This window comes from Durio zibethinus, chromosome 4 (genome assembly GCF_047325235.1).
Source record: "Durio zibethinus cultivar Kanyao isolate XHJ-2024 chromosome 4, ASM4732523v1, whole genome shotgun sequence".
Lineage (NCBI taxonomy): Eukaryota > Viridiplantae > Streptophyta > Magnoliopsida > Malvales > Malvaceae > Durio > Durio zibethinus.
Window position 1 is genome coordinate 11,287,367 of NC_143165.1, and position 72,089 is coordinate 11,359,455.

A 72,089-nucleotide genomic window follows, 5' to 3' on the forward strand; every position below is an offset into this window, starting at 1 on the left:
AATGAATTCATGTCAGGCACGACCACTCTCTAATTTAACTTCTTTGGAGCTAGAGTCATTACCAGAACTACAGTGGATATGGAAAGGGCCCACCCATCTTGTTAACCTCCAAAGTCTTAAGACTATGACAATATGGGACTGTGCAAAATTGGCATATCTCTTTCCGACTCCCCTTGCTCAAAGTTTGGTGCATCTACAGGAACTTGAAATATCTGGGTGCCATAGATTAGAACAAGTCTTTGATTTTCCCCAAGAAGTGGGAGAGCTTGAGGTATCTGTTTTCTCTCCATTTTTCCTATAATGGATAATGAGAAATCGCTAAACTTTATATATTGCTCATATAATTAACCTCTATTGAAGATTAGAAGAGACGAAGTTTAATTAAATTATATTAGTAACTAATCTAAATGTATATTTATTACATGACTTGCAAGTTGAGAAAACTAACACTATATATCTTTTTTTGTTCTCTTTATTAGTACACTTTATAAAATCAATGTATTTTTTCTCTTTTTTTTTATTCTTTATTAAATTATATATTATTCAATAACTACTATTATTGCCTTTGTATGTAATGTTTTTTCTATATTTATTTACCTTTTCAATCAATGAATTCATGTCAGGCACGACCACTCTCTAATTTAACTTCTTTGGAGCTAAAGTCATTACCAGAACTACAGTGGATATGGAAAGGGCCCACCCATCTTGTTAACCTCCAAAGTTTTAAGACTATGAAAGTATGGAATTGTGCGAAACTGGCATATCTCTTTCTGACTCCCCTTGCTCAAAGTTTGGTGCATTTAGAAGAACTCGACATAAAAGATTGCGGCTCTTTGGAACATGTAATCTTCGGAGAAGCAGAAAATGAGGTCTTCAATATGACAAAGGATAAGGGTGGACTTCCACCACAAGCCATTGTGCTACAGAGATTGCAAATTTTAAGACTTAAAAATTTAGAGAAGTTGAGTAGTTTTTGTCCAGGAAATTTTATTATGTCATTATCTTTGAAGGAGTTCGAAGTTTGCAATTGTCCCCAATTAACTGAGTTTAAGACGTTGCAGGCCCATTTAAAGGTACGTACTTCTCTTATACTATATTTTTGTTTTAATTTTGTTTATTTTGGTAATAATTAATTGAATTATTTATCTTATAACACAAACGTCAAAATTTAGTACATTCACATCTACATGTAAAAGTATTATATATAATTGGCTTCTGTTGATGTTTAAAAGAAAAAAGTTTAATTCAATGTATATTTATTACATGGCTTGCAGGTTGAGAAAACGAATACTGTATCTTTTTTTCTCTTTATTAACACACATTATAAAATCTTTGTATTTTTTTCTCTTTTTTTATTCTTTATATAATAAAATATTATTTAATAACAAGTAGTATTGAATTTATAAAGCTCTTAAATCGTACAATTTGACAAACGGTAAAAAGGGAAAATTAAAAATTAAAAATAAAAAAAGGAAACAGGAAGGAGAAAGAGAAAGAAAAGGAAAAAAAAGAAAATGTAGGAAGAGAAAGAAAAAGAAGGAAAAAAAAGAAAAGAAAAGAAAAAAAAAGGGAAAATGAAATTATTTAAAAAGTTTATAATTTTATAATCTATTGTATTAAAAATTAAATTAATAAAATTAATTATATTGATTATTTTCCTACATAATTTTAATCTTGTTTATAAATTTATTTTATTTTACTTTTACACACACCATTAATTACATTGTAATTGCATTCAATTTATATTCGTATAAAATATTTATGGATAAAAAATATATAAAAATATATTTTATTGTAGCGTCTTACCATACCTGTGTCCTCCTTTTATAATTGTTGTGTTGTCGTGTCCATGTCATGTTTTAACTATATTATTTGTCATTATTCATGCTTTCTAGATTCTAGTTATACTCAACTTAATTTGGATTGTTTAAATTTCTACGATAATGAATTTTTAATGAAAAGCCAGAGATAAAATTGTTCTTTTAACTCAAATCTTTCTTTTTCTAATAAAAGAAATCCAATTATATGTTTCTAATTCTGCTAATAGTTTCCATTATATTGTGAATTTATCAGGATGTCCCATCATATGGTTTCAAGGAATTGTTATGCAATGTCGAAAAACTTGCCATGGATGGAATCATGTATCACAATTTGAAACATCTCTTCTCACCATCACTTGTTCAAAGCTTGGGGATGCTAGAACAACTCACGATAGAATGCTGCGATGAACTGGAACACATTGCCACTGAGTTGGAAATTGATAATAATGTAGAATCAGACAGTGGCCTTCTCCATCATCCGCCCTTGCCAAAATTGACATCTCTTGAAATAGATGGGCATATTAGGTCCTTACAAAAGTTAAAAGATTTGACCATTAAGAATTGTAAGCGGTTGAAAGTGGTATTTGAAATGGATGGGCTTCTTGAAAAGGAAGAAATTAGTCAGACACCGCTACTCTCAAATTTAACAAGTTTGGATCTAGCTTTTTTACCGGAATTGGAGAGTATATGGAAATCACAATCAACCCATCAATATCATGCAAGCCTCCGAAGTCTGAAGGTTGTAAAAATTTGGAGGTGTGATGAATTGAAAGCGATCTTCCCGCCTTGCCTTGCTCAAAGTTTGTTGCATCTACAAGAACTCTCTATATGTGCCTGTGAGGGATTAGAGCAAATCATTGATTTTCCCCATGAAATGGGTGAGCTTGAGGTACTTGTTCTCTCTCCATTTCTCCTTTAATGAATAATTAGAAATTACTAAACTTTATATATTGATCATATAATTAACCTCTGTTGAAGTTTAAAAGAAATAAAGTTTAATTAAATTATATTAGTAAATAAATTAAATTTATACTGATTACATGGCTTGCAAGTTGAGAAGGCTAACACTATATACCTTTTTTCTCTTTATTAACACAATTTATAAAATATTTGTATTTTTTTCTCTTTTTTTGTTCTTTATGTTGGGATTTGTCTTGAATCTCAGAATCCCACATCGAAAGTTAAGTAAGTTTGAATTTGTCTTGTATCCCACATCGGGAGTTTAGTAAAGGTATAAAGGGTTTCACCCCTATAAATAAGATGTTTTGGTTTTAGTTTAGTAACCTCAGAGAGTTAGACACCAAGAGAATAGCTAAGTGAGTAGGCTATTAAAGGGTGTAATTGGGTTTTGGGTTAAGTTTTGAGTAAGGAGTTTTAGGAGACTTTTCTCATTCTAAAAGTCTCACAATTGTAAAGATTTATTTGATAGTGGATTAGATTTGGAGTAGGCCATTTTGAGTTGGGCTGAACCAAATATATTTGTGTTTTCTTATTCTTGATTTGAGCTTGTTATTTTGGGTGTGGTTGCTGCGCGTGGGTATTGTTGTTTTTCCCAACAAGTGGTATCAGAGCGAGGTTCGAGGTTCGTGGGTCCAAGAGATCGTGAAGCAGTGTTTGAAGATGTCTGAAGAAGGTATGTCTGGTATGTCTATGTCTAAGTTTGAGATTCCGTTATTTGATGGAAAGAGTAATTTTATGTTATGGCAAAGTACGATTCAAGATCTGTTAGTACAACAAGGATTGGATCAGGCATTGGAGAGTAGTAAGCCTGAAGGAATGTCTGATGCTAATTGGAATAGGATTCAGAAGAAGGCTGTTAGTACTATTAGATTGGCGTTAGCTCCAGAAGTAAAGTACAGTGTGTTGACTGAGAGTACTCCGAAGAGTTTGTGGGATAAGCTTGAAGGTATTTATGCTTCGAAGTCGTTGACTAATAGATTATGTTTGAAGATGGATCTGTATTCTCTGAAGATGGAAGAAGGTATGAGTCTTCATAATCACCTGAATGAATTTAATAAATTGGTTTCTCAATTGCTAGCGATTTCTGTTGATGAGTTAAAAGATGAAGAGAAAGCTTTAATTTTGCTGTCATCTTTGCCCAAGTCTTATAGGCCTTTAGTTCAGACTGTGTTGGTAGGTAGGTCTACTTTGAAGTTGGATGATGTGACTGCCCTGTTGCGTGAGAATGAAAGGTTTATGGGAGCTCAGAACTCATCACCTGGGGGGAGTACACTAGCTGTAGAGGGTTTTGATCGAGGGAGGACTCAAAAGAGGATTGATGGATCAAGATGGAGATCTAAGTCAAGAGACAGAGATTACAATGATGTAGAATGTTATTATTGTGGTAAGAAGGGACATATCCAAGTGCGCTGCAGGAAGCTGAGAAGGGATATGGCTGCTTTCAAAAGGGCGAATGATGAGAAGAAATCAGATGAAGAAAAGAGTGATACTGCTGCTATTTTGTCTGATGATGATGATGTTGTTTTGACAACTTGTGTGGATGAGACCCAGACTTTGAAAAGTGACAAAGGTTGGGTTTTAGATTCAGCTGCTACAGTTCATGTTTGCAATGATAGGAGCTGCTTTGTGGAGTTGAATGAGAATGAAAAGTATGGGGATATTGTGGTTGCTAACAAAGAAAATGTGCAGATTCAAGGCATTGGGAGTGTTCGCCTTAAATCTCACAATGGTGTTATTAGGACACTTCGTCATGTAAGGTATGTACCAAATTGTCACTACAATTTGATTGCTTTGGGTGAGTTAGCTTCTCGAGGGTACACATATTATGGTAGTAATGATTGGTTGAAAGTGTACAAGAATGGTAGTGTGATTCTACAAGGGAATAGGGTCAATCACTTGTACATGTTTGATGGAGGCTCAGTTGCTGGAATGCCTGTGATGAAAGAAAAGAAGAAAGGTAAGCATGTTAGCTTTGCAGATACTGTTGAAGTGTTTGGAGATTCAAGTCAAGGGAGGATTGGTTGGGATTTGCCTTGAATCTCAGAATCCCACATCGAAAGTTAAGTAAGTTTGAATTTGTCTTGTATCCCACATCGGGAGTTTAGTAAAGGTATAAAGGGTTTCACCCCTATAAATAAGATGTTTTGGTTTTAGTTTAGTAACCTCAGAGAGTTAGACACCAAGAGAATAGCTAAGTGAGTAGGCTATTAAAGGGTGTAATTGGGTTTTGGGTTAAGTTTTGAGTAAGGAGTTTTAGGAGACTTTTCTCATTCTAAAAGTCTCACAATTGTAAAGATTTATTTGATAGTGGATTAGATTTGGAGTAGGCCATTTTGAGTTGGGCTGAACCAAATATATTTGTGTTTTCTTATTCTTGATTTGAGCTTGTTATTTTGTGTGTGGTTGCTGCGCGTGGGTATTGTTGTTTTTCCCAACACTTTATGTAAAAATATATTATTCAATAACTACTATTATTGCCTTTGTACGTAATGCTTTTTCTATATTTATTTACCTTTTCAATCAATGAATTCATGTCAGGTACGACCACTCTCTAATTTAACTTCTTTGGAGCTAACCTCATTACCAGAATTGAAGTGGATATGGAAAGGGCCCACCCATCTTGTTAACCTCCAAAGTCTTAAGACTATGAGAATATGGGAATGTGCGAAACTGGCATATCTCTTTTCGACTCCCCTTGCTCAAAGTTTGGAGCATCTAGAAGAACTCGAAATAAAAGATTGCGGCTTTTTGGAACATGTAATCTTCGGAGAAGCAGAAAATGAGGATCAAATAGTTTCAAACGTGGATGGCTATCCTTTCCGCTGGCCTAAGTTGAGAACTCTCAAGATAATTAATTGCGGAAGATTGAATTATGTGTTTCCAATCACTTTGGCTCAAGGACTTCCTTATTTGGAATCTGTTGAGATAACTGATTGTTCTCAACTAAAGCAGGTCTTCAATATGACAAAGGACAAGGGTGGACGTCCACTACAAGACATTGTGCTACAGAGATTGCAATTTTTAAGGCTTAAAAATTTAGAGAAGTTGAGTAGTTTTTGTCCAGAAAATTTTGTCATGTCATTATCTTTGAAGATGTTCGAAGTTTTCAGTTGTCCCCAATTAACTGAGTTTAAGACGTTGCAGGCCAATTTAAAGGTACTTCTCTTATACTATAATTTTGTTTTAATTTTGTTTATTTTGGTAATAATTAATTGAATTATTTATCTTATAACACAAACATCAAAATTCAGTACATTCACATTTAAATGTAAAAGTATTATATAGTATTATATATAATTAGCTTCTGTTGATGTTTAAAAGAAAAAAGGTTGATTAAATGTATACTTATTACATGGTTTGCAGGTTGAGAAAAACTAGCACTACATATTTTTTTCTCTCTATTAACACACTTTATAAAATCTTTGTATTTTTTTCTCTTTTTAATTCTGTACATAATAAAAATATTATTCAATAATTACTATTATTGAATTTATAAAGATTATAAATCGTATGATTTGGGGAAGGGAAAAAGGGGAAAATGAAAGAAAAACAAAGAAGAAACGGGATGAAAAAGAGAGAGAAGAAAATGTAGGAAGAAAAAGAAAAAGAAGGAAAAAAAAAAGAAAAGAAAAGAAAAAAAGGAAAAATGAAACTATTTAAAAAGTTTAAAATTTTATAATTTATTAGTATTAAAAATTAAATTAAAAAAATTATAATTATATTGATTATTTTTTCCTATATAATTTTAATCTTGTTTATAAATTTATTTTATTTTACTTTTACACATACCATTAATTATTTTATAGTTGTGTTCAATTTATATTCGTATAAAAAATTTATGTATAAAAAATATATAAAAATTTATTTTATTATCATGTTTTACAATACCCGTGTTTTCCATTTTAAAAATTGTTTAATTGTCATATCCATGTCGTATCATACTTTAATTATTTGTCACTATCCATGCTTTTTAAGCATTAGTTATATTCAGCTTAGTTTGAATTATTTAAATTTCTACAGTAACAAACTTTTAGTGAAAAGCGAGGAATAAAAATATTCTTTTAACTCAAATCTTTCTCTTTCCTAATAAAAGAAATCTAATTATATGTTTCTAATGTTGCTGCTACTTTTCATTATATTGTGAATTTATCAGGATGTCAGAATACTTGCCATGGATGGAATCATGTATCACAAAAATCTCATTCCAAGCGTAGATCCACAGGGACTAAATGAATTAACTTTTCTTACACTTAGAGATGATAAAGAGCTGGAATGCTTGATTGATACAGCAGATCAAGGCCATGTCTCAACCGTTCCACTGCTGCCAAATTTAACAAGTTTGAAGCTAAAGTCATTACCAGAACTGAAGTGGATATGGAAAGGGCCAACCCATCATGTCTGCTTCCAAAGCCTCAAGGTTGCAGTAATTAGTCGCTGCAATAAATTGAAATATCTCTTCTCACCATCACTTGTTCAAAGCTTGGTGATGCTAGAACAACTCAAGATAGAATACTGCGATGAACTGGAACACATTGCCACAGAGTTGGAAATTGATGATAATATAGAATCAGACAGTGGCCTTCTCCATCCTCCGCCCTTGCCAAAATTGACATCTCTTGAAATACATGGTTGTCCAAGACTACAATATGTCTTCAATGTGGCAAAAGAAAATAATGGAGTTGATAATGCCATTCTGCCACCATCATTGGAGAAGTTAACCATAGTGGTTTGTCCTCGATTTGCAAAGTTCATTATTCAACAAGCAGTCCACAAAGGGCTTCAACTAAAGGTAATTTTGTACTCCTTTCCTTACATTATGCTTTGAGATTTTACCTTTGGCCCAAATCTTTTCTATACTCATAAAATAATCAATGTTTTGAATCTCTTTTCAAAAATGGGTTCTTATGTAAGTTTTATATTAGAAAAATTAAAATAAATCATTCAAGACTTATGTTGAACTCTCATCTTTAACAATATTTTATGTTCAACTCATTCAAGTCTGAGTTAAACTTGTTTGTTATTTAAAAAAAAAAAAAAACCTTGTTAAGTAATGGTAAAATAATAAAATAAGCTCTCTAACCATATTGTAATCAAAATTTCACTTAAGCCCTTACAATATTATTGTGTGTAATTTAGCCATCCTACTATTTTAATTTAATGAAATCCAATTTGGATGGGAATTCAAACTGCTGGCATGCATACATATAGGCAAACTTTGATGACATGGCACTTGTAGAGAACATTTAGATAACATTTCAATTGCTTAATAAATAAATAGAATTTGAAAATCAATTAAACATATTTAATTTGTACATTATAATAAAATCTTGAGAATGGTATTTGTTTTACATATATACTAGCTTTTTTAACCGTGTTATTATTTTCATAATTTAAATTTATTTTTTAATTAACTTTAATTTTTTATATTTCCTTAATAAAAGAATATTTAAACTTTTATTAATCAACTATATATAATCATACATTTATAAATTTTAAGATACGATTAAATGATAGCATTCACATATTGTTGTTTTAAGTTTAATTTTTTACCAAATTTCAAAAATCCTTTCTTTTTTATCAAAAAATTAATTTTTTTATTTATTTGCTAAACACCAAAAATTTTGTTACTAATTATTTATTTTTTGATAAAAAAAAGCAAGGGTCAGTCTTTTAATAGTCAAAATTAATAATTTTTTGTGATAATGTTAATATGGATATAAAAAAAATCATTTTCTTAAATTGTAAAAGACATTTATATTAATAGAATATTCATAAACTATTAAATCTTATAAACCCAAGCCAAAAATAAAACATCAAATAATAATAATTTCTTTTTTATATATATATATATTTGATTGAACAATAATGCATATATAATTATTAATTTGTTCATAGCCATCGGAAAGATCAAATACCTCTATATATGACTTTGGGAGAAACAAGGATAATGTTACCAAAGGAAGTGAAAATTTCAGGAGAAACTTGTTAGCTAAACAGGTAAATATGGCTTTTTTCCATGTCTAGTGGTGGATTTACATGGCATTGTGGGGTGTACATTGAAAATCAAAAAAATTTAAAGAAAAATTTTGTGTTGCATACCCTCAAAATCATTTTTTGGACACTCCTAAAAATTAGAAAATAAGAAATTTTAAAAGAAAATTTTCCATAAACATTCAAAATTTTCTTTTAAACACTATTTTCATGGATAATATTGATAAATCTATCGTCAGTATTTTATATATTATAAGTGAACACTTCCCAACAAAAATCTTGAATCTGCCTCTGTCCATGTAGTTATGATTTCCTTAATCAAGTTTCTTGTTTAAATTCTTATTCATTCTTTGCCTCAATGATAGGTGGTTGATACTTGATTATGCTTATCATCGTTTGAGCTTTCTGTTTTATGGCGTCGTCGACTGGTTGGATCTCTATTTTTTCAGTTTTACTTTGCAGTGAAGAACTAGTTTACTCTACAATTTCATAGCATTTGCATGTTTGATATTGTGAATAAAGTCATGTTTAGCCATTCATGTAAGACAAATTTCATGTATTTTTTTCTTTGGACTCGAACTCAAGCTTACATGTCTCATAAATCCTCTTCTCATCGCTTGGCCAAGACATTGTTGGCAAAATTCATGTACTCTAAAGAAAGATGGTTTTTTGTGTTCAATTTGGTTTGCTGGTTCTTTATTAGTTCCTTATAGCAGCTTGTATGGATGAGCAGTATGTATTTATGTCTACTTGCATGTCATAGATGGTTCTCCATGCTTGTTTTTATTGTGGTGATTTAATAATTAATTCAATAATATGTTATTTATACACTATGTTATATGAACTCGTGCGATAAGACATCAAACATGAATAAATTTTGTTTTGACAATTTTTTATATTAATTTTGAAAATCAAAGTATCCTATACATATGAACAGTAAAGTGTTCAAAAAATATCAAGACCCATACGGAGCCAAATTGAATTGGAAGTTAATTATCCCACAAACTTACATACAATATACTTTGTGGAGATTATTTGTTGTGGTAAAATTTGTAGAAGCAGCCCCAACAATAATACCAAAAGATACCATGCAATAATGATGATGAATTCATGACTTTTAAAAAGGAAAAATAAAAATATAAACCAAATCAAAACATGTAAATAGCTAAAATATTATTATGTAATTCAACTTTTACATCATATAATTTTTTAAATTCCATTGAGATCTTTATAATTTTTTATTATTCGTCTAATTAGTGGGAATTTTTGGGTGGTTAATTTGGAAGAAGACAGCATGCTACTCCAAGGCCATCACTTTCCTCAAAGGCCAAGGTATAAAACATTGTTGGAAGGAGCATTATTATGAAAAGGGACAAAAGGTTTTGGCCTTTTTTATTATATTTTCTTTTAGTTTTTATTGATTTCGGCAATATAAATATATTTTCACTGATTTGTTAATTAATTGAAGATTGTCCATATTTCATTCATATTCTCGTGTCTTGATCTAGCTATATATCGAATATCATTCTTTTTGAACAATGTGAAATGAAATTAATTAATGAAAATGCATTTGCATACATGTGAATATTTTCTCTAGTTTTAAAATTTGAATTATTTAATCACTAGATTGATTGATTGATTTATTATTTATTTTTTAAAAAATAAATTTCCATAGATAAAAAATTCAAAATATAAACCATTCGTGTTTTAAGCTAATAATTTATAGCTAGCTGCTTAATGTTTACATACTTTTTTTTTCATTTTTTCTTAATATAATTAAAAAGAATTTGATTAACCATATTTATCATAAGTAAACCTGACGATTCATATATTCATATCGTGTAATATAATGAAATTCATGTATTCGTTTGTGTTTTACACAAAAATTATGTCATATTTTGTATCGATATAAAAATATAAAATATATTTTTTATTTTATTAAACTTATATATAGTTGTTATTATAATTTTAAATTTTATCACTTTCGTATTTTATTTTTATATCGTATTCACATTATATAACTATGTCATATTTTAAATTGTCAAAGTCTAATCATAATAAGTAATTATGGTATTCGGGTCATGGGGAGGGGGAATTTTTAATTGTTAGTTTTGAATTTCAAATTAAAACCAGAAAGTCATTCTCCTTATTTCTAGTTAGGATTATATATGACATTTTCCGATTATTATAAAGCAAAAAACCTAGTCTTGTTGCCAAGCCTTCAAGAGTTCCAAAAAAAAAAATTGCTATGCCAATGAAAATTTTAGGAAATTCTTTAGTTATTAATTTTTTTTATGAACTTAATAGTATAAGAAAATGTTATATAAGAAAATCATTGAATTAAATCAAATAAATAAATCAACACATAATTAAATAAATTTAATATAAAATTAAATTAAATTCACATATGATGAGAATTGAACTTAAAAATTTAATATTATCATATTTATAAATATTATACTATTGATAATGCACAAATGTTACTTCTAAAAACACAAAAATATTTTTATTTTATCACTAAATATTTAAAAAAAAAACAACAATGAAAAAATATAAAGTGATAAAATTAACGATTTATAATATGAATTAAATTGGTCATTTTTATCTTTTAGTTTATATTTGCATCATTAATTTGCTTCATGTTACATCACATACATTTTACTATTCTTAAAAAATATATAATGTAGTCAAAGATGACTATAAAAGAAATTATTTTTTAAAAACAAAATAAGATAATATCCTAAGTAAAATATTTCTTAAGACTCTACCTAAATATTAGAGGGATTCTTAATAATTATTTCTTATGAAAAAAATATTATCTTTGGTTTTAAGGATTATCATGAAAATACTTAAGTCAAAAATATTTTTCTAAATTTTATCTAGATATTGAGAAATTCGGAACACAAAATTTTTATTTTATTTTTAAATAAAATGATTCTAAAAAGGATGGCAAAAAAAAGGGTTTTATGATAATAAATGGGATTTAAGGCATTCTTTTTTAAATTTTAAAATTTAGGCCATTTTTTATCAATATTAAAGGAATATATGTTATTAATTAAGACTATTTTGTAACCGGTACTGTGGAGTGTTAATACTTCCCTATGTATAACCATATTTTTTAACTCAGATGTGTTTTCGCATACAAAAAAATTATATTTTTAATAAGTTTTAATTAATTTTAAAATTTTTATTAAAAAAATAATTTTTTAAGTAACCAATTATATCTACTCAAATAAAGATTTGTGACAACTCATTGTTTTAATTTTATAATTTTAACGAGGTGGTCAGATTCCTAAACCTGCATAGTGTGACAACTTGACCATTTCACTAGAGATATTTTTTTAAAGTCGAGCCAAAAATAAATTATGTGCTATCTTAAGTTTCGATTTAATGGTTTTAATTGATATTTAATAGTAATTCCCTTATTTCTATTTTTTAAAAACAAAAATTTTGAAAAATGAAAAATTTTGCAAAAAACAAAAAAAAAAGAATAATGTTGCCTACATTCATGTTTATTTATATCATTCATTACTTATGTTAATTAAGGCATTTTCTATGTTGTCTAATAAATTGAGAGACATTTAAGATATTGGAATCTTGGTAAAGAGTATCAAATGCTTGTTTGTTCTTTGGCACACACAATTACGTATTCATTTACATGCATGAGGTTTATACGTGAGCTCCAACCTTTTTAGGAGGGAGTAAAGTACTTACACTCTTGTGAGATGAATACATCTAAAATACTCTTATTCATATTAAACCTTTTCCATTTGTATCCTATAATAGTTTAAGATCAAGGTACCTTACTAGACTAGTATGGGTAATAGTGAAGAGCAATTTGGGAATCTTCAGACACGTAAAAATCCCAGCCAAGCATATAGAAAACCATAAAGAACCACCCTATAGGTAGAGCCATGCAAAACCTTCTTTATAGAATGCACACAAAATTAGAACACATGAAAAACACTTCTTACCCTTTACTTGATTTTGGACAAATACATGGATCGTAGAATAGGTGAAGTTTAATAGCATCTCGATATCTATAATAGGATGACACCATCGTTTCGAGGTTTCTACGATACCTGATGAAAGCCTAAATGTAAAAAAAAAAGGAATTTTCTTTGATAAGTAAAAAGGCAAATGTTTTCAAAATAATGAAACCAATTTCTTTTCCTATTTTGAAATTTTATTCATTATAAATCTATTTTTACTAACTTTTTTATTTTTGTGTTTTTTCCTTTTTGCATACATCATCAAAAATATAAAATAGTTGCATTGAGGTGTATTTTTATTTTAGATAATGTCCAGCCAAAAAAACTACTATTGTGACCATGAAATCTCAGGACTCACTTTCAGTATTTACTATTAGTAAGACATATTGGAAAATTAAAGATCAATCTAAGAATAGGCAACAAAAGGATGGAGATTGTTTAATTAAAGGATATGTCTTGTAATAGTCCACTTAGACCTACGTTAGAATGACTTGACTGAATTGGAAAACATTTGGAATTAATGGAGGCAGAAAGAAAAAAATGTTTTTATCAAGAAGTATAGAAATATTGAGTTACTTATTTCGATAAAGACAAATGAAAGGTAGATTAAGGTGATAATATGATTTTGGAACCTCATCATACCATTGCTTAACTTTCAACAAAGAAGATATGACATTAACTATTGAGGACTATTCCACTTTGCTTCATATAAAGTTTCCAAGTTCAAATAAGATATACTAGAAAGAATAAAAGAAATCAAGTTATAAAAAAAAAAACTTTATAAGATAACTGGTGTGGATGTCAAAGTGATCGATAAGAAGAAAAGAGTCATTGATGGTATCCCATAGGCTTTCTTACATGATCTTAAACTTAAGAACCATAATGAAAAGTGAGTCATTGAAATATTTGCCTTGGTGATTTATGGTTTGCTAATCTTTCTGAGGGTATTAGGGCATGTCGAGGTATAAATGGTAGATTCTTCAGCATAGTTGCATAAATATTTCAATCCCTCAATGGTTATCTTAACAAAGATAATTAAATCATTGAATTGTTGTTGGAGAAAAAGAGAATGGCATTTTTTGGGATATGTGTAGCTTTTATACATCTAGCTTCAAAGCCATTTTTAGGGCAAAGATAAAGTTCCTCTAAACCATACAAGAAATCCTAGTCCTTATCACAAAGTTCTATAAAAAAGAATGGTCGAATGACCTAAAAATACCTATACCTAATGGAGAATCTAATTTTTTACCTAAATGAAGATGAAAAAGGGTATTACATTGTGGGTATAGGGATAGAGATGTGTATGATTTTAAATTTTTATTAGGTATAGGGATGGGGATGGGTAATATAACACCCACCTCATATTCGTACTCTACATATATATTTATAAATACTTAATAAATATATTTTTTGTTAAATGATATAAATTATTATTTTAGATTAATTAGAATTAATATATTTTTATTGAAAAATATATATTAATATATATTTATGAAAAAATTACCTAAATACATAATATAAAAATAAAAAAAGCTAAAAAAATAAATTATAGTTTTTATTTTTTATTTTTAAAAAAAGCTATGGATATAAGGATTACCTATACCCATTAAATACTTAAGATGATGGGGGTGAGGATAGATTTGAAATACCTATTGGATATGAATACCGAGATAAGTATAATAAAAAAATTCGAGAATGGGATAGGGAATGCTCTATTCGCCTCATACCCTACCTATTGACATCCGTACAAGGACCTCATTAAAGAGCAATGGGTTGCATTCTTTTGAAATCTTAATATGGAAAATTTGATTTGGAGAGCACTTTAGATGCTTCATGCATCTATACTGTATAGTTGTAGTGATAAAACGTGGGTCTATTTTTATGAATTTAGGGAGTTATGAGTTATGCACCCCTTATGGTCAAGAGATAATATAGGTCTAAACAATTTGTTCAGATGACCCATGGGTTGAACCAGTTAGAGTTCAATTATGGAAAATCTAACAATGTGGTTGGACTACACAATATCACTAAAGCATAGAGATAAACCTACTGATCATAGCTAAGAAGATGTACTCATGATGTCACTCCAGGATACTTGGTATAGAAAGCAAAATGGGTTAATAATATGGTACCCTCCATATGATGGTTTGCTCAACTAGTTGATCCATGGGCAAAGGCACTGACGTTGGACATCAAAATCATAAGTTGGAATTCGAGGCAAAAAAAGAAAGGATACAAAAAGAGAACCTAAGACTTCAAGAAAAATTAAGATAATTGAATTATTAAGCCGTTGTGTAGGAAAGTCAATTGGAGAAAGTTACTAAGGATAAAGATGTAAATCGTGGTTACCTTAAAGCTTGCATAAGAAAAATATGAGGTTAAAAACTTAATTAAAAGATGAAAAGATCAGACCCAATGGAAGCTAAAAAAAAAATTGTTTTGTTTAGTAATGGCAAAACAATAAAATAAGCCATCTAACTATATTTAATCAAATGTTCACTTAAGCCCTTACTTTGTTATCGTGTGATTAAGCTAAACTATTTGAGTTTAATAAAACCTAATTTGGATGGGAAATTTTAGTGATGATCCTATTAATTCCAATCCAAATTGAATTGGAAGTTAATTATCCCACAAATTTACATACAATATACTTTGTGGAGATTATTTGTTGTGGCAAAATTTGTAGAAGCAGCCCCAACAATAATACCAAAAGATACCATGCAATAATGATGATGAATTCATGACATTTAAAAAGGAAAATTAAAAATATAAACCAAATAAAAAATGAATTCATGACATGGTTATATAACATGAAAATCTATTTCTTATAACCATGTCATATAACCATGTCATGAATTCATTTTTTATTTGGTTTATATTTTTAATTTTCCTTTTTAAATGTCATGAATTCATCATCATTATTGCATGGTATCTTTTGGTATTATTGTTGGGGCTGCTTCTACAAATTTTGCCACAACAAATAATCTCCACAAAGTATATTGTATGTAAATTTGTGGGATAATTAACTTCCAATTCAATTTGGTAAAAAATAAAAAGGAATTTTCTTTGATAAGTAAAAAGGCAAATGTTTTCAAAACAATAAAACCAATTTCTTTTCCTATTTTGAAAATTTATTCATTATAAATCTATTTTTACTAACTTTTTTATTTTTGTGTTTTTTCCTTTTTGCATGCATCATCAAAAATATAAAACAGTTGCATTGAGATGTATTTTTATTTTATTTTAGAAAAAATTACCTAAATATATAATATAAAAATAAAAATAAGCTAAAAAAATAAATTATAGTTTTTATTTAAAAAAAAAAAAGCTATGGATATAAGGATTACCTATACTTGTTAAATACTTACGAGGATAGAGGTGAGGAAAGATTTGAAATACCTATTGGATATGGATACCAGGATAGGTATAATATAAAAATTTGGGAATGGGATAAGGAATGCTCTATCCACCTTATACCTTACCTACTGACATCCATAGAAGGACCTCATTAAAGAGCAATGGGTTGCATTCTTTCAAAATCTTAATATGGAATATTTGATTTGGAGAGCATTTTGGATGCTTCATACATCTATATTGTATAGTTGAAGTGATAAAACATGGGTCCACTTTTATGAATTTCGAGAGTTATGAGTTATGTACCCTTTATGGTCAAGAGATAGTATAAGTCTAAATAGTTTGTTTAGATGATTCATGGGTTGAACCAGTTAGAGTTCGATTATGGAAAATTTAACTATGTGGTTTGACTACACAATATCACTAAAGCATAAAAATAAACCTATTAATCATAGCTGAAAAGATGTACTCATGATGTCACTCCAGCATACTTAGTATGGAGAGCAAAAAGGGTTAATAATATGGTACCCTCCATATGATGGTTTGCTCAATTAGTTGATCCATGGGCAAAGGAGCTGACGTTGGAAATCAAAATCACAAGATTGGAATTCGAGGCAGAAAAAGCAAGGACACAAAAGGAGAATCTCAGACTTTAAGAAAAATTGAGACAATTGAATTATTAAGCCATTGTATAGGAAAGAAAATTGGAGAAAGTTACTAAGGATAAAGATGTAAATCGTGGTTACCTTAAAGCTTGCATAAGAAAAATCAGAGGTTAAAAGCTTAATTAAAAGATGAAAAGATCAAACCCAATGAAAGCAAAAAAAAAAAATTTATTTTGTTTAGTAATGGCATAACAATAAAATAAGCCATCTAACTATATTTAATCAAATTTTCACTTAAGCCCTTACTTTGTTATCGCGTGATTAAGTCAAATTTTTGAGTTTAATGAAACTTAATTTGGATGGGAAATTCTAGTGATGATCCTATTAATGCAAATTAATGACATATATATATAGGCAAACTTTGATGACATTGCACTATGTGGAAAAAATTAATTGACAGTTGAAAACCAATTAAACATATGTTTAAAGTTATACATTCTTCAACCTTTGTAATTTATTCAATTTTAATGAAATTATGATTTTTTTATATTTATATGAACTATAACTTTCTGAGTTAAGACCTAACAACATGTGCAACATAATTAATTGGGAAAGGATACTTCAAATAAGCTAGATATTTTCTCTCAAGAATAGAGGTTATAAATTTAAAAGCGTGTACATTAGTTATAAGGTCCTTTCCAAGTTGCAAGCCTTCAATGTCTTAGAGAGTTAAATGTGTCAAATTGTAATAGGTTGAAATCTATCTTCTCTTTTATGCTGGCTAGAAATTTACCACACATGAACTATTTGGATATAGAGTGATGTGAAGAGTCAAATAAAATCATTGAAATAAACCAAACTTCAATAGCATCATTATTATAAAGTTATATCCAACCTATATCCTTCCCTTGTCTTAGACATATATGGATTTATAGGTGTAACAATTTCAAAGCTTGTTTCCAATTATTGTTGCCTATTCTCTTTCAAAACTAAAAAATATCGAAATTAATTTGGCTTCCAAATCAAAGCAAGTTTTTGGGTATCAAAGTGAATTAAACTTGAGATGATGGAAAGGGAATAATATTCTTTAAATTAGAAGGATTGAAACTTTCAAAGCTTCTAAGCTTAAATACCTTCATTCAAATGGGTTATCATTTTGGATTCCCTTCTTTGTGTTATTTTGGAGTACAAAGGATGCCCCAATTTGAGTACAAGTTTTAGTAAAGACTCAAAACACATTTTCATGCCATAACAATGGTACCTAACCAACTTTTTCTTTACTTATGCTTAATTTCTTGTTCTTGATGGTTTTAATTATCAAAATGAAGTGTTTTTGTTCTTAATGAAAACAAAAGTCATATCTATTTTTTTGTTCTTAATGGAATACTTGAATATATACACACATGAAATGTTCAGTCCATCACCTAATTATATAGAATCAATTAATTAACTAATATACTTTTTTTTAATTGAAGCTGTCAAATATTAAATCTATTTAATTAAATTAAAAATCTAACTATTAGGGGTATTTTTAGGTCTAAAGGTTATTTTGGTCATCTTTTCTCATTAGAGACTACCAACAGATAGCCAGTGATATTTTAGACTTTTAGACTGACCTTACATGTTTGATTGACTTAAGGTCATAATACCAAGTCGGCTCAACCACCTTACTAATCTGCCTAGCGGGTTCCCCTCAATGTTGACTTGTCATCCTCTTGGTGGACAATCAATATCTAAGTTAACTTGATACTTTAGGTCATCTTTAACCACATGACTAACCTTAGGTAGCCTAAGTTGCCCGAAACCTCTTACTTTCAAACTATAACTAAAGTCATGCAAGTACCATCTAGACATGACATGTCTTTCTATCTTCTCTATTCTCTTTTCTATTTTCCTCTTTGGCTAATCTTTGACTTCAGCATCAAAGCACAAACTTTAAGGACACTCATAGTATTTAATCTTAATGGCTTTCTTTCTTTCCTTTGTGATTTTAGAGTCTTACCTCTCCAACTTAGCTTGACACAAGCATTTGATGCACCAGGTAGGGGAATTTTTTTTTTGGCCGAGCTAAAACACCATGCCACCAAGAAAGAAAGTTGTCGAGGAAGTAAAACCAACTGCCATAGCTAGAATGAAACCTAAGCCAGCCAACCTACAAACTGGCCTACATTAGCAGGCCCTATAATGTATTTGTTTGTTATGGACGGAATAACATTACTGACTTAGTTAATACCGATGGAATTTTTTTATCTATAAATCAGTCAATAATGTTATCATTGACAAAAATTTGGCTTTTACCAATGAAAATTTTCACCAATAAAACCCATTTTTCTAATAATGTGCTATATATTTGAAACCTCAATTTTAACCCATTCTCAGTAATTTTTTTTTATGAGATCGTAGCTTGGAGATAAGGGAAGGAAGTGCAAAGGTTGAATTCCAACCCTAAATTTACTAGATGCTACCTATTACAAGTGACTACATGAACTAAGTGAAGCTTTGAATCCTACTACTAGATTTTTAATAAAGTTAAAAAAACTTAATTTGCATTTCTATCATTAAAATTGAAGATACCCCAAGGTTCACTTTCACGATAAATACAAATCTTGTGTCTTTAACCTTAATTACCAGTTGAGAAAATTTAATCCAATAATTAATGAAAACAAAAGAACATTTTTCTGTTTTTTTTTATTACACTAAAGTTCAAACTCAAAACCTTCAATTTAAAAGCAATTTTAGTACTATTGAAATAATATTTTTCTTTGGCAAATTAATTAACATATTAATTATCAAGTCAACACACGAAGACTATGTTAATCCTTGATTTCTCATAAAATCACTTTTTAATAGTACCATGTATACATATAATAGTAATAAGGAAATTTTTATAGTAAAATTTTTAATATTTTCACCATTCTTAAGATATATTAAAAACTTAACTTATATTCCCTCTACTTCAATTTGTTTGGGTGTTATTAACTTTCATGGAGTTTAAAAAAAAGAAAAAAAAACTTTGATTTTATGTATTTAATATTAAATTTTAAATTTTTTATAAAATTAAAATTTTATGATTTTTAATGTTAAAATGTAAAAAAAATATATAAAAAAATAATGTCAAAATATAAAATGTAAGAGTTTTAAAAATATAAAAAAATATATAATTTTAAGATATAAATAAATATGAACATAGAAATTAAGATGGAAGAAATAAAAGTTTATCATAATAAATTATGAGATGCCGGTCTTAAAAGTTTTAAATTTCTAAATCCAAATAAAAGCCAAACGAAGCCAAACGAAGCCTAAACATTAGATTTTTGAGCCCAAACGAAGCCTAAATCTAGATTTTCGAACCCAAACAAAGCTCACAGTGTCATTTTTCGAAACGGCGCCGTAACGACTTTTCCTTCCTTTCCCGGTTAAAAGGAAGAAAAGAATCCTCACTTGTATCTATCAATAAAACGCTGCCAGGTAAGAGAGCTCAAATGAGCTTGCCATTGCGGATACAACAGACCCGCAAAACCCGCATCTTCGCGGTTTCTTTCTCTAATTTTCTCTCAAACCAAACAAAAGAAAGAAAAGCCAAATCTCTCTTAAAAACCGTCTTTTTAAAATTATACTCTATTCGACGACTCTCAATTTTGTCTGCAGCAATCAAGTCAAACTGCTCTCTCTTCGATATTACTTTGCTTCACGTCTCATTCATATACTGCTTATACACTGAAATCTGGTAAGTTACGTTATAATTTATTGATTTTTATTTGATTTTTTGGGTTTAAAATTATTGATTTTTTATTTTTTGCTTCTGATTTTGAAAAAAAGAGTAGGGATTGAATATCGGTGATGTTGGGCGCTTTAAGGAGAAAAGTCGCGAGCGGAGGCTCATCATCTTTGGTTAGAACTTTTATTGTTTAAATTGTAATATATTTAGCTAAAGCATAGGATTTTGTTAATGTTTTTTTCATTTTTTTGTGATTTTTCAGGTATTAGGGAAGTCATTGCTGGCGATTCGATCGGGTGTTTCAGTATCTAGAGTTTCTTGTAATGCTGGAAAAGAGGTAAATAATTCAGTTGATAATGAATTAGATTTGGTAATCATGAACTTAGTTCAGTTTCTTTGAATTTCAGTTGATCTTGATGCTATTAAATCTATAACTGATGTCGAAGATGGTTGATTTATTTAGGCCTTGCAATATTAAAATGTTGATATAAAGTAAAGGAAGTGCAAGATCATATGGTAAAATATTCTCTTTTTTTTTTTTCAAAAATAATTCAAACTTAGTCCTTTGATTTAAAGTAAAAAATCGCACATTTTATTGTCCATAAAATTTGAAATTTTAATCTTTAGTTAATTTAGAAATAATGTTACTTTTTTTTCTTTTTAATCATTTGGAGTTTGAATTTTTGTCATCCATTGGTAAATATTCTCATGAGATTGAAATTTCAAGTGCTTGAACAGATACTATTACTTCAACCGAGAGGAATTGCCCATGTCCGAAACTTCTCTCATCTTGTTCTGCCAGGTATATCTTTTGGGTGGTTTTTCTTCTTTTGTTGGCATAATTTTGTTGATTTTCTTCATTGTTAATGAAATATTAAATTATTATTATAGGCTGTTCAGCTGGTTTAACAGAGACAAGATTAGTTGGTTCTGAACTTTGTAATGCACATCAATGTTAGGAATTAAACTGTCACAGGGTATGAGTTGACTACTGGATTATTCTGACAATTGTATATCTAACTTTAATAGCAGGCCCATTTCAATGCATAGTCCATCTCTTATTTGTTTATCAGGAACTAGATTACTTAGCGTAACTGGTAAAGGAAATTCTCTTTCCATGATATATATATATATATATATATAATTCTTTAAATCAGTTAGCTGCTCCTTAGCACTTCTTTACTTCTTTCCCCTGAAAGCTTTGCTTGTGGGCAGGGATGTCATTTCTAGCATTCAGTCAGAGGCTATCATGCAAAAGTCGTGCAGGGCTTTTGCTCCTGGAGATGGTATGTTATTGAATAATTTCCTTAATGATATTTATTTGGCCTAAGGTTTATTAGCATTTTTTCTCTTTTTGGTCTTTTTTGAATGGTATTAACATAGGGATGTGTGTTTTTGGTTTTTGCTAGAATTTAGATCCTGTGCATTATAATTGTTTATTTGAATCACCACTTATCTGAGGTAGACCACTAACATCTAACAATTGTCAAACCCAATTTTCAGTTAGCAGTTGGGCCGCCCAAGAGGTACTATGGCAGGCAATATGTCAAAAGAAGAAAATAGTTTTAGTTCAAAATTTCTTTTAAAATCTTTCTCTGGAAAAGTGTGAATGCAATAGTTTCAAAACTTTGGCTGCAATTTAGTTGTATAATGATTTGGTGTAAACTTTGGTGGTACTAGACTTGCACCTCCACCATTTTGGCATTTTTAGTGCATTTTTCACTTTCAAAAAGTACATGCCGATTAGGAACAGGTCTGCTTGAAAATAAAGATGAATTCCCTTTTATGTTGTAATTATGTTAAATTTAAAGATTTTGACTTTCCTATTTTACTTAACTTGTGATGAAGGGGATCTGGTTGATGCTGTGGTCCCTTTTATGGGAGAATCAATTACTGATGGCACATTGGCAACATTCTTGAAAAGTATGTTTTCTGCTATTGTAATTTCCATTCATTCACTAGAAATATTCGTTTTCAGGGTTGTAAGTGTTTGATTGTGTATGTATCTGAAATTTGAGAGCAGAACCTGGTGATAGAGTAGCAGCTGACGAACCAATCGCTCAGATAGAAACAGATAAAGTACTATTCTTCTCCTTTTCCTCTATCAAGAAGATATTATACCCTTCATACCTGTGGTGTTTATTTCCATCAGGTAACAATTGATGTTGTCAGCCCCCAAGATGGTGTGATACAAGAGGTAATATATCAATAAATCTGGATCTTTGGGTCAAACATGCATGCACGCATGCATCTAGCTTGTTGGTCGTTCCTAGACTCCTGCCTTCTCATTTCTGGGAGGAAGGGAAGTGGATTGGATCCTGAATATTAATGTCATAATTCTTGCCAGTATATAGCCAAGGAGATATTGTGGAACCAGGTACCAAGATTGCTGTCATTTCAAAGTCCACTGATATGCCCCCTCTGAAAAGAAATCAGAAAAAGCTGCTTCCAAGCCCTCTCCTCCAGCTGAAACTGTAAAGGAGGATAAGCCAAAAGCTAAAGTCGAAGTCTCTCCTGCTGTGGAGAAGCCTAAAGCCCCTTCTCCACCACCTCCAAAACGAACTGCTACTGAACCTATACTACCACCCAAGGAAAGGGAAAGAAGAGTAAATCTTTTCATTTGCTGTTTGCATCCAAATGTTATCCAAAGGGTATGCTTAGAATTTTCTGATGCCTTTTGTGAAAAATGATGTTAGCATCTTAGAAAATATCCTGAGTTTATGGCTTCATGATTACAGGTTCCTATGACAAGGGTTAGGAAACGGGTTGCTACGCGATTGAAAGATTCTCAGAATACTTTTGCGATGTTGACAACATTCAATGAAGTTGACATGTGAGTTCAGTTATCTTCATATTTTAGTTCTTTGCATCAGGTGTTTGGCATCCTGCCGTCTGTGCTACTTCACTTTCTAAACATTTATATTTTGATTTTTTTTAGGTTCAGATGATTCTTTGACTGTACCTAACTATTTGCTTCCCTTTTCTGATACAAGTTTTCTGTGAAGTTAACCAGATCATTATACTTTATGAAGGCTATGCTGATTTGTTTCCTTTTATTTTTGATTTGCTTATCATTGCAGGACTAATTTGATGAAGCTCCGCTCTGATTTCAAGGATGCTTTTGTTGAGAGACATGGTGTCAAGTTGGGATTTATGTCAGGATTTGTTGAAGTATGCAAAATTTGTTCTTGAAATGGTCACATATGCACTCATGGCCTGTCTTCACTAACTTTGCTTTCTCTTTTTTCCCTTATCATTTCTTCTATTTTATTTGTTTCAGGCTGCTGTTAGTGCACTTCAGCATCAGCCTATAGTAAATGCGTAATTGACGGGGATGATATTATTTATAGAGATTATATTGATATCAGCATTGCTGTTGGTACTCCGAAGGTAATCTTTTTTCTGATTGATTTGCCAATTGATGGGGATGATATTATTTATAGAGATTATATTGATATCAGCATTGCTGTTGGTACTCCGAAGGTAATCTTTTTTGTGATTGATCTGCCAAATTGCAATTTATCCATTTAATGGCTTGCTGAAACTTGGATTGTTAGTGTTTCTCTCAGCATTCTTTCTTGGCTTGTTTTGAAAGAAATTTAAACATCATGTAAAAATGTATTGAATTTAAGAATTACCTATGAACTTAGAGCAGTTTCTAAAGTTGAAATGCGTAATCAATAGGTTCAAAACTGTGTCCTTTGACAATTAAACATTACAGATTTTTTGAAGGGTTTTTTTTTTTTTTACTTGTTTTCTTTATTTGCTGAGCTGAAGTTGCTTTATTTTATTTCATGACAAATGAGAAAATGAGGTATCTAGAAGATTATATCAAGTCTTTTCTCATTTTGGCTTGTTGCTAATCTTCAAAGTTTCCCCACCAATCAAATAGGCCTCTATTGATAAATATATGCATAGATCACCTCATCCTTCATGGGCACTGAAAGTTAAGAAAAAGAAAAAAAAGAATGTGATTCATGTTTCTATGTTAAGCTTTTTGTTTCTTTATCTTTCCTGTCAGGGGCTTGTTGTTCCAGTTATTCGAGATGCTGATAAGATGAATTTTGCTGAGATAGAGAAGACAATCAACAGCCTCGTAAAGAAGGCAAATGATGGGACCATATCAATTGATGAAATGGCTGGAGGCTCGTTTACAATATCCAATGGTGGTGTTTATGGAAGCTTGTTGAGTACCTCAATTATCAACCCTCCTCAGGTTAGTGGTCACAAACTGAATAATTGTGCATGCTTGTTTATGTATGAGGGTTCCATACACTTGTGACGTCTGTATTAATAGAGATGTTTGCGCTCGCTCTACTGTGTTTCTAATCTTCAGCTTTTGTTTGAGACCAGAACGAGAATCTCACGTGATTAAACAATTTTTTGGCAGTCAGCTATCTTGGGTATGCACTCAATAGTGTCCCGACCAATGGTTGTCGGAGGTAACATAGTCCCAAGACCAATGATGTACATTGCCCTTTGTGGAAAAACTAAGAAATAAATCAGTGTGGAAACTGAATGTATGTTGGAAAACTGCTTATTTTGAATTATACAAGAATCTTAGGTTTATATATAACTAACTAGGAGTTAAACTAGGAAACTAAATCTTCCTAAAAAACTAACCCTATAATTGAAAGATTGTCTATTCTAATTTTAGGGATACAAATACTTAATTCTAGAGATACAAATATAAATATACAGATTACAATATTACAATCAGCTGTAAATAAGTGTTTTCTCACACTCCCCATCAAGCTAGTGAATAGGTGTTTTCCATTCCCAGCTTGGAAATAATTTCTTGAAATGTTGCACTACTGAGACCTTTAGTCAACACATCTGCAAGTTGATCCTTGGTTGATACATAAGGTGTACAAATCAACTCACTGTCTAGTTTCTCATTTATGAAATGTCGATCTACTTCAATGTGTTTTGTTCTGTCATGTTGCATAGGATTGTGTGTAATGCTTATTGCAGACTTGTTATCACAGTAGAGTCTCATTGGTCCATCCCACTTGATCTTCAAGTCTTCTAGGATAATCTTTAACCATAGTAGTTCACAAATTCCTTGAGCCATTGTTCTGAACTCTGCTTCAGCACTTGATCTTGCCACCACATTCTGTTTTTTACTCCTCCAAGTCACAAGATTACCACCTAAGAAAGTGCAGTAGCCTGAGGTGGATCTTCTATCAGTTATTGAACCTACATAATCAGCATCTGTATATGCTTCTGGAACTAACCCCAAATTTCTTTTAGTAGATGATAATTTTGAAATTCTTGCTACTAACCCAGTAGTCAAGGATGAACCACCTTCATCCGATGAAACCACATCTGATGAAGAAGATAGTTCTGCTGATCAACCAAATCCAGAACAAACTGAAATTCCAACCCCTCAACCAGAGGCGTGGGAAGAGAAAAGCCAAAGCAATATCTAACCTAGATATTGATGATCTGATTGGCCTTCAAATAGTGCAATATACGGTAGACAGCCTGTAGGTGCACTTCTTTAGGACTATGCATAAATTGACTTACCACACTCACAGAATATGCTATGTCAGGTCTAGTATGTGAGAAATAAATGAGTCTTCCAACTAATCTTTGGTACATCTCTCTATTTACAGCAGCATCTTCATTAGCTTCTTCGATTTTATGATTAGGATCTATAAGGGTATTTGCAGGTTTACATGCAAGCTTCCCAGTTTCCTTCAGAAGATCTATCACATATCTCTGTTGTGAGATGAAAATACCATACCGTGAGTGAGCTACTTCAATTCCTAGGAAGTACTTCAATCTTCCTAGCTCTTTTATCTCAAATTCTCTAGTCAAATACTGTTTTAGAGATTCTCTCTTTTTTTCATCATCTTCAGTTACAATTATATCATCAACATACACTAATAGAACTGTGACTCTCCCTGAATCAGAGTGCTTGATAAATAATGTGTGATCTCCTTGACTCTGTTTATATCCCATTGCTAGCATCACTTTGGCAAATCTCTTGAACCAAGTTCTAAGAGACTGTTTAAGGCCATATAAAGCTTTTTTCAGCCTGCATACTTTGTTTGCTTCTAGATGACTTTCAAATCCCGGTGGAACCTTCATATATATTTCTTCTTCCAAATCACCATGTAGAAAATCATTCTTTACATCAAATTGTTGAAGCTGCCAATTGTAATTTGCAGCCAATGATAACAAAATCCTAATTGTATTCATATTGGCAACTGGAGCAAAGGTTTCTTGGTAATCCACTCCATAGGTTTGAGTGTAGCCCTTAGCCACTAATCTGGCTTTATACCTTTAACAGTACCATCTGCCTTGTATTTTACAGTGAAAACTCATTTACACCCCACTGGATTTTTTTCTTTAGGCAACTCTACCAGTTCTCATGTCTGATTTTTTTCTAAGGCCTCTATTTCTATTTTCATGGCTTGCCTCCATTTCTCACTGGATAATGCCTCGGATAATGTAGTTGGAACATAAATAGTATTTAGGCTCACAAGAAAATTTTTGTGGGATGGTGAGAATTTTTCAAATGATACAAAATTAGAGATTGGGTATAGTGGATGCTTGGTACATTCTCTGGTTCCTTTCCTAATAGCAATAGGTATATCATAATCACTAGTTATAGTTTTAGGAGATTCATGCTCATTTTGAGAAACAGAGTAAAAAATTGTAGTTACCTCATTTCTAGAGTTAGGATCAGGTTCTTGGACTGGCATTGGTTCAGGATCTGGAACTTTCTTTCTTGAGTATACCTGTAATTCTTTCATAAAATCAAGAACAATATTATCCTTTGTCACATCTTTCGTATTTGGAATGGGTTTAGACTCAAATTCAGTGTTTGACTTGGGCTCAGCAGAAACAGGTTTCGACTCAGAAGAATTAATGGGTGTAAATGTTGAAGAAGGGGGTAAATCAAGCAAAAAGAAGTCTTTATCCTTATCTTCCATGAATGAAGTCTTCCCCTGAAGATAAGGTTGAGTAAAAAATGATTTATTTTCTTCAAAAGTGATATCTACAGACACATAGAATTTTTTGGTAGGAGGATGATAGTATTTATATCCTTTTTGAGTGGAAGAGTACTCCACAAAAATACACTTAATCGTTCTTGGATCCAACTTTTTCCTGTTATGACTGTGAACATGAACAAATGATGTATAACCAAATATCTTAGGTGTGAGATTGTTTGTGGTATTGAGGTTGGGATAAAATTGTGAGAGTAGTTTCATAGGAGTTTTAAATCTCAAAACCCTTGAAAGTAACCTATTTATAATATGTGTGGCAATGAGAACAACTTTCCCCCAGTAAAATTTAGGTACATTTGCTTGAAAAAGAAAGGCTCGGGTTGTGGCTAGTAAATGACTGTTTTTCTTCTCTGTCATTCCATTTTGCTGTGGAGTATTAACACAAGATGACTCATGGATAATCTCCTCTTTTTGAAAATAGGTAGATAGACTCTGGTTGAAGTAGTCTCTTGCATTATCAGACCTAAATCTCTTGATTCTCACTCCAAATTGATTTTGGATCATGTTTTGAAAACTTAAAAACACACTATTCACATCTGATTTGGATTTAAGTAAAAAAACTCAAGAGACCTTAGTACAATCATCTATGAATGAAACAAATCATCTCGCACCAGAAATATTATGAATTGTAGAAGGACCCCAAATGTCACTATGAATCAAGTAAAATGGAGTAGAACTTTTTTTGTTACTGATTAGAAAAGACACACGTTTATGCTTTGCAAGTTCACAAACATCACAATGAAAATCTTCGACATTTAATCCTTGGAACAAAGAAGGAAACATGTTTCTCAAGGTTCCAAAAGAAAGATGTCCAAGACGAAAATGATAAAGTCAGATTTTGTTTTTATTGGAAGATTTTTCAAAAAGAAATGACAAAGATAAATTATTCTTGATACTACTTGTGTTATTTGATGTCTCAAGATAGTATAGTCCATCCTTCTCTTTAGCAAGTCCAATCATCTTCTCTGAATTCTGGTCTTGAAATTCACAATAAGAGGGATAAAAAGTTACTTTGTAATTTTAAATTGGTTTAATTGATTTAAACCGAATAATGCTCGCCTAGATTCAAAGAGCGTTGCATTGACAAAGACAACACATGTTGCTCTAGGAATGAAGACTGAAGAATATTATTGGTATGGTTGGTCATATTTCATCGTCGTTACGTAGTGAATGCGCGTCGACTTTCCTCCTTTCAGTCTTAAACTGAGTAATTCTGGTCTCCTTGAAACGTAGAACTCTGGGCTTCAAAGGGTGAAAATGGTTAGGAATTGGGGTTCACATTTACCTGTTTTGTTTCGTGACCATACGAAAATTGAAAAAGAACGGGGTATTTGCTTGCTCTATGGAAAAAGAAATCAAGATTTACCCGTGGATGCTCATAAATCAAACTTTATTGTTTTCGTCAATAATTTAAATCATGATATAATTATATGGTATAACAATGATAAAAATATATATATATATAAATAATATGATTTAAAATTTTAATAAAAATTATATATAAATTTAATAAAATCAAAAAAATATATTTCATATTTTTTTATTATCATAAATTATAATATGTAATTTTTTATATAAATTATTAAATTTTATATGATATAAATATATGAATTATCAATTAAAAAAAATGAAGTAACAGTCTGAATAGAACAAAAAGATGAACATCATAAATCTAATACTTTCAACTCTTTTCAATAACTCTTAGAATAAAAGAATGGTCGTAGACGGTGAAATTTTTACAATTAAATTTAATTTTTTGAGGATATCTGTATAAATTTGGGATTGATTATTCTAATACTTAATTCTTAACGTGATGATCTCTTCAAGTTCCTACTTCCTCTGTACTTTTTATAATGTTAAAGTATTGGGATCGCATTGATTCTCACCTTTCTTTGGCAATGAAAATGTAAAAGTAAAATGTCAAGTGAAAATACCCATCAAGAAGCAAATAATGTCAAGTGAACCAATCAAGTGAAGTTTTTAACCGGCTCTACACTTCAATAACCGTAAAGGAAAGTCAAATTCAATTACGTTGAAAATGAAACCATGGACAAGTTCTGTAGAAAATCCTCCAATTATTCTGGCATAAATATCAGATTCTCACTCGTATTAGTGCAAAAAGCCTTTGAATCCCAAGCAAAGTGATCATGGCTATGCTTCAAGCTTTTTCACCAATTTTCTCTTGTAGTTCTTCCTCAAGTTCCTTTGGAAAAACCAAAGCCAATCTTTATAACCCAAATATTTCAGTTTCCGAATTCCTGAATGATGAGTTTAACAGAAGAAAAGGGTTGAAAACCTTGAAAACAACCAATCCCCTGGTAGAAATTAAGCCTGAACTTGGAAATAACAGCGTAAGCAAGGCAGAAATCTCTAATTCAATGGTGTTGCAAGAGATGTATGCTATTATGGATATTGTAGCAGAAATAGTTGAAATGCGCAAGAACATTGGACTATTGGAGCACAGCGTGATAACTGGAACTGGCTTCTGTTATTTTCTGTCAATGAAATGACAGTCACAGTGGCGACAATGGCTGGAATTGCAGCTGCCGTTGGAGGTGCAGCATCATTTTTGGTTCTGAAACTATCTTCCAGTTTGCTTTACATTGCATCAACCGGGGTTTTGCTGGTTATGAGTAAGATACAGCCGTGTCAGTTGGCTGAAGAACAAAGAAATGCTTCAAGATTGTTTAAGCAGCTTCATGAGGAGATAAATACAATCATTGCTCTTGGAAACCCAGATTCAGATGATGTGAAAGCCGCAATGGAGAAAGTCTTGGCATTAGACGAAGCTTATCCACTTCCCTCGTTTGGAACCATGCTTGCTAAGTTTCCTTCACTGGTAAAACCAGCTCTGTGGTGGCCAGAAGCCAAGACTCAACACGAAAAGCTTAACAGGAAAGTGTTATAAAAAATAAATAAGAGAAAAGAAATAATATAAAAAAATTTTAGCTTTGAAAGCGAGTAAAACATTTTTTTAAAGGTAATTATATCTTTAAGATATAATAAAACCTCAAAGTCTCAAATATTATAATTAGAAGTAGTGAAAATAATTATACTGAAATATTTATTTATAATGAATGAATAAATATAAATTTTTATTCAGATAGTTATGATCTTTTGTATAATCAAAACATGTATGAGTAATACTCTATTTATATTTAAATAGTTATGATATGATAATTATTTTTATTCAAACATAATTATTTAAAATATAAATAAAATTAATATAAAAATTAATTTTATTAATCAATAATTAAATTTTTTTTATCTAACTTAATATGCATCACATTCGAAACTACAAATAGTAAGTAGAAACAAATGGGTGAGATGAAAATTTTAGTAAAATTTTAGGTCATGTTATTTTAGTGTTTTTTTTTTTTTTGTGTTATTTTCATATTGTATGATTATATTGTGTTTTAAATTACTATGTCTATTTTCGAACTTACGACAAGGAAAAGATAAGGAGAGTTGGATTATGATGCCCAAGCCCAGTTTTAGCCCAAGTTATCTCACAACGAACTCATTGCTATCCATCAACATGATAAATCGTTGACTTAAATTCACTATATTTTGACATGGGAATGTAGGAAAAAAAAAAAAATACAGAAAGCACTTTTGCTGCTTCAAAACTGAGCCTGCAAGTTATTCTGTTTCTCCTTGTTAATACATGTTGTGTCCATTCCTGTTAGTGAAGATATATTCTATTCTTCTTATAGAAATGTAAAGTGTAATTCCTTAATTGAACCAAAACTGAAGTTTTGAAGCAGATACCAAAATTTTAAACATGTTGTTAACATTTTCTATTGTAGACTTGGGTTTTGACTCCATTTTAACCCCATAAATTGTATTATAATTTTCTCAGAAACCATTGCAGTAGTTTTTTGAATACTTGATTGAGATGATTCATCTCTTGATTACTCTTGTTTCTGCTGAAATGGCTCTTTGTTCTGGTGCTTCTGTTCAGGTCTCCTCTAAGAAACCTGGTGACGAAGGTATTGGACAAGATGAAGGAAGGAAGAGGCCCTGTGATTGCAAAGACTGTTGCAGGAACTTTGTTTGTTGTTTTTATCTCTATCTCATACAATATTATTGAGATCCAGAAACGTTCATTGGAAGGTGGTGTTCTCAATCCAACCGATGAGGTTCTAATGGCAAATCAAATTTTGGAAGCATCTCTAATGGGTAACTTACCATCATTAACTTCATTTGAAGTTCCTAAGGTGTATGAGTTTTAAGGTTTAACTATATATACTAGCAATTCCTATATCTGTGTTTATTTATTTCATGTTAAATATATATAAAATATAAAAATTACTGTATTATAATTCATATAGCATTAAACATAAAATCTGATTTAAAATTACATAATTTGACACAATTTTAAGATGTTAAATAGCAATTAATACTAAATTTCAATTAAGACTAAAATCCTGGATTAGTTTGACAGAGACCAAAAATGTATTCCATATTTTATGTCAACACGAATTATTACACGTAATTTTTATATAAAACACAATATAAATACAAAAATTATCAGGTTTAATATCAAATTATCAGCTCAATGATGTACGTTTTGAAATAGTTCCAATTACCTTTTAAAAGAAGTCTTCTAACATTCATATTAAAGGGTTATATTTCAGGGTTTGCTCAATTCCTTGCACTGGTTACGTATAGATTACACTACTATATCAAAGAGCTTCCAAAAACAAAGAGATTGGAGGCAGCTGAAGAAACGAAATTAAAGCCTGATGTAAAGCATCATGATCTGAAAGAACATCCAAAGAGGGCAACAGCTTCAAGATGAAAAATTGATGTTAGAACTTAGAAGTAAACAGAATCATAAACATACCTCAGACAGGGTCATATGTTGTAATAAGATCAAAAATGAGAAGAATGAACTTCTGCAAATCTGCAATTTGATACATGGCGTTGGCTTAAGTTTTCAATATCTGTCCTTCACTGCCTTAACATCATCTAATTGCTCAAATTAAATGGCTATACACAGTTTTTATGTTGTCGAATTATCCTGCTAACTTTTGCCAACCAAACATTTCTTGAATCAAAAAAAAAAATTTTTTTTCTTTTGATTCATGAGAGAATAAACCAGACCAGACCTTTCTCAGAATTTGAATGAATTTTAACCTGAAACTGGAAAAATGGGACGAACTGGACCCAAACCAGAAGGCTACTATTGGATATATACAATTAATCAATTCATGAATAGTACTGGAAGAATGATTAACCTGCAGTTGATGGTTTTCAAAAGATGAGAATCTTCAATTTTCATAGCCTCGATTATAAATTACCAGGCTTTTTTATGGTACATAAAAGTTCAAGGTAAGAGGAGGCTTCCCATTTCAAGGTCAGGATAAACCGCAGAGAGAACTTGAATTAGATTTACAGATTTTCCATAAAGAAAAATTACTGGCAACGGGATTTGAATCCAGGCTCTATAAACAAAATATTCCAACTTTACCAACTCAACCAACCCCGTTTGACAATTGCCAAACTTTTTCATAGTTTCATTGCTCATATAATTATCTAACAAAATTTTTCTTTTTCTGAATGTGAAAGGCCAATACTTGGTCTTAACAAGTAATTCGCCTACCAAAGATAGAAATGATGACATTGTAAAACGCTAATGCTGCTGAGTCTTCATTTCTCCATCAGTTGACTCAAACAAAAGTTGGCAAACTGAAACCATGTTGGTTTCTCCAACTTGTTGCACGTCAGAGAAGACTTGACTTTGTTAAAAGTCATTGCCTGATAGATTGAAAAATGGAGTCAACCCTCTCTTCCAGTCAGTCTCAAGCACCAATCCTTCATTATAATCAGCCAAGTTGATCACCGGCCGGTCATGTCTGCCTGCAAAGGAAATTTTGGAGAAATCAAATACGGAAGATGGGATTGGAATAGAACAAGAAATTTCATTGAATACTGTCTCAAAATTGAGATTGTCTGATACAAAAAAAATCATCTTTTACACTCTCAGATGCCAAAATACTGCTAAAATCAATAATATTTTCTATAGAATTTTCTAACAAAAAATCTCCATCTAAGATTGAGCTTTCAATTTCAAGTTCTTCTTCAAAAGGTTCCAGGAATGATGGAGTTGCAAATGCAAAATCATCTTCTACCATGTCATTGCCACTGCTTCTAACTGTTATCCAATCTTCACTCCACGTCCAACAAGAAGGATTGGAAGATGGTGACAGAGTGCCTTGAAGCAATTTCTTGATGGTGTCAGTCGGAGACTTCAAGGAAATCTCTTGAGGAATCGAGTTCTCAGGACTTTCCACCACATCCAGTGAATCTCAGAGACCATGATCTAGCACAGAACTTGGAGAATTGATGGTAGATTCCTTTACTTCCTTTAAAAGTGCATCCAATTCTTCTAGAAATGGATGTTGAAGCAATTCTTTAGCTGTCCATCTCTCTTTTGAATCCCTTTTCAAACACTTTCTCAGAAAATCCTTGGCTTTCTCAGATAACCTCTTTGGAATCTCAGGTATTTCACCCGAAAATCCAATCGTATAAAGAGCTGAAACCAGATCATTCAGCTCTGGCCATGGGGAATTCCCAGTGCTCATCTCTATAATTGTGCATCCAAGAGCCCATATATCAGCTTCAAAACCCTGATCCTCACGTGCCACCTCAAGTGCCATGAAAGACGGTGTACCGGAAAATGCTGCCCTGTCAAAATCTCCATTAGAACCAACTTTTCCCATCAATTTAGCACAACCAAGATCACCAATCTTTGCACCTTCTTTACCTATCAAAATATTTTGGCTCTTGATGTCACAATGTACCACCCCATTATCATGAAGATAATTCAAACCTTGTAAAATCTGCTGACTGTACAATCTAACTTTCTCTTCATCCAATCTCCCTCCTACCCTTTGAATTTCCTCGAAAAGCAGGCCACTGGGGACATACTCCATGCAAAGATTGTACATAGGCTTGTTATTTGTTCCATTTGTAAGATTATAGCCTATGTATTTAACAATACGAGGACAACTTAATTTGGACAAGAGATAATTCTCTCTTTGTAAGAACATTGAGTGACATAACTCAGTGGACTTAACGGCGAAAAGCTCACCAGAAGGGGTGGCGGTGGCTAGCGATACGGTAGCTGTGGCGCCACGGCCTATGGCAGGTCCTCTAATCCACCTCATTAGAAGAACACAAGAAACAGGAAAAACAAAAAAAAAAAATTTGTTGGGTTTAATATTGATGCCATGGCATATAAGAAAACGTATATTATATATAAACTTTGGGGGTACCTTTGATTTTGGTGACTTAATCCAAAGCATATGCAACAACTTAGGAAGATTCTTACAGACAAAAATCTCTTTCTTACTTTGTTAGACATGGTTTTTGAGTTCATACAGCAAGAATGTGCCACGTGGTAAGATGTCATTGCCTTGTTTGACAGCTCTGTCCTCCAATGGTCGGCGGTTGCTTTGGCTTGTAATAAAGCCATTCACATGACGATACATTAGCACGTGCCGAGATTGCTGTGTTAATGACATATTATTGGTTAATTAATCCTTAATTAAGGTTGTGATTTTTGCGGCGCAAAGGTGATTAATCAACACTTGACAGTGTGAACCGAGCTGGTTTTGTATTTTTGTTTTATCTTAGTTTTCAAGTTGTCAATACAAGGAAGAAATATTTAAGTTTAATTCAATTGATTTATTCAATCATTTCAAAAATGATAATTCGATTTAATCTAAAATTAATGTAATTTGAAAATGTATGCAATTTTATCGATATTTTGTAAGAAAAAAAGAACATCATTTTGGTAATTTAAACATATTGGAGTAATCTTAATGTTGTGCCAAACTGTGAACTCTTTTTTTACGTCCATTAAAACGTGTAATCCTTTAGGTATAGGTAAGGAGAAATTGAATCTATACCCATTCTTTGCAATGTGAAATCAACAAAAGCTTTTGCCGTAAAGAACATGTTTGCTCCAATGGCCATGAAACTGCAGAGTTGGCCTATTGATTGGAGGAATCAAAGAAAAGTAAACAAGCCAACAAAAGGGGTTGCAACCTATATGAAAAAAATTAGAAGTTAAAAAGAGTCATCATTTTTTTTTTTTTACAAAAAAAGTCATAGTTTAGGAATAAGAATAGAGATTATAAATATTAATATTTGAATTCTTAAATTACTGGATGTTATCGGGTAGTTACATGAAGTAATTGAGTTTCAAACTCAGAGTGACAATTATTTTTCCTAGTCTGGACTGGAAAGTGAGCTTGAGTGAGAGGTTGATGACCGATTTTTAGGATTTGGATGAAACATTTAAGTGAAGATCAAGCAATTCCATTCTGTGAAAGGCAATTTTTTCTTGAAATCCCATTTCTAATTTCAACCCAAATTCCCTTCTAAGTTCCAACCTTTGCCTTTTTTTTTATTAAGAATAGTGGGAGAGTCTCTTATTGTTTAGACTCTCTCAGCTTGTCAGTGCCAACATTCTTTACTGACAGTTGCTAGAACTTTAAACCTCACCCTTTACAGCTAGGTTCGCCAGGTGAAATTTGATTTCAAGACCCATTTACTTTGATCCGAATTTGGAAAAGGCCAAAAATCCCACCTCCAATCTTCCATTTTCAGCCACTTTCTTATTTCTTAACCTTAATTTTAATTTCTTTTATCTAAGATATTTGACTGTCTTTAGTGTAAAATTAAAACAAAAGATATTTTTCAATTATAACAATCTATTATTTTTTGCTGGGCATTTAACTGCCTGACAATCGATTATTATATTTAATTTCATCGTCAATATTATATTTATAATAAAAAACATATTTTCATCATTAATTTTAATTTTATTAATATTCATTCTAACTACTATAATAATTAATTTTATGATCACTATTATTTTTAATTTCACTAGAATAAATTTCATTTATTATTTGAATGGATCTTAATGATTAGAAAAATTGCTTTTCCATTGAATATGGTTCATTACAATTTTCATCTACCTGTGCCAGCCTAAACTGAAGCAAAACTTCAAGACAACTGACCCTTCCATTAATAATCAAAACAGCTCTCACTAATCAATATGTTATCCACAACTTTCAGATAAATTATTTGTGTTTAATTGTCACCTACTTTTCCAGTTATTCTTCTGCTTTCAACTGGCTGGCTGTATTAATTCCATTCCATGCTCACGACTGAAAAATCAAGATAACAGCTTGACGTCCAAAACCTTATCTAGCATTTTGCTAATGATTGTTCCAATCAATGTAATCGTTGTTTTTTTATTGAACATTATATATTATTTTCTACCCAATTATTTGAATAGCTTTCATTGTTTATTTGATTTAATTCATTGATTTTTTAACCCTCCTAAGCCACCATCCAATCTCGGTCGACAATGAAATAGGTTTTTCTCATCCTTAAACCCACCTGTAATCTAAAATAAATTTTATATTATTAAATCTATTTACTAAATACACATATATAAAAATATATATAATATGGATATGGATACATGATAGATATTATATTATTCTTTTTCATTTTTATATCCCATAAAAGATCAAAACTATACTTATATTATCATTCCAAAATTTATTACCTATTTTTATCTTCATTCGAGTAAAAAATCAAATCTTCTATCGAATTTGTATAAAATTGACCTTTCCAAAAAAAAAAAAAAGAAACATTTTAGCGCAAAAAGTTGGCCATGTGCTTTTGAATTGAGCCTGAATTGGGGCAAGATTTTTTAGTTTTTATTATTTTGTATTTTGAGCACATAAATTTTTATAAATATATAATAATATATTTTTAAATAGAAATATATTAATTTTAATGAATTTAAAATAAATTTATATTATTAAATAAAGACTTATTTACTAAATATATATATATATAAAGTATGAGAATAGGTACAAAACAAATGCTATATTATTCGTCTCTATTTTCGTATCTAATAAAAATTTAAAATCATATCTATCTCATCCTCATATCAAAATTTAATATCCATATTCATCTCATTCAAGTAAAAAAATCAAATTTCTAATTAGATTTGGATAAAATTGACATCTTTAAAAAAAAATCAATATTTTATGTGGAAAAAGTTGGGCATATGCCTTTGAATTGGGGCAAGATTTTGAACTTTGAGATATTGAATCCAAGTTATGTATAAGCTGACCTAAACCCGGCAAGTCTTTCGTTTCATTCTGTTTAGGCCACGTGAAATTTTTTAACAAAATATAATGTTCCCATGAGGTGCCTCCATTTTCATTCTTCAGTTCTTCTTCATTTACATTCTCAGCTCAAACACAAGCAGAAACTGAAAGGTAAAGAACAGCTTTGGCTCTTCAGCAGTGAAGCTTCAAGGCTGGTTTTACAAAGACAAAATGTCAGTAATTCAGTTGTGCCTTTGAGGACAAATGTTTTGGATTTTGAGCTAAGAAAATTCAAACTCGGCTTTTTGAACAATTATATATATATATATGTGACTTCTATTAATATTACATTATTGTCTACGAAAAAGATTTAGATAAAATTATTCAAGTGAAGTTTTGTTAAATGAATTTATTTATGAAAACTTATCACATCCATTAATAGTAAAGTTTTTAAACTTTAAGGTAAAAATTAACTTTTAAGATAAATCAAATAATTTGTGTCATCGTGTCATGTTTCGTATCAAACATAAGTTCAGATATAACATAAATAATTTTGACACGAACACAACATAAATATTTAAATGACATAAATAACTTAAACACAAATAAAATATATTTATTATATATATTACACGCGACACGACATGATTAATATGTTTAAAGTTAATTTATTTAATACAACTCAGGTAACATAACACAACATGACATAATTAATACGATTAAACACGAATAACACGATTAGACATGATTAGTCTATTAATTTAAATAAAAAAATCATTTAAAATAGTATTTAAATAAAAAATTATTTAGAATTAAATATTTATAATCTATTTAAACATCAAAACAATACAATAAATATGATTATTAATTTATTTAAGAAATAAATTAAAATAATTTTTTATAGTTTTTATGTTATATATGCTTGCATAAACAGTACGTGTTTTAAGCGTCTCATCACTATTTGACATGAATACAACATGAATAATATCGTGTCTTAATCTGTTAATACGATTAAGACACAAAACATGATTACACTAAACTCATACATGATTTATTCTATGTCATTTTTATATTGTGTAATTGCATCGTATTTAAAATTATCAAGTTTATTTTAAAATATAATAAAAAATAAAAAAATAAAAAATGTTTTAACTTCTTTTGTGGAATTAAAATATTCTAGTGTCAATGTATAAAAATGAATTCTTTAATTATCTTTCTATATTATTTTTTCTCAACTTTTTAGAAACTTTATTTTGTTGTTGATCTTATAAGTGTTTTGTTAATTGACTTTAAGGGGTTTAGAATTAGAATTTAGAATAAGCCATTTTTTAAATTTATAAATAGGTCACATTCTAACAAAAGTAATTAGTATGTATATCTTTTATATTGATTGAAATAATAAGATAAATTATCTCTTTCCTATGAGTCTTTAAAGAATGGGGGGGGGGGGGAAGCTTATTTTGACAAATTTCCATTTCATCGTACCATAAATATTCTAATATTATTGAACACTCATACCAAAAAAAAAAATCTACATTACCAGAAAAAGGGCACATGCAGGACCATGAAATTTTTTTTTTTTTCAACGATAAGAGGGATAGGCTATTATTGGACTCTATTATACAAGATTCACAACCATTTTAAAAGAGGGGAAAATAGAAAAGGAAACCCCACAAATGAATTTTTCTGTTTTGATAGAGAGTAGATATAAGTAAGTTTTATATTTTTCTTTTACCTTTCTATCAAAGTTAAATATATTTAAAATATATAACATAAGGATTAAAAAATCGTACGTAACACTTATAATAATGTAAGTGAATCCCTCTCCATAGATATAAACTAATTATACAATTGTATTTAGTTTTTGATATAAAAAATCCATTAGGAGATATAGTTTGCAAGGTTTTTTTTTTTTCATTTATTGATATCAATCCAATAAATAATTAACTAGAAAATATTAAATACACATCATTTTTTTGCAATATAAAAATTTTAAGACTATACAATTTGAGTTGATAAAACAAGCCATCAACAAATTTCGATCTCTTACAATTTGACAAGAGTGGATTTTTTTAATTGGAGTTGGAAACGGAGATAGATTCAGAATGCTCTGCCTCTACTCGCCTAAAGCTAGTATAAAATATATAATTTACTATTTATTTAATTATATACTAATAAAATTATTATTTAATATGTTATTCAACATGAAACGAAGCATTGCTATGATCAACTTCAGTATTGCTTATCTCCTAATATGACTTTTGTGTTGATTTTGGCTAACTTACCTCCACTAAGATCATTTCTTTTTAATCTGAAAATTAGTTTGTTTCTCATTCATCAATGAATGGATCCATATGTAACTATTTTTATTGGTGGTAAAGGCTGCTTAAAGCTCACAAAATAGACAAAGACTCGAAGGATGCTCCAAAAATTTGCTTCATCTTTTCAGATTACTTATTGTTTCTGCAAAGGGTAGATGTTGATTTCTGTATATCATTGTTTGAGAAAACCATTTTCCCTATATTTTCCATTTTAAAATTCAAAAGTTTTTGTAAAAAGGGCATCAATTGTGAGTTCTGGTCAAAGGATAATAACATGTAGGAACTAGGGAAGAAATGATTTTGCTGAGAGCTTTCTAAAAAACTATGGTTCTATGTTAATTGAGCTTTCTGTAAAAACTATGATTTTGTCTAACTACATGGTTCTGTCTTAATTCTATTGCAGATACAGAAATAGTGGTTAAATATGAAGGCTCTGTTTTCTTTCCCCCTCTAGATATCAAGTTGATTTATCGGTGACTTGTTCACCTGTTGTGGGCAGTTTCAGATAGGAACTGCTAAGAGTTCAGGTGCTCAGAGAAGTTTCAGAGGTTCTCCTTTAATTATTGATTTGTCAATGATATTCCATGTACTAACTCAGCATGTCTTCTAAATTTCATATTCTCAGGCATGGCTAATACTGGTCTATCTGTGACATTTGTGGTGAATCCAAACTTTTTTTTTCGAGAGTGTCCACTTATAATATATATATATATATATATATAAATTATGGATTTATCATTTTTGCTGATTGAAAAGGTGGCCACAGAAAAATTTGGAGGTGTGCAAGAAATGTTTTTCTGTCAAGCAATCTTGTTTTCCAATCCATGGACACCCTATTTCAAAGCATGGATCCGCCTCTGCTTCTGGTGGCACCAGCAATCCCTCATCTTAGTTATGTTTTTTGTTGTGCCGGTAATGTTAAAGACCTCAGGAAAGAGACAGTGGCACAAGGGCGTTTGCAACATGATGTCAATGAAGCCATCAGGCAAACTGAAGAAATTGAAGAGGATGTTGTCCAAAAATCAACGAATTGCTGGTATAGTGACAAAATTTAGTATTAAATCAAAATGTAGTGACAAATTTGATCTTAATCCCAAAGTTTTTGATTAATTTACTGTTAGCAAGCCTCAAATGATATTCGGAGTATTTGATGCATATATACTAATTATAATTCTGTTTAGGAAAAAAATTTTCTACCATTAGTTGGAACCTTTGTAATCAAGCTGTAAAGTATATAGGCAATACGTCTAACTTGGTCTTGTTTCTTTTCTTTGTCTAAAGAAAATGACAGAAAAAATTAAAGGATAGGTGTGGCATGTGAGGGTTGGGAGTGTTGGGATTGTAATTGCAGGTGGCAACTTAGTGTTGATTACAGATCTAATGAAATGGAATATTGTTTTTAAAGAAGTATAGTCTTCAAAGAGAACTAGAATTGCAATCAATTTAAAACACAAGGGAAACAATTCCTAAATTTTCCAGCCGTCCAATTTTAAGAGATTGAAAAAGTTTTCTTACTCACCCTTGCTTGAAATCTGCCAAAACTGAAGTATATGAGTGTTTGGGAATGTGAGGATTTGGAGCAAATCGTTGCCAATGATGATAGTAATGGAAGAGATAAAATGTCATCATCGTGGTCGCCGCCATCATCATCATCAATAGGTCATTTTCAACCTATATGCTTCTGTTCACTACATGAAATCAAAATCCGAAGGTTCAATTGGCTGAAAAGTGTCTTTCCAGTTAGTCTTGCTCCACCATACTTGGAAAAATATGGTAGATGGTGCTTCTGAACTAGAGCAAGTAATGATCAAGAAGGTTGTGCCATGGAAGAGAAGGTAATGGTTCTCCCTACATTATGGATGTTAGATCTCCTTCATCATTCATTGGTTTTACTCTTAATGGTTTCATGAAAATTACATTCCCTAACAGTGAGTCCGTGTATTTTAAGAAGGGAAAAGAGTAAATGGTTAGAGAGTTGAGATGGGGAATTCTGCATTTGTGTGAAAAATCTATGTATAACTATTAATTATCAAATAATTGTTACCTTATAAAAGATATAAAATCTTATTATAAGATTTTAATTCTAATAAATCACTTAAGCAGTGGAGTTTCATAACAAATACAAAAGAAAATTTGATAAAAAAAAAGAGGGAAAAAAAATAAAGGGATCAATCAACAGTATGATTTATTGATAGAATGATAAATTTTTTATTTTAATAATTAAGATTTAAATTTTGATAATCTTAAAGCTTCCAGGACTAGGAAGTATGTTTGGCAAGCCCTTTCTAGCTGTATTCCACTGAGGATTTGAATAAGAAAGATGGTAATAGTCATAATAAAAGAGACTCCAAAGAAATTAAAGAAAATAAATAAGTCTTTGATGCAACTTTTCTCTGTAGTTTCAATTGGTCACTGAGATTTCAAGTAGATTTTTCAATATTTGTGGATAGTTGAAGCTTTTTTTCATTAGAAGCTAAGTTGATTTTTACTTCTTTGAACTCAAAAAAAATTTATCACTTGCATTAATGAAATATTTTGTAAATATTTTAATTCTATTATTTTTAGTATAAAAATTAACAAACTAAAATTGTAATGATAAAATTTAATACTCTTCCATCTCCAAATAATCGTCTCTAATTGATTTTTTGGTTAAATTAACTCATTTATTATTATTATTTTTTATAAAATTGTAAAATTAAAAAAATTTTAAAAATAAGATTTGTAAATTTTGAATTTCAAAATTGTCAAAATATATTTTTTAAAATTTTAATTCAATATAATATTTTAAAAAATGAAGATCAAAATTGAATAAATTTAAACGGAAATCAATAACATACAATTATTTTTGGGCGGAAGTGTTAAACCATAATATTCAGACAAATTTGACTTTAATCTCAACGTTTTTAATAACTTTACTATTAGCAAACCTCAAATGGTATTTAGATACAGAAAAAAAATTATTTATGAAATATTTGACGCACATATACTAATTGTGTTTAGAAAAACTTTTCTACCATTAGATATGACCTTGCGCATTCATTTGACTTGATATATTAATAAGAGTTGAGATTGTAATTGCAGGTGACAATTTAGTGGTGCTTACAGATATAATGAAATGATATTTAGTCTTATACAAAAAGGAAATGTCGAATTATAAAATTTGTCATTGTACTATAATTAAAATGAATATTTAATTACTATATAACATTACTAAAAAATAAAGTGATGTAACGGATGTTTATTTATGATAAAAAATTTTATGATGAGATCGAATTAGGATTGAACTTAAACATATTAATAATAAGTGTTACAATTATTAAGCTCAGATCAAAAATTGGGTTTTGATTTTAATTTTTTTTAAATAAAAATAAATTTTATAATAAATATTAATTATAACAAAATAAAAATTTAAAAATAATTTTATTAATTTAATTTAATATTTAATTGAAATCGATACATATAGGTATAAAAAATTAATATGCATGTATATTATTTATTTATTTATTTTTATATAATTTAATTATAAATAATATATATAAGTAACTATCAAATCGGTCTAATATATAAAAACTATAAAGTTAAGCTTAAACCATTAATGTTTTTCCCAAAGCTTATCCATTTTTTAAGTGAACCTTCAATTTAAGTTTTGATCCAATTGGGAAACTTAATATTTATGCTTAAATACCTCTAAATTTTGAATTAATTTTCAGACGTGAATGAATAATTTGATTCTTGAAAACCAAATTTTTTTTTAAAAAATACAGAAAAAATTAAAAAATAAAGAGATTAATAATTTAATTCTATTCTTGAATAGATTTATCTACGAAGGTCAACCAAAAATATTATAAAAAATGCAGAAAAATAATTGAAAAAAAAAAGGGTCAATAACTCAAAAGTGCATCAATGATGCTATGTCCTACCAAATGACAGCTGTGAATTATTAACTCTGGCAATTCAGATAAATGATAGATCAGTTTCCTTCAAAATTTCTAACGTGCAAAAAAATAATAATGTACGTGTGAATTAAAGTCATTGCTCCCAACTCCCAAGTAAAGGATAAGAAGCCTGGGCCATTGTCTAGTTGTCTTCCATGAAGGATTTGAACAAGGAAAATGATAATATTTACAATCCAAAAAATTAAAGAAGTTTTTGATGCAACATTTCTTTGTAGTTTCAATTGGTCACATGATTTTAAGCAGAATTTCCCTTTATTTGTGTCATGTGAAGCAAAGTTGATTTTTATTTCAGTTTTCTTTTAATTTCAAAATTTTTTTTATGGAAATAAAAACTCCATCTTGGATCTTGAAAGCTCATTCTTTTTTAGGTATATTTATTATAAGGTATAAGTAGGTAAATTTAATTATTAAATATAAAATCATAGAATTGTCATTAATTTTTTATTTAAGGGTGATTGATAACTTAATCAAATTTATTTCTTTTTAAAAATTTTTTAAACTCAACTTAGGTTTTTTAAAAGAATAAACTATATTCTATGAAACTAGATTAGATTCAAGTGTACGTTATGTGGAAAAAAATATAATATTCTTACAACGTCCATTCAAAAAATAATACCAATTGATTTTGTTCTATTCATTAAGTCTTAAAAACATCTAAAAAATATCTCAAAACAATTTTTTTTTTGAAAATTGTTTTTAAGTTTCTCTAAATTTCAAAATTAAAAAAAAAAATTGATATCTCAAATTTTTTCTAATCGTTCAAAATTTTATTTTAAAAAAATTGATATTTTAACTTTTTTTTTCTAACATTTTCAAAACAATTTAATTTCAAGGAAAATTTTTCTTAAATTTATTTTCAAATCAATAAAATTTTTAATACATTAGTAGGATTTATTTTTACAAAATCAACATGTGAATCAACTTTCGTGATATGATCAATGTAGTTGATGTTAGGAATATGTGGATCCAGCCCTAATTGATTAGCCAATTAAAAGGCATAAAGTTTTGTGGCCTTTGACCATGAAATAAAATCCTACATATAAAAGTGAGGTAGTTTTTGGTTTGAAAAGAAGTGTGGTGGCATCGAAACTAAGTAAAAAAGAAAAGTAAAAAAAAAAATAGAGAGAAAAGAGAGAAGGGAGAGTTGATTGAATAAAAATTGATTCGTGGTCTGATTGAACTAAAATTTTATCAACAAGTTTATGATTTAGAGTTTTACGTTTTGAACGGTGAATGTTGGATTTGAAATTTTCTAGGATTAAATCTAGGGTGTATTTATTGAGTCACCTATTTGATGAGATTTTTTCAATTATCTTTTTAGTTGTTGATTAGTTCTAGTTTTGATTAGAGGAGAACTTTGTATATCTATTATTTGATAGTGAAGATTTTTTTGATGATCTGTGATTGTTTTCCTCTACACTAGAAGGTTTTTCATATAAATCTTGATATGCTTTTATTTTCCTTGTATTGTTGATTATTGATTATTGTGTATTGCTATGGGTTTATTATGATATATTGCTTTTGCATTGTTGTGTTTGTCACTTTAGGCCCAACAAGTGATATCAGAGCGAAGGTTATTTTTTAGACATCAATACAGAAGCAACTTAGGATGGAAGTAAATTCTATTTGAGATCATAAAGGGTGATACAATTTCCATGATAAAATTGACAATATCAAATTATTCAATTTGGAAAATCATTTATACTACAAAGATTTGTATGAGTTGATATTAGGTGATCTGGCTAAACTGACAGCTACGAAAGATGAAAGCTGAAAAAAGTTAAGCACTGGCCACAATAAAAAAATGAGTTGATATCAACGTGTTCTATTATGTAGCACAGGAGAATATGCACACACTGTTTGAAAAAATTAACAGTGTTGTATGAAAGAAAAACAACCATGAATAAAATTATGCATATTAAAAAGCTTGCAACTTTATAATAAAAGGATGAACGATCAATTACAGAGTACTCAAGTGATTTTCAAAATATATTTAATCAGATGACTACCATAGAGGTTAAGATGGATGATAAAATAAATGCATTGTTTCTTTTGGGTTCATAGCCAGACAACAGGAATACTCTAGTTATGACTGTTCTTAATTCAGATCCTAATTACAATGTGACATTGGAGATGATAAAAGACAGTATGCTTAATGAAGAAGCAATGCAAAAGGACTCAGACCCTTGAATCAAACTTTTGTCATAGAAAACAGATGTAGAAATATTGACAAAAATCAAAACTCAAAAGGCCGTAATAAGTCTAAATATAGATTCAAGTCCACAGATAAAGTGAAGTGCTTCTATTGTGGTAAAGTAGGTCATATAAAGTGATACTGAAAAATCTTGAAGCAAGAGAGGAAAGATGATAAAAGCAAAAATTTAGATGATGGTAATGTTACAGTAGTGAATTTAGACAGTGATTCAGTTATTTTAATTTGTACACAGGGTAATTGTAATTATATTGGTAATCTTGACATTGAGTGTATGGTTAACATAGGAGTGACATATCATTGTGTTATTAAGAGAAAGTTGTTTATAACTTACAAAGCATGAGACTTTGGTTATACTAAAATGGATAACAATAGTATATATTATGAATGAACATTTCCCCACAAAAATCTTGAATTAATCACTGTTCATGTATTTATGATTTCCTCAATCAAGTTTCTTGTTTAAATTCTTATTGATTCTTTGCCTCAGTGATAGGTGGTTGATACTTGATTGTGCTCTGTCATCATTTGAGCTTTCTATTTTATGGTGCCATCAACTAATTTGATGCCTGCTTTTTTAGCTTTACTTTGCAATGAAGAAGTAATTTACTCTATGTTGCATTGCATTTGTTTGTTTGATATTGTGAAATAAAGCCATATTTAGCCATTCATTTAAGAAAAACTTCATGTATTTTTTTTTAATATTTGGATTGGAACTCAAGCTTACATATTTCATAAATCCTCTTCTTATCACTTGGCCAAGAGATTGGTGGCAAAATTCAAGTACTCTTAAGAAACATGATTTTTTTTGTGTTCAGTTTGGTTTGCCGGTTCTTTAGTTCCTTGTAGTAGCTTGAATGGATATGGATGAATAATACATAGTTATGTCTACTTGCATGTCATAGATAGTTTTCCATGCTTGTTTTTATTGTGGTGTTTTGATAATTGACTCAATGATAAATTATTTATACACTATGTTATATGGACTCGTCAAATATGAATAAATTTTGTTTTGATAATTTTTTATATTAATTTTGAAAATCGAAGTATCCTATATATATACATATAAACAGTAAAATATTCAAAAAAATCAAAACCCATACCGATATCTTAAAATATAATGAATCAAACTGAATTTGAAGTTAATTATACCACAAATTTACATACAATATACTTTGTGGAGATTTTTTGCTTTAAGTTGTGGCAAATTTTGCAGAAGCAGCCCCAACAATAATACCAAAAGATATATATCATGCAATAATGATGATGAATTCATGACATTTAAAAAGGAAAACTAAAAATATAAACCAAATCAAAACATGTAAATGGCAAAAATACTATTATGTAGTTCAACTTTTAGGTTATATAATTTATTAAATTCTGCTGAGATCTTTAAGATTTTTTATAATTCATCTAATTAATGGGAATTTTTGGGTGGTTCATTTGGAAGAAGACAACATAGCACTCCAAGGCCATTACTTTCCTCATAGACCAAGGGATAAAATATTGTTGGAAGGTGCATCATTCTGAAAAAGGACAAAAGGTTTTGGCCTTCTTTTTTATTATATTTTCATTTAGTTTTTATTGATGTCAGCGATGTAAATACATTTTCTTTGATTTGTTAATTAATTCAAGATTGGCCATATTTCATCCATATGATCATGTCTTGATCCAGCCATATATTAAATATCATTTTTTTAAACAACCTGAAATGAAATTAATTAATGAAAATGCATTTGCATACATGTGAATATATTAAATATCATTTTTTTAAAACAATGTGAAATGAAATTAATTAATGAAAATGCATTTGCATACATGTGAATATTTTTTTTAGTTTTAAAATTTGAATTATTTGATTACTACATTTATTTATTTATTTATTATGAAAAATGCATTTCCGTAGACAAAAGGTCAAACAAACCATTTGTATTTTAGGCCAATAATGTACAACTAACCGCTTAATGCTTACATACTTATTTTTTTTTTTATTCTTTTCATTTTCATTTTTTCTTAATATAATTAAAAAAAAATTCCATTAACCATGCTTATCATAAGCAGTGATTATGGTATATGAGTCATGGGGAGAGGGGATTTTTAATTTCTAGTTTTATATTTCTAATTAAAACCCGAAAGTCATTCTCTTTATTTCTATTTTGGATTATATATGACTTTTTCCAGTTATTATAAACAAAAAAAATGCTAGTCTCGTTGCAAAGCGTCCAAGAATTCCCAAAAAAAAAAACAAAATGCATGCCAATGGAAATTTTGGGAAATTCTTTAGTTATAAAATTTTTTATGAACTTAATAGTATAAGAAAGTATTACAGTCCTACAAGAAAATCTTTGATTTAAATCAAACAAATAAATCTACACATAATTAAATAAATTTAATAAAAAAAATGAAATTCATATATGATGAGAATTGAACTTAAAAATTTAATATTATCAGATTTATAAATATTATAATGTTGATAATGCACAGATTTTAAGGATTATCATGAAAATACCCAAGTGAAAAATATTTTTTTAAATTTTACCAAGATATTGAGAAATTCAAAACAAAAAATTTTTATTTTATTTCTAAATAAAGTGATTCTAAAATGGATGGAAAAAAAGGGGTTTTATTATAATAAATGAGATTCAGGAAATTATTTTTGAAATTTAAAATTAAAGTCATTTTTTATTAATAATAAATGATAACATGTTATTAATTAGTATCATTTTTTAATGGGTATTGTGAGGTATTAATCCTTCCTCATACATAATTGTATTCTTGAATCTAGATGTGTTTTTGCATACCAAAAAGATTTTTTAATATGTTTTAATTAAATTAGAATTTTTAAAATAATTCTATAAAGGATGGCAAAAAAAGGAGTTTTATGATAATAAATGGGATTTAAAAAAAAATTTTAATCTTAAAATTAAGGTAATTTGTTATAAATAATAAAAGATAACATGTTATTAATTGATACTGTTTTTTAACGAGTATTGTGGAGTATTAATATTTCTCCACACATAACCATACTTCTGAATTTAGATGTGTTTTTACAAAAAAAATCTTTTTAATGAGATTTAATTAAATTAAAATTTTTATTAAAAAATATTATTTAGGTGATCGATCATACCTAATAAAAAAATTGATAATAACTCTTTATTTTAATTTTAAAATTTTGTCTAAGTAATGTTAAAGACCTCGGGAAAGAGACAGTGGCACAAGGGCGTTTGCAAGATGATGTCAATGAAGCCATCAGGCAAACTGAAGAAATTGAAGAGGACGTTGTCCAAAAATCAACGAATTGATGGTATAATGACAAAATTTAATATTAAATCAAAATATAGTGACAAAGTTGATCTTAATCCCAAATTTTTTGATTAATTTACTGTTAGCAAGCCTCAAATGATATTCAGATTATTTGATGCATATATACTAATTATAATTCTGTTTAGAAAAAAAATTTTCTACCATTAGTTGGAACCTTTGTAATCAAGCTGTACAAGTATAGAGGCAATACTTTTGACTTAGAAACTCTCTCTCAACCTTCCTTCTCAGACCTTTTCTCTATCACAGTCCCTCAATTCTCACTCTGTTCTTAGTTTTCTAATCATGCAACTCCCAAACTTTTGCTATCTCTCTTTAAGCCTCTCTGCTTCTGTTTCAGATTAAATGCCCATGCCCTTCGGAGATGACAATTTCTTATTTCACCTTCTGCCGCTTCAGAAAGTAAAATAGGAAATTGCTGAAGCAGACTTCAGTCTTACCCGGTACAACCTCTACTTCTGTTAGTGGCCGCTAGTTTGGCAATCACATTATAAGCAGCATTCAACTCTTGGGAATCCACTTTTGTGGAGAATTACTTCAAGGTATTGAATAGATTAATGATTGCATATTCTCACATTCTCGTGCCATGTATTAATTCTCTGTAATCCTCTACCATTACTTTAAGTCATTAGTGTTTTTTTTTTTCTTTTATTTATAATGTTCAATTTTTTATAATAGTTACTGATTCACTGGTATTGAATAGATCTTTAGTTTTTGCTGTTGGTACTTTGCATCCTTTCTGCAATTTTTGTCACATCTAATTAAGGCATTTTATATGATGCTTGTTGCTTGTTCAATAGAATGCTTCAATAAAAACTTAGCGTATGAGTTTCCACCCATTTAGGTTTATTTTTTCTTTCGTTGCAGCCTCTGAGTTTTAAAAACCATGGTCTTTAAAAATAGTTTATTTTAAAACCATGGATAAATTGATGAACCTTGTGGAGTTAGCTGTAGCTTTTATAGTTAAATGTTCAAGCCTAAGCATGAATGAATTTGATAGATCACTTTCTTTCAGTTTTTGTAGCCGGTATTATTTGCGCCAAGAAATGGATTAAATTTTACAGTTTAACTTTTCTTTTTATGGGGTGTTTGAGGTGGGGGTGTAGATACCCATTCAGAAGGAGACATGCCAAAATTTACACTCTTTCATATAGTTTTTTGACCCTTAACTGCCACCATCACGAACCAATTAGTTGATAATTTGTTAGCTTATCTTGACACATTCTTTGGCCGATTCCCTTCATGCTATGGAAGGAGCTTTATTTTTTTGACTATTCCTTTAAGCACACTGGAATTAGATAAAGGAATTACATGCCGTAGATGTAATTATGAAAGCATGATATTTTAGATCTGTTTAGTTATTTATTGAATCCTTTTTTATGTAACTATGATAGTCACTTAATATTTGATTTCATTGTTTCTTTTGGTAGCTGGGCCAAAATATTCTACCTATTAAGGATGACTCTATCATTGCCCACTTGCAGTTTGTCTGCATATGTTGCCATAGACCTATATTATCCGGATGGCGATGGTTTTGCGGTCTTTGTAAAAGCTTTCAGCTATGTGAAAGGTATAATCATTCTTTATCCTCTTATTTATTAGAATATGCTCTTTGGCAGTTTTTGTGCAATTTTTTCTTGTTGACTTCCGGTTGGCACTATATTTCCTTCTTGGAACTCCATTGAGGCATCAAGTTATGAGTAAACTCGACTGGCTGGACCATTAATTTTTAGATGGTTATGACCTGTCTAGAAGTAAATATGAGAATATAAAGCGCGCAATAAGATGATAACAATATTAAGTTTCTTTGTTGATTCAGTTTGTGTATAAATATTCAGATTGGAACTATGCAGAGTTCAAAACTTTTTAAGAATTTTTGAAAAGCAACTTATCACCTTTGTGAAATGAGTTTTTTGTTACCAAGTTTAGTAACAATAATGCATTCGTAGCTTACAAATGGGAAATGTTTTATTATACCTACCAATAAAAAGAAGAAAGAATTGTCCTTTTCCTGCTCGATAACTTTTAGCATTGTACGTGAAAATTGTCTCGTAATTTCACCATGGAAGATTGCCTAGTGGTACTTTCCCATTGCTTTTCATGGTCTATAAAAATAGATAGAGAACAAATTTGATATACTGAATAACAAATTACTTTTAAAATATTGATTCCTTTTGGTTGATAACTTTGTAAACAATGAGGTTTTAATTGTCAAAGCAAGAATTGTTTTTTTTTTTTTTTGGAATGACCAAGTAAAGAATGGTGTAAGAGGCAAAGAGATACAAGGTAGAGGATGAGGATGTGAAAAAGCTGGAGGCCAAGAATGCCCTTGAGAACTACGCATACAATATGAGGAAAACCGTGAAAGATGAGAAGTTTGTTGGAAAACTTGACCCGGCAGACAAGCAGAAGATCAAGAAGGCCATTAATGAGACTGTTAAATGGCTTGATAGGAACCAATTAGCAGAAGTTGATGAATTTTGAGGACAAGTTGAAGGAATTGGAGGGGTTATGCTTTTTCCCATGTACAGAGGCGGATTTACATGGTATTGCAGGGTGTCCATCTAAAAAAAAAATTAAGGAAAACTGTCTTGATACCTTAAATTTTTTTCCGGAAACTCTTAAAATTTAGAAAATAAAAAAATTTTAAAGAAAAAATTTTCATGAACTTCCAAAACTTTCTTCTTAACACCTTTTTTCACGGATAAAATTGATAAATTCATCAATAGTATTTTATATATTGTAAGTAAATACTTCCTAACAAAAAATCTTGAATCCGTCTCCATCAATATATTTATAATTTCCTTAATCAAGTTTCTTATTTAAATTCTTATCAATTTTTTGCCTCAATGATAGGTGGTTGATATTTAATTGTGCTTATCATCGTTTGAGCTTTTTGTTTTATGATGCCGTCAACTGATTGGATCTCTACTTTCTCTACTTTTTGAGCTTTACTTTGCAGTGTAGGACTAGTTTACCCTATGTTGCATTGCATTTACTTGTTTGATATTGTAAAATAAAGCCATGTTTAGCCATTCATTTAAGGCAAATTTCACGGCTTTTTTTTTTTTTTTATATTTGAACTCGAACTTAAGCTTACAGGTCTCATAAATCCTTTTCTTATATCTTGGCCAAGGGATTGTTGGCAAAATTCATGTACTCTTAAGAAACATGGTTTTTTATGTTTAGATTGGTTTGCTGGTTCCTTATTAGTTCCCTACAGCAGCTTGTATGGATGAGTAGTACATATTTTTGTCTACTTGCATGTCATAGATGGTCTTTCATGCTTGTTTTTGTTGTGGTGATTTAATAATTAATTCAGTGGTATGCTATTTATACATTATGTTCTTTGAACTTGTGTGATAGGACATCGAACATGAATAAATTTTGTTTTTGATAATCTTTTATATTAATTTTAAAAATCAAAGTATCCTAGAAATATGAACATTAAAGTGTTCAAAATGTGTCAAGACCCATATCAGTATCTAAAAATATAATGAATTAAATTGAATTTGAAGTTAATTATACCACAAATTTACCAACAATATACTTTGTGGAGAGTTTTTGTTTTAAGTTGTGGCAAATTTTGTAGAAGCAGCCCCAACAATAATACCAAAAGATATCATGCAATAATGATGATGAATTCATGACATTTACAAAGGAAAATTAAAAATATAACTCAAATCAAACACATGTTGGTTTAATGATAAAGGAAATCCAAAAACCACAAATTGTACAGGTACAGATGAAAACCCATGTTTAAGGTTATTGATGAAGTTAAAAGAAATTTTTTAGACAGAAATTAAAAGAAAGTTATTTATCTTACTTAGGTTTAATTCGATGATAAAGGAATATTTGCACATATATAGGTTCAATAATTTGTTCGAGTAATTAATTTGGATCTATATTGGAAAACAAAAAAACAAATGTGATACTGACTAAAATTTTAACAAAAATTATATATGCTTTAACAAAAATTAAAAAAAAGTATTTTATATTTTTTATGTTGACATGAATTATGATATATAATTTTTACGTAAATATGATACGAATATACAAAATATTAATTTTTACATGATACGAATACATAAATTATCAAATATGCACGAATTAAGAGCATATAACTCAAGGAATGGTACATGGGATTCAAATTCTTTCTTTTTCAATAATAATAATTATTATAATAAATTAGTGAATCAACATAAAACCGAACAAATCGAATATACAATTAGATCAAATCTAAAAATAATCGAACTTGAACTTTGAGATTTGAATATTTCAAGAACCTCCTCTTGCAACCAAGATAAGATCATTAGCAATATTATAAGAGTTTTAAACTATCATAAAGGGATTCAACAATGCAAGTGAAATTGGCTTGTATGTTATTTTTTCACCAATTTGGTTATTGATACAATAGATCAAGCAGCATAGCCTTATAAGGTAACTAATTTATGTAATTTTGGTTACCAAAGAACTTAAGGTTCCTCACGAATGAATAATTAACTCAAATCATAAATTTATTTATCGAATGAGATCACAATTTAAGAATAGAAGTTACAAGTGCTAATAGCTTAATATTCGAATTTTAAAATTGTTGAATGTTACTTTTTAAAAACGATTACATGAACCAACTAAACTAAACTTCATGTTCAAATTTACGGTCAATTAATCAATAAACATTCTACTAAAGATTTGTACTTCATGAAGAGGCTGTCGAGGTGGTGACAGCGAGGTGAGATTCTCAATGATGAATTGGTAGAAGAATGGAGGCTAATCTATAGCAAGGTTTAACCCAGTGCAAGAGTTAACCTGAGTTTTAAAACAAACAGGGTTCGGGAAAAACCCCCTATCATGATTTTGACATCACAATCATTTGCAAACATTCTCCATAGCCACTGATGATTTTGTATTCCATTAAAGACATTTAGTTTCCACTTAATTGACCACATCACAAGTCCCGTGCTCAATGCTTAGATGATCTTAATATAAGGAAGCCGCATATATTTAATAAGGGCCGTTTACCAAGTGTCCAACCATAAAATGCGCTATGGGGAGCCCTCTAGTCGGACTCCTAAATGGACTCTAAATGATAACAAAGCATAAAGTAAAATGAAGATAGATTTCTATAAATCTGTGAAGTGACAAAAAAAAAAGCTTTAATTCCAAGTAATGGTATCAGTTTTGATCCTCAGGTTAAAGGATAGAAGATCCGGTGCAGCATTTTGTGCTTTAAGGTCATAACCGTCCAGGGATCATTTAGCTCCTTCGCCTAGTTTAGGATCCAAAACATTTTACAGAATCTATCTGATTCAACTAAAACACTCTACAAAATGTGAGACATGATGAATAGAGCACAAATTAGGGTGATTATAGGATTGGCTCTACCCTTTAAGCTCTTCATCACCTTCTCGGGGGTTATATCTAAGGGCAGGGGGTGTAGAATAGGGCGAGGTTTTCATTATTATCAACATCAATAGCTTCTGCTTCCTTTTCACCTTCGTTTTCTCTTCAATTTGGCTAGACCTTTTGATCTATTCAACTCTGAACCTGATCATCATTAAAAGCCTCACTACTCATCAGTTTGACTTTAGAAGAGTGAGCAGACCCTTAAGCTGAATAAGAGCTAAGACCACCACGTCAAAGGAAGAAGAAGTTAAGAAAGAATTAGAAGACTCCTTAGACTCAGAGGTCAAGTTAGAGCTAGACTCTGAGCTTGGATTATTGACAGGTTGGGAAAAAGAAGAAAGGTGAAAAGAATAAGAAAGGTAAGGATAGTTGAGGCAAGAATAGAAAAAGAAAAAAGAGGGTTATATGGAGGAGTTAAACTAACCATGGCTATGTGAACTCAAGGGTTTTGGAAGTTGGAATAAATTGGGGCCAAAAGCTTGTCCATCCATGATAAACCTTTTTCCCCTTGCTCAAGCGTTGTCCTCGATCTATTTTTAGTCCTCAGCAAACATTGAGTTTAAGCAATAGGTAGCTTGGTGATAGTTCTTTTTTGTAATGACATAAGGGATCATCCAGATAGAAAACCTTATGATTGAGTTGACCTCTCATTACTTTTACCCTAAAGTTATCAAACATGCTAGACTCAGAAGACATAATAAAAGGGAAATGAAACATATCGAAGAGTTTGAGAAGAAAAGGATTGAATGAAAGGAGGCTAGAAGATTTAGAGGTTGCTTAAATCTAGTTGGCTTGAGAGCTTAAATGTCTTGGTAGTCAAAAAATGGGACTTTAGAGGGCCTTTTATATAGCCAAGTCCCATCTAAGATAAACATCTTAGATTAAGCCACATCACTATAATAGTTACCAATGATAACCCTTCACGTTCTTAGCCTTAATTCGTTGAACTGCCAAAATTTCTTTCTTCAATAGATGCAAATTCAAATGAATCTACATAAGTTATACATTGGTCCTTTCACCATGAAAAACTCACCATATAAAACCCATTAGTATCATCTTAGCAATGTATTCACAATACATCAGACCTTTGTGACCCATTGCAAAAAATTTTACAAGTGTCCCTTTGATTATCAAAAAAAGGAAACAATGAACGAATTGTGAGTATCACAAGCATGACATCAACCACAACAATACAAGTTAGCTACTTCACCTTGAACCTAAATAGTGCTACCATCTTACTCACGTTGGTACTCCCGTTCACCACCTTGGCAAAAATGAGGTCGGGACAACCATTATATAGAATCTCCAAAAAAATATCTGTGCTCATTTAGCAGCCTAATCCAACTAAGGATAGATTGATCGACCTTATTGTCATCAGTTTGACATTTTAGATTGCTCAAAGGAGGGAAAAAATGTTAGGGATATAATTTGACATAAAATTGATTAAAAGTGCCTTAATATCCTAAGAAAAAAGTTATGAAAATTTTAATATAAAAAGTTAAAACTAATGTAAAAATCTAAGAGTAATAATACAATTTATATTAATTGGAGTAGAATAGGTTAAAAGTGCCGTAACACTTTGAGGAAGAGTTATGAAAATTCTAAATGTAATGGAAAGTAAGAATAAATGTAAACAGATTAGAGTAATAATGAAATTCGTACTAATTGCTGTAAAATTGATTAAAAGCAATGTATTACTTTAAGAAAAAAGTTATTAAAATTCTAAATGCAATTGATAAGAAGACTAAACCTAAGAAGATATTATTTTAACATAAATAATTAAGTTGATAATATAAAATTTAAATTATTTATTTTTTGTAATTTTTTTAGGCTAATTACTAAAAAATACTTTAAAGAATGACAAAGAAAATACAATGTTAAAATTAATATTTGAAAATAAATTTTTTTAAAAAAATTACGTACATAAACATGTGACAAGAGTAATAAAATTTGCGTATCATTTGATTAAAATAATTTAGAAGTGTTGTAACACTTTAAAAAATAGTTATAAAAATTCTAAATGTAATAAAATGTAAGAATAAATGCAACCAAATGTTATTTTATTGTAAATAATTATGTTAGTAACATAAATTTTAAATTAATTATTTTTTATATAAAAATCAATACATTTAAACAATTTTAAAAAAGGAAAACAGTAACATGATAAAAGAGAATCCAAAGAAATTAAAAAAAGTCTTTGACGAAAATTTTCTCTATAGTAAAGTTGATTTATCAATGTCTATAATAGATTGTGCATGATGGAAAAAAAAGCTCCATCTTGGATCCTCAAAATTCATATTTCCTTGTTATATTTTTGTCTTTCTTCTGCGTTGCTGACCTACCTTAATCATACTTCTTTCTCGTCTGTCGTCAAACAGTTTCCATTGAAGCAAAGCATCGTCTTCTATCATCCCAACATCTTGGGGCTAGCTACAGTACCAGACACTTTTGTTTCATTTCTGCATTGTTCTTCTTTCTATAACTCAACTAAAAAACAAAAATTAGGTACTTTTTTTTGTTTCAATTCTTTTTTTTTTCATTGGTTTATTCTATACTTATCTCATCAGTTTTTATTTTAATTTTACTAACATGTATATGAAATCCATACATAGGCTGGTCCTCGAATGTCGTTCACTGATCTATGGAGTTGGTGAAGTAAAAAGTCCATATAGCTCTTGAAGATCCATCACGAGTGAGGTATGCTCAAATAAAACATTTCCATTTTATTCCCCAAAATTTTTGCAATGCTCCACTTCTTCAGTTTCTTTATCTTCTGTGTTTATCTCTCTACAATAAGAGAAAAAAAGTTTTGCTGTATTTGTATATGAAAAATAACTGTATTATTTTGTTTCTCTATCTGTTGTTATTTGCTTTTAACTCCATATTTAAATACCAAAAATAAAAATTGTTTACTTGTTTCGTTACAAATGCCATATTTAAATAAAAACTGCATTTTTAAGGAAAAAAAGTAGAATGAATAGATTTATTTGAAAATTGAGAAAATATTTGATAGAATATTCATGGAAATATATACTATGCCTTTACTCTAACACATGTATGGTATAATAACGTATAGATCCATAAACTTATAATTAGATTTGACTTTAAAAAGTCGTCACTAATCTTTTTTATTTAGATGTAATTGGTCACATAATTGAATATATCTAAGTATGTGAAAATCTACTTATAACTACTCCTTCTGTTCCTTTTTTTTTTTGTTATTTTTTTGGGATGTCCCAAATATGTCCTATATTTTTTTAACATTTAAAATTCTGTTTTTATACTTTAAAATTATTTTTCATGTATTTTTTATCTTTTAACAATAAAAATTATAAAATTATAATATTAAATATATTAAAATCAATTTTTTTTTTAAATTTTGTGAAAGTCAATTCAGATAAATATTTTGAAATGTAAATAGTATCAATTATTAAATAATTATTACCTTATAAAAAAATAAAATATCTTATTATAAGATTTTAATTTTAATAAATTTGTGTAAGCAGTGAAGTTTTGCAGTATATCAACTAAGATAATCTAAAAAACTACTTTTATACGCTAGGATGAATCAATGGAGGGAAAAAAAAAAGATTTGAATCATTAAATCTTTCAACGCCTTGAATTTAATCCATGAAAACCAACAAAATAAAGTAGGGGTGAAAGTGACTGTTGAAAAATAATTGAAAAAAGACAAAATAAAGGGGTCAATAATTCAAAAGTGCATCAATGATAATAATGAAAATTCATATTTCCAAGGAATTTTTTTTTTCTTGTTTTTATCACTCTACAATAAAAGCAACAAAAATAGTGTTGCTGTATAATTTTTTTCTTTCTTTTATTTCTATTTTCTATTTTTTTTATGCTATATCCATTCTGATTTGTTTTTAACTCCAAAAAAGAAAAAAAATATTGTTTCCTTTTTCTTTTAATTTCTTTGGCCCTTAATTATCCTTTCTCTCTGGAGTTGGTGATGTAAAAGGTTCTCACAGTTTAATTTAGAAGGTCCATCCCCAATTACGTATGCTTCAATAATTATTTTTATTTCCATAATTTTCTTATATGCTCAAAAGTTGTTTACTTGTTTGTTTCCCTGGCATATTTAAACAAAAAAAAAAAAAAAAACTGCATTTATAAGGAAAAAAGTTAAATAAATAGATTCATTTAAAAATTGAGAAAATATTAGATAGATTAATGATCAAAATATATACTATTCCCTTACTCTAACACATGTAACATATATTCTTAGTATACGCATGAACACTAAATAATTTCTTCCATTTGCAGAATTTTCAATTTTAGAGTTGATTTCTCTTCTACTTCACAATTGGCTCCCAAAGCAAGTAAGGTACATTGCAAACATTCACAATTGCATTCGTCCCTCTAGCTGTTTTTATGTTTGCTAATCATTAAAGTTGTTTTCCAATCTCAGATCATCAAAGAATGGCTGCTGAATTTGCTGCCTCTGCTGCTGCCAATGCTGTAGGAAACCTCACAACAGAATATGCATCATCTTATGTTAGTTACTTTTTGCAATTTGGGAAAATTGTTGAAGAATTCAAGAATCGGAGAAATGAACTTGAATTGAAAAGTGATCGGGTAAAAAATGATGTTGAAGAGGCTATAAGGCAAAATGAGGTAATTGAGAAGGATGTCCAAGACTGGCGAAAAAGGGTACAGAAAGAACTGGAAGAAACCCAGTGTTTGGAAGCTGAAATAGAACGTATGAAGTGTTTCAACTGGTGTCCAAGTTGGGGTTGGCAATATTGTTTAAGTAAGAAAATGGCAAAGAAGACGATCTCGATCGATAAACTTCTTGTGAGTTGTAACTTTCCACGGGTGGGCCACCGTGCTCCTCTAGAAGGAATAGAATTCTTCACATCTAAAGATTTCATGCCTAATGAGTCTTCAAATTCAACTTTAAATGACATCATCAAGGCTCTAAACACTGATGGTGTGAACATGATTGGATTGTATGGAATGCCAGGGGTGGGCAAAACAACTTTGGCAAAAGAAGTTGGGAAGCATGCTAAAGAACAAAAGCTCTTTGATAATGTTGTGATGGTTACAATGTCCCAAACTCCAAACATCAGCAATATTCATGACAAAATTGCAGAATTATTACGCTTCAAATTTGAAGCAAGTACGGAAGCAGGAAAAGCAGAAGAGTTATTGCGGAGATTGAAAAACGTGAAGAAGATCCTCATAATTATTGATGATGTTTGGAATGAATTTGAATTGCAGACTGTAGGTATTCCATTCGGTGTTGAACACGAGGGTTGCAAAATTCTTTTGACCACACGTCTTCAACAAGTCTGTGTTCGAATGAATTGTCAAAAGAAATTTCAACTGGACATCTTATCCAAAGATGAAGCATGGGCTTTGTTCAAAGATACTGCTGGTCTAAAAGATGTTTCTTCGAGATTGAATGATGTAGCCCAGGAGGTTGCTCGTGAATGCATGGGTTTGCCTCTTGCAATTGTGACAATCGGAAAAGCTTTAAAAGGTGCAAGTCTAGATGGCTGGAAAGTGGCAAACAAGCGACTCAAGGACTCAAGAGATTTAGACAATGAAGAGGTTTCTCAAGGTATCTACAACTGCCTTAAGCTGAGTTATGATTATTTGAAGGGAGATAATATTCGAACATGTTTCTTGCTGTGTTCCCTTTTTCCAGAAGATAGGGATATTGATATTGAGTTATTGGTTATGTTTGCAATTGGTCATGGATTATTTTCTGATATTGACTTACCTAAAGACTTATTAATTGACGACTTACGGAGGGAAATTCGTGAAGCACTAAGAAAACTCCAAGAGTCTGGTTTGTTACAGAGAACTGATGATGATGACGATGAATTAAATGTAAGAATGCATGACGTGGTTCGTGATTTTGCTCATTGGATAGCACCTACAGGGAAACATATATTCATGGTAAAAGAGGGGTTGATGGAATGGCCTCTAAGTAAAAGTTGTGGATCCCATACAGCAATCTCCTTTTGGAGCAGCAACATAAATATTTTTCCTGAAAATTTGGAATTTCCTGAACTCAAAATTTTTATTTTTGCAGGAAAGACTATAGTGAAAGTTCCGAATGCATTTGTTAAAGGAAAGAAAGCCCTTCAAGTTGTGTATCTCGAAAATGTCATTTTCTCACTAGAAGTACTTCAATTCGTATCAAATCTTCGAGGTCTATGCTTTCAAAATTGCGAGCTGGAGAACATCTCATCATTGAGGAGCATGGAAAAACTTGAGATTCTTGCATTTTCTAATACTAATATTTATAAGCTACCTGAAGAATTAGTGGCATTGCGTAGACTAAAATCGCTACGTTTTTCTTATTTTTCTTTCTCTAGAAAGAAACAGATCGATTTTCCCCCTAATTTGCTATCAAGGTAATAGTAGATGTCAATTATTTTTTTATTATATTGCTGAAAATTAAGTATTTAGTTTTATGTTATTTATTTTTCTTTTATTTACTTTATTATAAGTAATTTATTTTAGAAATAGGAAATATATCTACCATAAGCTTTTGGTCACTTCCATTTTTATGAAACATTCGAAGCTGTAGTCTTTCCATTTTAAAAAAATGCTAGTATATAAGATGATTGTCACATGAATTACGAAATAGTAAAAAATGCTCAAACCTTTTTAATAAGAAAAGGTGCTGAAAAATCATGATGTATTTGCTGAGATAATTAAAATTAACTTATGTTTACTTCTATTTTTATGATTCACTTGAAGTGTTTGATAATGGTTTTTTGTATTTGTGTAACAAACAGGTTGACATCACTCCAAGAGCTGCACGTTGGATGTGAAAACAATGTTAACTAATCGGAGCTGAATTCATTATCTCGTTTGACTGCACTGTCATTGAGTGTTTCTTCAGCTCAATGTTTTCCAGAAAATTTTGTGTTCCCTAAACTACAAAGTTTCAGTATAGCTGTAAATGAATATCATCCATTTATGCAGGGGCTAAACTTTAGAACCTTGGAAATTACTGAATTCTCGTCTTCATTAAGTGCATTCAAGGAGTTGTTTTGCAATGTCGAAGAGTTGGCTCTGAAGAATGTTGTCATGAAACACAAAAATATTGTCCCAAACATAGATCCAAAGAGCCTAGAAGAATTAACTTCTCTTGAGCTTGAAGATTGCAATAATATGGAATGCTTGATGGATACAACACGAGAGAAAGGACCAACCACTGCGTTCTCTAATTTGGTGAAATTGAGAATGGAGAAAATGACTCGTTTGAAAGAGTTGTGCCATGGTCCGCCTCCGATTAGCTTCTTAAAAAAGTTAAAAGATGTGACCGTTGAAGATTGTAAGCGGTTGAAAGTGGTATTTGACATGAATATTCTTAAAAAGGGAGAAATTAGTCAGACACCGTTACTCTCAAATTTAACAAGCTTGTGTCTATTGTCTTTACCAAAATTGGAGAGTATATGGAAATTACAATCAGCCCATCAATATCATGCAAGCCTCCAAAGTCTAAAGGATGTAAACATTGGGGAATGCAGTGAATTGAAATCCATCTTCCCGCCTTGCCTTGCTCAAAGTTTGTTGCACTTACAAGAACTCGCAATATCTGATTGCGATCGATTAGAGCAAGTCTTTGATTTTCCCCAAGAAATGGTTGAGCTTCAGGTACCTTTTCTCTTTCCATTTCTCCTTCAATGAATAATGAGAAATTACTAAATTTTACATATTGATCATACAATTAACTTTTGTTGAAGTTTAAAAGAAAGAAAGTTTAATTAAATTATATTAGTAACTAATCTAAATGTATATTTATTACATGGCTTGCAGGTTGAGAAAACAAACACTATATATCTTTTTTTGTCTTTATTAACACACTTTATAAAATCACTGTATTTTTTCTATTTTTTTTATTGTTTATTTAAATAATATATTATTTAATAACTACTATTATTACCTTTGTATGTATGTCTTGTCCATATATTTATTTACATTTTCAATCAATGAATTCATGTCAGCTACCGCCACTTTCTAATTTAACTATTTTGGAGCTAGATTTTTTACCAGAATTGAAGTGGATATGGAAAGGGCCCACCCATCGTGTTAACCTCCAAAGTCTTAAGACTATGAGAATAAGGGAGTGTGCGAAACTGGCATATCTCTATCTGACTCCCCTTGCTCAAAGTTTGGTGCATCTAGAAGAACTTGAAATAAAAGATTGTGGAACTTTGGAACATGTAATCTTCGGAGAAGCAGAAAATGAGGGTCAAAGTTTGCTACAGAGACTACAAATTTTTAGACTTGAAAATTTAGAGAAGTTGAGTAGTTTTTGTTCAGAAAATGTTGTCATGTCACTATCTTTGAAGGAGTTCAAAGTTCTCAATTGTCCCCAATTAACTGAGCTTAAGACGTTGCAATCTCATTTAAATGTATTTCTTTTATACTGTCATTTTGACTCAATTTTGTTTATTTATTTTAATAATAATTAATTGAATTATTTATCTCATAACACAAACGTCCAAATTTAGTACATTCACATTCACATCTACATGTAAATGTATTATACATAATTAGCTTTTGTTGAAGTTTAAAAGAAAAAAGTTTTATTAAATGTATATTTATTACATGTCTTGCAGGTTGAGAAAACTAACATCATGTATCTTTTTTCTCTTTATTAACACACTTTATAAAATCTTTGTATGTTTATTCTCATTTTTTTTATTCTTTATATAATTAAATATTATTCAATAACTATTATTATTCAATTGATAAAGCTTTTAAATCGTACTATTTGGGGAAGGGAAAAAAAGGAAAAAAGAAAGAAAAAATAAGAAATAAAAGAAGAAAATGTAGGAAGTAACAGAAAAGAAATGAAAAATAAGGAAAAATAAAATTATTTAAAAAGTTTAAAATTTTATAATCTCTTAGTATTAAAAATTAAATTAATAAAATTATAATTATAACGATTATTTTTTACTTTTACGCATAGCAATAATAAAATTTTATTTTAGTTTTACACACATCATTAATTATGTTATAATTGTGTTCAATTTATTTTCATATAAAAATTTATGGATAAAAAATATATATAAAAATATTTTTTTATTGTCATGTTTTATCGTATCCATGTCCTCTATTTTTAAAATTATTGTGTTATTGTGTCCATGTAGTGTCATACCTATATTAGTTATACTCAGTTTAATTTGAATTGTTTAAATTTTTACAGTAATGAACTTTCAGTGAAAAGTGAAGGATAAAAATATTGTTTTAGCTCAAATCTTTCTTTTTCCTAATAAGAGAAATCTCATTATATGTTTCGAATTTTGTTGCTGTTTTCCTTTATATTGTGAATCTATCAGGATGTTCCATTAAATGGTTTCAAGGAATTATTATGCAATGTCAAAAAACTTACCACGGATGGAATCATGCATCACAAAAATCTCATTCCAAACGTCGATTCACGGGGTCTACATGAATTAACTTTTCTTACACTTGAAGATGGTAAAGAGCTGGAATGCTTGATTGATACAACAGATCAAGGCCATGTCTCAACCATTCCACTGCTGCCAAATTTAACAAATTTGAAGCTGAAGTCATTACCAGAATTGAAGTGGATATGGAAAGGGCCCAGCCATCATGTCTGCCTCCAAAGCCTGAAGGTTGCAGTAATTAGTGGCTGCAATAAATTGAAATATCTCTTCTCACCATCACTTGTTCAAAGCTTGGTGATGCTAGAACAACTCAAGATAGAAGACTGCGATGAACTGGAACACATTGCCACAGAGTTGGAAAGCGATGATAGTATAGAATCAGACAGTGGCCTTCTCCATCCTCCGCCCTTGCCAAAATTGACATCTCTTGAAATACATGGTTGTCCACGACTACAGTATGTCTTCAATGTCACAGAAGAAAAGAATGGAGTTGATCATGCCATTGCTCTCCGTCTCCTGCAACATCTACGACTTGACAACTTGATAAATTTGAGTAGCTTCTGTTCAGAAAACTATCCCATTATGTCACCATCCTTGAAGAAGTTAATCGTTGTGGTCTGTCCTCGTTTGGAAAATTTCATTATTCAACTACAAGTCCACAAACAGCTTCAACCAAAGGTATTGTTACACTCTTTTCCTTCAATTGTAGTTCGAGATTTTGCCTTTGGTATTTGTTTTACATACATACCAGCTTTTTTAACCGTGTTATTATTTTCTTAATTTAAATTTATTTTTTTAACTAACTTTAAGTTTTTATATTTCCTCAATAAAAGAATATGCAAACTCTTATTAATCAACTATATAATCATACATTTATAAATTCTAAGATATGATTAAATGATAGCATTCACATATTATCATTTAAAGTATAATCTTTTACAAAATTTCAAAGAATTATGCAAATCCTTTCTTTTTTAACAAAAAATTTTTTTTTTATTTATTTGCTAAACATCAAAAATTTTGTTACTAATTATTTATTTTTCAATCAAAAAAGCAAGGGTCAATCTTTAAATAGTAAAAAATTAATAATTGTTTTTATGATAATGTTAATATGGATATAAAAAATATATCATTTTGTTAAATTATAAGACATTTATATTAATAGAATATTCATAAACTATTAAATCTTATAAAGTTGAACAAAAAATAAAACATAAAATAATAATAATTTCTTTTATATATATATATATATGATTGAACAATAAAGCATATATAATTATTAATTTGTTCATAACCATTTGCTTTTTATTAATTCTTATTTTTTACATACTTCAACATATATATTTGCTTTTTATTAAAACATAAGTCAAAGATACATGTATCAAAAAAACCAAATATACAAATTGAGGATGCATACACAGTTGAAATCTCTTGAACTTATGCATAACAAATATCCAACTTAACTAAATATATATATAAATATATAAATGAATTTTTTTTAGGATAAATCAAATCAAATGTATATATCATATAATAGAATAAGGCCAAATAAACAGTTTGAAGAAACAAACAAATGGAGGAAATAAAAAAATAAAAAAGACATAAAATATGAAAAAAAAAAGTAATGAACCATACCTATTACCGAGTTGAAACCAATCCAAATGTACTTTTGTTTTCTTTCCATTATTGAAATTTGATAAAAAAAAATCAATGTCATTTAAGCAAAAATTATATAAAAATAAAACAATCCAACACCATCACATATTTATTTTTACAAATAAAAAAGAAAATAAAAAAATAATAAAGGCAAAAATGGACTTTCTTGTTCATAGCATGATGTGGTTTACTTTTCTTTCTAACTTTTGCCCATTCCCGTCAAAACTAATAAATCATAACCATCAAGTAAAAAAAGGATTGTATTCTTCAATTTTTAATTCTAACAACAATAAATAAAATAAGCTTGGCTAGAAGGTGACCTCTCATTTTATAAACTCTTTATTTTCAATTTTAGATTCTGATTTCGTCAAATAAAAATTTAATAAGTATATATATTTGGAACTATTATTAAATTTAAAAAGAAAGATAAATTATGTAAAATTTTCAACCTTTGACAGAGTTTGATTTGAATTTAAATAATTATACAAAATATTAAATTTAGATAATTTATTAAATAGAATTATTTGATGGTAGATAAAAATATATTAACCATATAAATACATATATTTTTGGAACTATGATTAATGTAAAAAGAAAAAATAAATTATTATTTAATATATTTGAATTTAAAATTTATGCAAAATTTTTTTTATAGATTTTGATTTGAATTTAAATAATTATTCAAAAATATTAAATTTGAATAATTTATTAAATGGAGTTATTTGATAAATAATATAATAATATAAACATTATCCTACATGTCATAAAGAGAAGTTATTCACATAAACGTACATATATATTAGATTTTGTACTTTTGAAGTCATATATTATTTGACCATTGTAATTTATTCAAATTTTAATGAAATTATGATATTTTTATATTTATACAGGAGTTACGAATCTCTGAGTTGGGACAAGACAATGTGTGTGACACTATTAATTGGGAGAATATATTTCAAATTCAAGGCGGACACTTGTTCTCAAAGATAGAGATTTTAAATCTAAAGGGTATACATCAGTTGCAGAGTCCCATCCAAGTTGCAAGCCTTCCTTATCTTAAAGACTTAAAAGTGTCAAGTTGTAAAAGGCTGAAATCTCTCTTCTCTTCTATGCTTGCTTCAAATATGCCGCAATTGAAAGTTTTGAAAATAAAGTGTTGTGAGGAGTTGGAAGAAATCATTGAAATGGACCAAACTTCAATAGCATCATCATCACAGAGTCATCTCCAACCTATATCCTTCCCTAGTCTTCAATTTATATCTATTTCTGGGTGCAGCAATTTGAAAAGCTTGTCTCCTATTAGTGTCGCCCGTTCTTTTGCCAACCTCGAGAGAATCCAAATTGAAGGGGCTTCTAAACTAGAGCAAGTCTTTGGGTATCAAGGTGAACTAAACATTGAAGATGATCAAAAGGGAATGGTGCTCCCTAAATTACAAATTTTGAATCTTCATGAGCTATCAAGCCTAAAGAGTTTTGCTCCAATGGGTTATCATTTCCGATTCCCTTCTTTGTTTCATTTTAAAATAACCAAATCTCCCAAGTTGACCAGAAGTGTCATCATGGATTCAAAACATCCTGTGCCTGCCATAACAGAGGTACCTAACCGACTTTTTTTCTAACTATTATGCTTAATTAATTAATTTGTTGTTCTTGATCATATTGATACTAATGATGAAATGATGATGCATTGAAACAAAAGTTATGTTAGTAAATAACTACATATTATTATGAATTGGATGATTCTTTTATATACACGCAAGTCATATGCATAATTAATTAATTAATTACTTCTAGCATTATTTACTTAATAAGAATTGTCTTTATTTTTTGTGTATCCTCGTGACAAGAAAACGGAAATTTAGTACTTCATGTCACTTTTTTGGGTAATTTGTTGTGAAGGAACCCCAACAAGTTCAGAATAATACAACAGAAGGTTTCACCACAATGGAAGAAATAGTTGATAATCAAACCACTTGCAATTATATAATTTGGAGAAGCTGGGAAGATCAAGTACCACAATATATGACTGTGGGAGAAACAAGGATAACGTTACACAAGGAAGTGAAAAATTCAGGAGAAACTTGTTAGCTAAGCAGGTAAATAGGGATTTTTTTCCATGTACTGTGGTGGATTTACATGGTATTGTGGGGTGTACCTTGAAAAATAAAAGAAAATTTAAATAAAATTTTGTGTTGGATACCCATAAAATTTTTTTGGAGACTCCTAAAAGTTAAAAAAAAAAGAAAATTTAAAGGAAATTTTTCCATGAACATCCAAAAATTTCTTCTAAACATGATTTTAATGGATAAAATTAATAAACCCATCTACGGTATTTTATATATTATACGTGAACATGTTTTGACAAAAATCTTGAATCCACCATTGTCCATGTATTTATGATTTCCTTAATCAAGCTTCTTGTTTAAATTCTTATTGATTCTTTGCCTCAATGATAGGTGATTGATACTTGATTGTGCTCATCATCATTTGAGCTTTTCTGTTTTATGGTGCCGTCAACTGATTGGATCTCTGCTTTTTCAGCTTTACTTTGCAATGAAGAAGTAATTTATTCTATGTTGCATTGCATTTGCTTGTTTGATATTGTGAAATAAAGCCATATTTAGCCATTCATTTAAGACAAACTTCATGTATATATATATTTTTTTAATATTTGGACTCGAACTCAAGCTTGCATATCTCATAAATCCTCTTCTTATCACTTAGCCAAGAGATTGGTGGCAAAATTCATGTACTCTTAAGAACCATGGTTTTTTGAGTTCAGTTTAGTTTGCTGGTTCTTTATTAGTTGCTTGTAGCAGCTTGAATGGATGAGTAATACATAGTTATGTCTACTTGCATGTCATAGATAGTTTTCTATGCTTGTTTTTATTGTGGTGATTTAATAATTAATTCAATGATAAGTTATTTATACGTTACGTTATATGAACTCACGTGATAGGCCAATAATGTACAACTAACGGTTTAACACTTACATACTTTTTTTTATATTCTTTTCATTTTCGTTTTTTCTTAATATAATTAAAAAGAATTCGATTAACCATGCTTATCATAAGTAGTGATTATGGTATATGAGTCATGGGGAGGGGAGATTTTTAATTTCTAGTTTTAAATTTCAAATTAAAGCCAGAAAATCATTCTCCTTATTTCTAGTTAAGATTATATATGACTTCTTCTAGTTATTAGAAAGCAAAAAAGCTAGTCTCGTTGCAAAGAGTTCATGAGTTCCAAAAAAATGCATGTCAATGGAAATTTGAGGAAATTCTTTACTTATTAATTTTTTTTTTATGAACTTAATAGTATAAGGAAGTATTATATTCCTATAAGAAAATCATTGAATTAAATCAAACAAATAAATCAACAAATAATTTAATAAATTTAATAAAAAATTAAATTAAATTCATATATGATGAGAAATTAATTTAAAATTTTAATATTATCGGATTTATAAATATTATAAAGTTGATAATGCATAAAGGTAACTTCCAAAAACATAAAAGTATTTTCGTTTTATCACTAACTATTTAAAAAAAAAAAACAATGAAAAAAACAAAAAGTGATAAAACTAAAGATTTATAAGATAAATTAAATTGATCATTTGTATCTTTTAGTTTATATTTGCATCGTTTATTTGCTTCATGTTACATCACATGCGTTTTACTATTCTCAAAAAATATATAAAGAAGTAAAAGATGCTTTTGAAAAAAATTATTTTTTAGAAATAAAATAAGATAATATCCTAAGTAAAATATTTCTTGAGATCCTACTTAGATATTGGAGAAATTCTCAACAATTATTCTTTACCAAAGAATATTATCTTTGGTTTTAAGGATTATCATGAAAATACCTAAATGAAAAAACATTTTTCTAAATTTCATCTAGTTATTGAGGAATTTAAAAATGTTTCCAAACAAAAAATTTTCATTTTATTCCTAAATAAAGCGATTTTAAAAAGGATGACAAAAAAAAAAGGTTTTAAGATAATAAATGGGATTTAAGAAATTATTTTTAAATTTTAAAATTAAGGTAATTTTTTTATCAATAATAAAAAATAACATGCTATTAATTGGTATTGTTTTTTAATGGGTATTATGGGATGCTAATCTTTATCCACATGCAATTGTACTTCTAAATTTAGATGTGTTTTCGCATACAAAAAATATATTTTTAATAAGTTTTGGTTAAATTTAAATTTTTAAAGCGATTCTAAAAAAATTGACAAAAGGGGGGTTTTATAATAATAAATGGGATTTAAGAAATTATTTTTAAATTTTAAAATTAAGGACATCTTTTATCAATAATAAAGGATATTATGTTATTAATTGGTACCATTTTTTAATGGGTTTTGTGGAATGCTAATCATTCATCACACATAACCATAATTCATGAACCTGGATGTGATTTCGCATATAAAAAAAATATCTTTCTAATAAGTTTTAATCAAATTAAAATTTTTATTAAAAAAATTTTTTAGGTAACCATTCATACGTAATCCAAAAAGATTGATAATGACTCCTTGTTTTAATTTTAAAATTTTGTCTAAGTGGTCTAGTTCTTGAACCTGCATGCTATAATAGCTTAATGACACCAATGGGGATTTTTTTTTAGAGTCAAGTCAAAAATGAATTATGTGTTATCCTAAATTTTAATTTAGTGGTTTAATTGATATTTAATAGTTATTCCTTTATTTGTATTTTTAAAAACAAAAAAAAAAAGTTTGCAAAAACAAAAATAAATAAATAAATGAATAATGTTGGTTGCATTCGTGTTTACTTATGTCATTTCTTATGTTAATTATGACATTTTCTCTGTAATCTAATAAATTGTGGGGCATTAAGGATATTGGTATATAAATAAATGCAGACTCCCAATCAAGTGCATTTTTTAAACAGATTGTGTATAGTTTTGACTTTGTTACCATAATTGCCATAATTGAATAGTGTTCAAGCATGGAAGTTGAAGGTGGAATACTGTTCTATACATCCTCCTCATACCCTCTTTGGCAAGAGTTTCTGCAACAATTAGAAGAAAAAAAGGTCCTGAATGAAGTTGCTCATTCAAGTATACGCTAACCGAGGCAGGATGGATGAATGTAACCATGGCTCACAAAGCTGATTTTTGTAAATCTTGAGGGAGTGGAGAAAATACCAAGGCAGTGTTGACTAGCATTCATCTGGACAGAGAAAGGAACTATGTATTTTGCGCATGTGACGCCGCGGATTTTGAAAGAGAAATGAAACCTATCCAACATGAAACAAAGCATTGCTATGATCCACTTCAGTATTGCTTATCTCATAATATGACTTATGTGTTGATTTTGGCTAACGTATCTCCACTAAGATCGTTTCTTTTTAATCTGAAAATTAGTTTGTTTCTCATTAATCAGTGAATGGATCCATATGTAATTATTTTTATTGGTGGTAAAGGCTGTTTAAAGCTCACAAAATAGATAAAGACTCGAAGGATACTCCAAAAATTTGCTTCCTCTTTTCAGATTATTGTTTCTGCAAAGAGCAGATGTTGATTTCTGTATATCATTGTTTGAGAAAATCATTTTCCCTATATTTTCCATTTTAAAATTCAAAAATTTTTTGTAATAAGGACATCAATTGCAAGTTCTGGTTAAAGGGCAACAACATGTAGGAACTAGGGAAGAAGTGATTTTGCTGAGAGCTTGCTAAAAAAACTATGGTTCTATCGTAATTGAGCTTTCTGTAAAAAATATGATTTTGTCTAACTACATGGTTCTGTCTTAATTCTTTTGCAGATACAGAAATAGTGATTAAATATGTAGGCTCTGTTTTCTTTCCCCTTCTAGATATCAAGTTGATTTTTCAGTGACTTGTTCACCTGTTGTGGGCAGTTTCAGATCGGAATTGCTAAGAGTTCAGGTGCTCAGCGAAGTTTCAGAGGTTCTCGTTCAATTATTGATTTGTCAATGATATTTCATGTACTAATTCAGCATGTCTTTTAAATTTCAATTCTCAGGCATGGCTAATTTTGGTCTATCTGTGACATTTGTGCCGAATCCAAATTTTTTTTTTAATCGGGAGTGTCCACTTATATATATATATATATATATATATATGTATATGCATATATAAATGACGGATTTATCAATTTTGCTGATTGAAAAGGTGGCAACAGAAAATTTTGGAGGTGTGCAAGAAAAGTTTTTCTGTCAAACAATCTTG

General features: G+C 29.6%; 2 protein-coding genes and 3 pseudogenes across 17 annotated transcripts in view; 4 read left to right on the forward strand and 1 right to left on the reverse strand.

Annotated features, from left to right (window-relative positions):
* Nucleotides 1-9,473, forward strand: part of LOC111288837 (putative disease resistance protein At4g27220) — a 20,609-nt gene extending 11,136 nt beyond the window's left edge. For 7 of the 14 annotated variants that reach the window (XM_089759584.1, XM_089759583.1, XM_089759585.1 and 4 more), the window contains 6 exons: nucleotides 17-271; nucleotides 624-1,073; nucleotides 2,074-2,709; nucleotides 5,319-5,936; nucleotides 6,934-7,569; nucleotides 9,137-9,473. In XM_089759584.1, coding sequence (XP_089615710.1) covers nucleotides 17-271; nucleotides 624-1,073; nucleotides 2,074-2,709; nucleotides 5,319-5,936; nucleotides 6,934-7,569; nucleotides 9,137-9,151 — 2,610 coding nt within the window. In that variant the 3' untranslated portion in view covers nucleotides 9,152-9,473. Of the gene's footprint in view, nucleotides 1-16; nucleotides 272-623; nucleotides 1,074-2,073; nucleotides 2,710-3,389; nucleotides 4,961-5,318; nucleotides 5,937-6,933; nucleotides 7,570-9,136 lie in introns of those variants that run through there. The other 7 variants (XM_089759578.1, XM_089759577.1, XM_089759576.1 and 4 more) reach the window with 2 other exon arrangements.
* Nucleotides 9,474-20,182: 10,709 nt separating this feature from the next.
* LOC111288712 (dihydrolipoyllysine-residue succinyltransferase component of 2-oxoglutarate dehydrogenase complex 2, mitochondrial-like) lies at nucleotides 20,183-24,959 on the forward strand (annotated as a pseudogene). The gene is made up of 15 exons (XR_016341550.1): nucleotides 20,183-20,449; nucleotides 20,542-20,613; nucleotides 20,703-20,777; nucleotides 21,179-21,242; nucleotides 21,332-21,367; nucleotides 21,640-21,726; nucleotides 22,289-22,363; nucleotides 22,464-22,519; nucleotides 22,593-22,666; nucleotides 22,795-23,046; nucleotides 23,179-23,273; nucleotides 23,521-23,611; nucleotides 23,721-23,830; nucleotides 24,462-24,656; nucleotides 24,831-24,959. The product of XR_016341550.1 is annotated as a dihydrolipoyllysine-residue succinyltransferase component of 2-oxoglutarate dehydrogenase complex 2, mitochondrial-like (transcript).
* A 146-nt stretch (nucleotides 24,960-25,105) lies between these two features.
* Nucleotides 25,106-32,664, forward strand: LOC149519153 (uncharacterized; annotated as a pseudogene). Its single transcript, XR_016341548.1, has 2 exons — nucleotides 25,106-31,641; nucleotides 32,100-32,664. The product of XR_016341548.1 is annotated as an uncharacterized LOC149519153 (transcript).
* Nucleotides 32,665-32,816: 152 nt separating this feature from the next.
* LOC149519154 (mitogen-activated protein kinase kinase kinase 18 pseudogene) lies at nucleotides 32,817-34,670 on the reverse strand (annotated as a pseudogene).
* A 24,590-nt stretch (nucleotides 34,671-59,260) lies between these two features.
* On the forward strand, nucleotides 59,261-67,973 carry LOC111288838 (uncharacterized). Its single transcript, XM_089760216.1, is given in 6 exon segments — nucleotides 59,261-61,206; nucleotides 61,594-62,458; nucleotides 62,809-63,219; nucleotides 64,150-64,899; nucleotides 66,768-67,472; nucleotides 67,777-67,973. Coding segments are annotated over 6 exon segments (4,866 nt in total). The 3' UTR covers nucleotides 67,966-67,973.
* Nucleotides 67,974-72,089: the final 4,116 nt, after the last annotated feature.